Raw genomic sequence first — 72,089 nt, 5'->3', positions numbered from 1 at the left:
ATTTATTTACAAGTCATTTTACTGTATAGTTTTGGAGAAAAGTACAAATTCTCCCCAAAATTCATTCAAACACTTATACTGTCCAATTTTCAAAAAATCATAAAAATATTTCCTTGATAGGATTGCCCATTCTGTCATTTGATATTTCTTCAAAGTGACCCTGACTATTGCTGTATTTATTTACAAGTAATTTTACTGTATAGTTTTGGAGAAGAGTACAGTCAAATTTGCCCCAAAATTAATTAAAGCACTTGCACTCTCTAATTTTCAACAATCCATAAAACTCTTTCCTTTATAGGTTTGCTAATTCTGCCATTTGATATTTGTTCAGAGTGACCCCGACTATTACTGTATTTATTTACAAGTCATTTTACTGTATAGTTTTGGAGAAAAATGCAGTCAAACTCTCTCCAAAATTCATTCAAGCACTTACAGTCCAATTTTCAAAAAATCATAAAAATCTTTCCTTTATAGGTTTGCTCATTCTCTCATTTGCTTTTTGTTTAGAGTGACCCCAACTATTACTGTATTTATGTGCAAGTAATTTTACTGTATTTTTTTGGAGAAAAGTGCAGTCAAACTGCATATAATCTATCTATTCAAACACTTACACTGTCCAATTTACAAAAAATCATAAAAACCTTTCCTTTATAGGTTTGCTCATTCTGTCATTTGATATTTGATTATAGTGACACTGACTATTACTGTATTTATTTACAAGTCATTTTACTGTATAGTTTTGGAGAAAAATGCAGTCAAACTCTCCCCAAAATTCATTCAAGCACTTACAGTCCAATTTTCAAAAAATCATAAAAATCTTTCCTTTATAGGTTTGCTCATTCTCTCATTTGATATTTGTTTAGAGTGACCCCAACTATTACTGTATTTATGTGCAAGTAATTTTACTGTATATTTTTGGAGAAAAGTGCAGTCAAACTGCATATAATCTATTCAAACACTTACACTGTCCAATTTACAAAAAATCATAAAAACCTTTTCTTTATAGGTTTGCTCATTCTGTCATTTGATATTTGTTTAGAGTGACAGTGACTATTACTGTATTTATTTACAAGTCATTTTACTGTATATTTTTGGAGAAAAGTACAGTCCAATTTGCCCCAAAATTCATTCAAGCACTTGCACTGTCCACTTTTCAACATTTCATAAAATTCTTTCCTTTATAGGTTTGCTCATTCTGTCCTTTGATATTTGTTCAGAGTGACCCTGGCTATTACTGTATTTATGTACAATTAATTTTACTGTATAGTTTTAGAGAAAAGTACAGTCAAATTCTCCCCAAAATTCATTCAAGCACTTACACTGTCCAATTTTCAAAAATGCATAAAAATATTTCCTTTATAGGTTTTCTCATTCTGTAATTTGATATTTGTTCAGAGTGACCCTAACTATTACTGGATTTATTTAAAAGTCATTTTACTGTATATTTTTGGAGAAAAGTGCATTCAAACTGTAAATAATCTGTCTATTCAAACACTTACACTGTGTCCAATTTTCAAAAATTCATAAAAATCTTTTTTTAAAGGTTTGCCCATTCTGTCATTTGATTTTTGTTCAGAGTGACCCTAACTATTACTGTATTTATTTACAAGTAATTTTACTGTATAGTTTTGGAGAAAAGTGCAGTCAAATTGCAAATCTGTCTATTCAAACACTTACACTGTGTCCAATTTTCAAAAATTCATAAAAAACTTTCCTTTATAGGTTTGCCCATTCTGTCATTTGATCTGTCTTCAACGTGACCCTGACTATTGCTGTATTTATTTACAAGTAATTTTACTGTATAGGTTTGGAGAAAAGTGCAGTCAAACTCTCCCCAAAATTCATTCAAGCACTTAAAGTCCAATTTACAAAAAATCATAAAAACCTTTCCTTTATAGGTTTGCTCATTCTGTCATTTGATATTTGTTTAGAGTGACCCTGACTATTGCTGTATTTATTTACAAGTCATTTTACTGTATATTTTTAGAGAAAAGTACAGTCCAATTTGCCCCAAAATTCATTCAAGCACTTGCACTGTCCACTTTTCAACAATTCATAAAACTCTTTCCTTTATAGGTTTGCTCATTCTGTCATTTGGTTTTTGTTCAGAGTGACCCTGACTATTACTGTATTTATTTACAAGTCATTTTACTGTATAGTTTCAGAGAAAAGTACAGTCAAACTTGCCCCAAATATCAAAGTGCATTCAAAAACTTACACTGTCCCATTTTTTCAAAAATTCATAAGCAATTTTACTTCATAGGTTTGCTCATTCTGTCATTTGAAATTTGTTCAGAGTGACCCTAACTATTACTGTATTTATTTACAAGTCATTTTACTGTATAGTTTTGGAGAAAAGTACAAATTCTCCCCAAAATTCATTCAAACACTTATACTGTCCAATTTTCAAAAAATCATAAAAATATTTCCTTGATAGGATTGCCCATTCTGTCATTTGATATTTCTTCAAAGTGACCCTGACTATTGCTGTATTTATTTACAAGTAATTTTACTGTATAGTTTTGGAGAAGAGTACAGTCAAATTTGCCCCAAAATTAATTAAAGCACTTGCACTCTCTAATTTTCAACAATCTATAAAACTCTTTCCTTTATAGGTTTGCTAATTCTGCCATTTGATATTTGTTCAGAGTGACCCCGACTATTACTGTATTTATTTACAAGTCATTTTACTGTATAGTTTTGGAGAAAAATGCAGTCAAACTCTCTCCAAAATTCATTCAAGCACTTACAGTCCAATTTTCAAAAAATCATAAAAATCTTTCCTTTATAGGTTTGCTCATTCTCTCATTTGCTTTTTGTTTAGAGTGACCCCAACTATTACTGTATTTATGTGCAAGTAATTTTACTGTATATTTTTGGAGAAAAGTGCAGTCAAACTGCATATAATCTATCTATTCAAACACTTACACTGTCCAATTTACAAAAAATCATAAAAACCTTTCCTTTATAGGTTTGCTCATTCTGTCATTTGATATTTGATTATAGTGACACTGACTATTACTGTATTTATTTACAAGTCATTTTACTGTATAGTTTTGGAGAAAAATGCAGTCAAACTCTCCCCAAAATTCATTCAAGCACTTACAGTCCAATTTTCAAAAAATCATAAAAATCTTTCCTTTATAGGTTTGCTCATTCTCTCATTTGATATTTGTTTAGAGTGACCCCAACTATTACTGTATTTATGTGCAAGTAATTTTACTGTATATTTTTGGAGAAAAGTGCAGTCAAACTGCATATAATCTATTCAAACACTTACAATGTCCAATTTACAAAAAATCATAAAAACCTTTTCTTTATAGGTTTGCTCATTCTGTCATTTGATATTTGTTAAGAGTGACAGTGACTATTACTGTATTTATTTACAAGTAATTTTACTGTATATTTTTGGAGAAAAGTACAGTCCAATTTGCCCCAAAATTCATTCAAGCACTTGCACTGTCCACTTTTCAACATTTCATAAAATTCTTTCCTTTATAGGTTTGCTCATTCTGTCCTTTGATATTTGTTCAGAGTGACCCTGGCTATTACTGTATTTATGTACAATTAATTTTACTGTACAGTTTTAGAGAAAAGTACAGTCAAATTCTCCCCAAAATTCATTCAAGCACTTACACTGTCCAATTTTCAAAAATGCATAAAAATATTTCCTTTATAGGTTTTCTCATTCTGTAATTTGATATTTGTTCAGAGTGACCCTAACTATTACTGGATTTATTTAAAAGTCATTTTACTGTATATTTTTGGAGAAAAGTGCATTCAAACTGTAAATAATCTGTCTATTCAAACACTTACACTGTGTCCAATTTTCAAAAATTCATAAAAATCTTTTTTTAAAGGTTTGCCAATTCTGTCATTTGATTTTTGTTCAGAGTGACCCTAACTATTACTGTATTTATTTACAAGTAATTTTACTGTATAGTTTTGGAGAAAAGTGCAGTCAAATTGCAAATCTGTCTATTCAAACACTTACACTGTGTCCAATTTTCAAAAATTCATAAAAAACTTTCCTTTATAGGTTTGCCCATTCTGTCATTTGATATGTCTTCAACGTGACCCTGACTATTGCTGTATTTATTTACAAGTAATTTTACTGTATAGGTTTGGAGAAAAGTGCAGTCAAACTCTCCCCAAAATTCATTCAAGCATTTAAAGTCCAATTTACAAAAAATCATAAAAACCTTTCCTTTATAGGTTTGCTCATTCTGTCATTTGATATTTGTTTAGAGTGACCCTGACTATTGCTGTATTTATTTACAAGTCATTTTACTGTATATTTTTAGAGAAAAGTACAGTCCAATTTGCCCCAAAATTCATTCAAGCACTTGCACTGTCCACTTTTCAACAATTCATAAAACTCTTTCCTTTATAGGTTTGCTCATTCTGTCATTTGGTTTTTGTTCAGAGTGACCCTGACTATTACTGTATTTATTTACAAGTCATTTTACTGTATAGTTTCAGAGAAAAGTACAGTCAAACTTGCCCCAAATATCAAAGTGCATTCAAAAACTTACACTGTCCCATTTTTTCAAAAATTCATAAGCAATTTTACTTCATAGGTTTGCTCATTCTGTCATTTGAAATTTGTTCAGAGTGACCCTAACTATTACTGTATTTATTTACAAGTCATTTTACTGTATAGTTTTGGAGAAAAGTACAAATTCTCCCCAAAATTCATTCAAACACTTATACTGTCCAATTTTCAAAAAATCATAAAAATATTTCCTTGATAGGATTGCCCATTCTGTCATTTGATATTTCTTCAAAGTGACCCTGACTATTGCTGTATTTATTTACAAGTAATTTTACTGTATAGTTTTGGAGAAGAGTACAGTCAAATTTGCCCCAAAATTAATTAAAGCACTTGCACTCTCTAATTTTCAACAATCCATAAAACTCTTTCCTTTATAGGTTTGCTAATTCTGCCATTTGATATTTGTTCAGAGTGACCCCGACTATTACTGTATTTATTTACAAGTCATTTTACTGTATAGTTTTGGAGAAAAATGCAGTCAAACTCTCTCCAAAATTCATTCAAGCACTTACAGTCCAATTTTCAAAAAATCATAAAAATCTTTCCTTTATAGGTTTGCTCATTCTCTCATTTGCTTTTTGTTTAGAGTGACCCCAACTATTACTGTATTTATGTGCAAGTAATTTTACTGTATATTTTTGGAGAAAAGTGCAGTCAAACTGCATATAATCTATCTATTCAAACACTTACACTGTCCAATTTACAAAAAATCATAAAAACCTTTCCTTTATAGGTTTGCTCATTCTCTCATTTGATATTTGTTTAGAGTGACCCCAACTATTACTGTATTTATGTGCAAGTAATTTTACTGTATATTTTTGGAGAAAAGTGCAGTCAAACTGCATATAATCTATTCAAACACTTACACTGTCCAATTTACAAAAAATCATAAAAACCTTTTCTTTATAGGTTTGCTCATTCTGTCATTTGATATTTGTTTAGAGTGACAGTGACTATTACTGTATTTATTTACAAGTAATTTTACTGTATATTTTTGGAGAAAAGTACAGTCCAATTTGCCCCAAAATTCATTCAAGCACTTGCACTGTCCACTTTTCAACATTTCATAAAATTCTTTCCTTTATAGGTTTGCTCATTCTGTCCTTTGATATTTGTTCAGAGTGACCCTGTCTATTACTGTATTTATGTACAATTAATTTTACTGTATAGTTTTAGAGAAAAGTACAGTCAAATTCTCCCCAAAATTCATTCAAGCACTTACACTGTCCAATTTTCAAAAATGCATAAAAATATTTCCTTTATAGGTTTTCTCATTCTGTAATTTGATATTTGTTCAGAGTGACCCTAACTATTACTGGATTTATTTAAAAGTCATTTTACTGTATATTTTTGGAGAAAAGTGCATTCAAACTGTAAATAATCTGTCTATTCAAACACTTACACTGTGTCCAATTTTCAAAAATTCATAAAAATCTTTTTTTAAAGGTTTGCCCATTCTGTCATTTGATTTTTGTTCAGAGTGACCCTAACTATTACTGTATTTATTTACAAGTAATTTTACTGTATAGTTTTGGAGAAAAGTGCAGTCAAATTGCAAATCTGTCTATTCAAACACTTACACTGTGTCCAATTTTCAAAAATTCATAAAAAACTTTCCTTTATAGGTTTGCCCATTCTGTCATTTGATCTGTCTTCAACGTGACCCTGACTATTGCTGTATTTATTTACAAGTAATTTTACTGTATAGGTTTGGAGAAAAGTGCAGTCAAACTCTCCCCAAAATTCATTCAAGCACTTAAAGTCCAATTTACAAAAAATCATAAAAACCTTTCCTTTATAGGTTTGCTCATTCTGTCATTTGATATTTGTTTAGAGTGACCCTGACTATTGCTGTATTTATTTACAAGTCATTTTACTGTATATTTTTAGAGAAAAGTACAGTCCAATTTGCCCCAAAATTCATTCAAGCACTTGCACTGTCCACTTTTCAACAATTCATAAAACTCTTTCCTTTATAGGTTTGCTCATTCTGTCATTTGGTTTTTGTTCAGAGTGACCCTGACTATTACTGTATTTATTTACAAGTCATTTTACTGTATAGTTTCAGAGAAAAGTACAGTCAAACTTGCCCCAAATATCAAAGTGCATTCAAAAACTTACACTGTCCCATTTTTTCAAAAATTCATAAGCAATTTTACTTCATAGGTTTGCTCATTCTGTCATTTGAAATTTGTTCAGAGTGACCCTAACTATTACTGTATTTATTTACAAGTCATTTTACTGTATAGTTTTGGAGAAATGTACAAATTCTCCCCAAAATTCATTCAAACACTTATACTGTCCAATTTTCAAAAAATCATAAAAATATTTCCTTGATAGGATTGCCCATTCTGTCATTTGATATTTCTTCAAAGTGACCCTGACTATTGCTGTATTTATTTACAAGTAATTTTACTGTATAGTTTTGGAGAAGAGTACAGTCAAATTTGCCCCAAAATTAATTAAAGCACTTGCACTCTCTAATTTTCAACAATCCATAAAACTCTTTCCTTTATAGGTTTGCTAATTCTGCCATTTGATATTTGTTCAGAGTGACCCCGACTATTACTGTATTTATTTACAAGTCATTTTACTGTATAGTTTTGGAGAAAAATGCAGTCAAACTCTCTCCAAAATTCATTCAAGCACTTACAGTCCAATTTTCAAAAAAAAATAAACATCTTTCCTTTATAGGTTTGCTCATTCTCTCATTTGCTTTTTGTTTAGAGTGACCCCAACTATTACTGTATTTATGTGCAAGTAATTTTACTGTATATTTTTGGAGAAAAGTGCAGTCAAACTGCATATAATCTATCTATTCAAACACTTACACTGTCCAATTTACAAAAAATCATAAAAACCTTTCCTTTATAGGTTTGCTCATTCTGTCATTTGATATTTGATTATAGTGACACTGACTATTACTGTATTTATTTACAAGTCATTTTACTGTATAGTTTTGGAGAAAAATGCAGTCAAACTCTCCCCAAAATTCATTCAAGCACTTACAGTCCAATTTTCAAAAAATCATAAAAATCTTTCCTTTATAGGTTTGCTCATTCTCTCATTTGATATTTGTTTAGAGTGACCCCAACTATTACTGTATTTATGTGCAAGTAATTTTACTGTATATTTTTGGAGAAAAGTGCAGTCAAACTGCATATAATCTATCTATTCAAACACTTTCACTGTCCAATTTACAAAAAATCATAAAAACCTTTTCTTTATAGGTTTGCTCATTCTGTCATTTGATATTTGTTTAGAGTGACAGTGACTATTACTGTATTTATTTACAAGTCATTTTACTGTATATTTTTGGAGAAAAGTACAGTCCAATTTGCCCCAAAATTCATTCAAGCACTTGCACTGTCCACTTTTCAACATTTCATAAAATTCTTTCCTTTATAGGTTTGCTCATTCTGTCCTTTGATATTTGTTCAGAGTGACCCTGGCTATTACTGTATTTATGTACAATTAATTTTACTGTATAGTTTTAGAGAAAAGTACAGTCAAATTCTCCCCAAAATTCATTCAAGCACTTACACTGTCCAATTTTCAAAAATGCATAAAAATATTTCCTTTATAGGTTTTCTCATTCTGTAATTTGATATTTGTTCAGAGTGACCCTAACTATTACTGTATTTATTTACAAGTAATTTTACTGTATAGTTTTGGAGAAAAGTGCAGTCAAATTGCAAATCTGTCTATTCAAACACTTACACTGTGTCCAATTTTCAAAAATTCATAAAAAACTTTCCTTTATAGGTTTGCCCATTCTGTCATTTAATATGTCTTCAACGTGACCCTGACTATTGCTGTATTTATTTACAAGTAATTTTACTGTATAGGTTTGGAGAAAAGTGCAGTCAAACTCTCCCCAAAATTCATTCAAGCACTTAAAGTCCAATTTTCAAAAATACATAAAAATCTTTCCTTTTTAGCTTTGCTCATTCTGTCATTTGATATTTGTTCAGAGTGACCCCGACTATTACTGTATTTATATACAAGTAATTTTACTGTATAGTTTTGGAGAAGAGTACAGTCAAATTTGCCCGAAAATTAATTAAAGCACTTGCACTCTCCAATTTTCAACAATCCATAAAACTCTTTCCTTTATAGGTTTGCTCATTCTGTCATTTGATATTTGTTTAGAGTGACCCCAACTATTACTGTATTTATGTGCAAGTAATTTTACTGTATATTTTTGGAGAAAAGTGCAGTCAAACTGCAAATAATCTATCTATTCAAACACTTACACTGTCCAATTTACAAAAAAGCATAAAAACCTTTCCTTTATAGGTTTGCTCATTCTGTCATTTGATATTTGATCATAGTAACACTGACTATTACTGTATTTATTTACAAGTCATTTTACTGTATATTTTTGGAGAAAAGTACAGTCCAATTTGCCCCAAAATTCATTCAAGCACTTGCACTGTCCACTTTTCAACAATTAATAAAAATCTTTCCTTTATAGGTTTGCTCATTCTGTCCTTTGATATTTGTTCAGAGTGACCCTGGTTATTACTGTATTTATGTACAATTAATTTTACTGTATAGTTTTAGAGAAAAGTACAGTCAAATTCGTCCCAAAATTCATTCAAGCACTTACACTGTCCAATTTTCAAAAATTCATAAAAATCTTTCCTTTATAGGTTTTCTCATTCTGTAATTTGATTTTTGTTCAGAGTGACCCTAACTATTACTGTATTTATTTTAAAGTCATTTTACTGTATATTTCTTGAGAAAAGTGCATTCAAACTGCAAATAATCTGTCTATTCAAACACTTACACTGTGTCCAATTTTCAAAAATTCATAAAAAACTTTCCTTTATAGGTTTGCCCATTCTGTCATTTGATATGTCTTCAACGTGACCCTGACTATTGCTGTATTTATTTACAAGTAATTTAACTGTATAGGTTTGGAGAAAAGTGCAGTCAAACTCTCCCCAAAATTCATTCAAGCACTTAAAGTCCAATTTTCAAAAATACATAAAAATCTTTCCTTTTTAGCTTTGCTCATTCTGTCATTTGATATTTGTTCAGAGTGACCCCGACTATTACTGTATTTATATACAAGTAATTTTACTGTATAGTTTTGGAGAAGAGTACAGTCAAATTTGCCCGAAAATTAATTAAAGGGTTACTTCAGCGATTAGTATATGGCTTTGTATCAGTAGAAACCCTGGAGTATATTCAAATGATTGTGCTTTTCCCCCTCATATCCCCCTGAGACAAGAGATTTAAGCATTTTATTTCTGGAAAAATTCCTCCTATGATGCAAATTGACGATTTTTGCATCATAGGAGGAATGTTTGCCCGAAGGCTAAAGACTACAGCCAGCAGAGGGAGCCATTTCCGCATGTTTTGAATCTGCGCATGGGGGATGGAGATCACACAGCTCAGGGAGAGCTCAGCTACAGGCACTCATTTAAACGGACTATGGTGAGCAATGTACGTCTTTTAACTTCTCAAATTAATTTCTATGAAAGTCAAGCTTGCAAAGGCATAAACTGAACCGCGCCAGACTGAACTCGCGTTGTGAATGTATGCCGCGGGTGTAGTCGCGATTACCTCAGCTCTCATCACTCGTGCAGTTAGTGCTCAGTGCTGTGATACTCGCGCGGTGACTCACTCATTATATTGAACAGACACGTTCAGTTTTTAATTGTAGTGTCTTCTCTAACTCAGTCACAGTAATCAAGTTGTCGGCTTTGGGAATGGCCTCACAGGGCAGCGAAGCATTCTGGGAATTGTAGTCTTTCATCCCCATGAGACAAAAATACATTTTCTGTCTTTTCTCAGTCTAGAAGACACTGAATTCAAAAATAATTTCACATTTCTACTGCATTGATGACCCCGTTTAAATACAGATTCATCTTCCCAGCGCTGAAGTACCCCTTTAAAGCACTTGCACTCTCCAATTTTCAACAATCCATAAAACTCTTTCCTTTATAGGTTTGCTCATTCTGTCATTTGATATTTGTTTAGAGTGATCCCAACTATTACTGTATTTATGTGCAAGTAATTTTACTGTATATTTTTGGAGAAAAGTGCAGTCAAACTGCAAATAATCTGTCTATTCAAACACTTACACTGTGTCCAATTTACAAAAAATCATAAAAACCTTTCCTTTAGAGGTTTGCTGATTCTCTCATTTGATATTTGTTTAGAGTGACCCCAACTATTACTGTATTTATGTGTAAGTAATTTTACTGTATATTTTTGGAGAAAAGTGCAGTCAAACTGCAAATAATCTGTCTATTCAAACACTTACACTGTGTCCAATTTACAAAAAATCATAAAAACCTTTCCTTTAGAGGTTTGCTGATTCTCTCATTTGATATTTGTTTAGAGTGACCCCAACTATTACTGTATTTATGTGTAAGTAATTTTATTGTATATTTTTGGAGAAAAGTGCAGTCAAACTGCAAATAATCTATCTATTCAAACACTTACACTGTACAATTTACAAAAAAATCATAAAAACCTTTCCTTTATAGGTTTGCTCATTCTGTCATTTGATATTTGATTATAGTAACACTGACTATTACTGTATTTATTTACAAGTCATTTATTGTATATTTTTGGAGAAAAGTACAGTCCAATTTGCCCCAAAATTCATTCAAGCACTTGCACTGTCCACTTTTCAACAATTCATAAAAATCTTTCCTTTATAGGTTTGCTCATTCTGTCCTTTGATATTTGTTCAGAGTGACCCTGGCTATTACTGTTTTTATGTACAATTAATTTTACTGTATAGTTTTAGAGAAAAGTACAGTCAAATTTGCCCCAAAATTAATTAAAGCACTTGCACTCTCCAATTTTCAACAATCCATAAAACTCTTTCCTTTATAGGTTTGCTCATTCTGTCATTTGATATTTGTTTAGAGTGACCCCAACTATTACTGTATTTATGTGCAAGTAATTTTACTGTATATTTTTGGAGAAAAGTGCAGTCAAACTGCAAATAATCTGTCTATTCAAACACTTACACTGTGTCCAATTTACAAAAAATCATAAAAACCTTTCCTTTATAGGTTTGCTGATTCTCTCATTTGATATTTGTTTAGAGTGACCCCAACTATTACTTTATTTATGTGCAAGTAATTTTACTGTATATTTTTGGAGAAAAGTGCAGTCAAACTGCAAATAATCTATCTATTCAAACACTTACACTGTCCAATTTACAAAAAAGCATAAAAACCTTTCCTTTATAGGTTTGCTCATTCTGTCATTTGATATTTGATCATAGTAACACTGACTATTACTGTATTTATTTACAAGTCATTTTACTGTATATTTTTAGAGAAAAGTACAGTCCAATTTGCCCCAAAATTCATTCAAGCACTTGCACTGTCCACTTTTCAACAATTAATAAAAATCTTTCCTTTATAGGTTTGCTCATTCTGTCCTTTGATATTTGTTCAGAGTGACCCTGGTTATTACTGTATTTATGTACAATTAATTTTACTGTATAGTTTTAGAGAAAAGTACAGTCAAATTCGTCCCAAAATTCATTCAAGCACTTACACTGTCCAATTTTCAAAAATTCATAAAAATCTTTCCTTTATAGGTTTGCCCATTCTGTCATTTGATATGTCTTCAGCGTGACCCTGACTATTGCTGTATTTATTTACAAGTAATTTTACTGTATAGGTTTGGAGAAAAGTGCAGTCAAACTCTCCCCAAAATTCATTCAAGCACTTAAAGTCCAATTTTCAAAAATACATAAAAATCTTTCCTTTTTAGCTTTGCTCATTCTGTCATTTGATATTTGTTCAGAGTGACCCCGACTATTACTGTATTTATATACAAGTAATTTTACTGTATAGTTTTGGAGAAGAGTACAGTCAAATTTGCCCGAAAATTAATTAAAGCACTTGCACTCTCCAATTTTCAACAATCCATAAAACTCTTTCCTTTATAGGTTTGCTCATTCTGTCATTTGATATTTGTTTAGAGTGACCCCAACTATTACTGTATTAATGTGCAAGTAATTTTACTGTATATTTTTGGAGAAAAGTGCAGTCAAACTGCAAATAATCTGTCTATTCAAACACTTACACAGTGTCCAATTTACAAAAAATCATAAAAACCTTTCCTTTATAGGTTTGCTCATTCTGTCATTTGATATTTGTTTAGAGTGACCCTGACTATTACTGTATTTATTTACAAGTCATTTTACTGTATAGTTTCAGAGAAAAGTATAGTCAAACTTGCCCCAAATATCAAAGTGCATTCAAAAACTTACACTGTCCCATTTTTTCAAAAATTCATAAACAATTTTACTTAATAGGTTTGCTCATTCTGTCATTTGAAATTTGTTCAGAGTGACCCTAACTATTACTGTATTTATTTACAAGTCATTTTACTGTATAGTTTTGGAGAAAAGTACAAATTCTCCCCAAAATTCATTCAAACACTTATACTGTCCAATTTTCAAAAAATCATAAAAATATTTCCTTGATAGGATTGCCCATTCTGTCATTTGATATTTCTTCAAAGTGACCCTGACTATTGCTGTATTTATTTACAAGTAATTTTACTGTATAGTTTTGGAGAAGAGTACAGTCAAATTTGCCCCAAAATTAATTAAAGCACTTGCACTCTCTAATTTTCAACAATCCATAAAACTCTTTCCTTTATAGGTTTGCTAATTCTGCCATTTGATATTTGTTCAGAGTGACCCCGACTATTACTGTATTTATTTACAAGTCATTTTACTGTATAGTTTTGGAGAAAAATGCAGTCAAACTCTCTCCAAAATTCATTCAAGCACTTACAGTCCAATTTTCAAAAAATCATAAAAATCTTTCCTTTATAGGTTTGCTCATTCTCTCATTTGCTTTTTGTTTAGAGTGACCCCAACTATTACTGTATTTATGTGCAAGTAATTTTACTGTATATTTTTGGAGAAAAGTGCAGTCAAACTGCATATAATCTATCTATTCAAACACTTACACTGTCCAATTTACAAAAAATCATAAAAACCTTTCCTTTATAGGTTTGCTCATTCTGTCATTTGATATTTGATTATAGTGACACTGACTATTACTGTATTTATTTACAAGTCATTTTACTGTATAGTTTTGGAGAAAAATACAGTCAAACTCTCCCCAAAATTCATTCAAGCACTTACAGTCCAATTTTCAAAAAATCATAAAAATCTTTCCTTTATAGGTTTGCTCATTCTCTCATTTGATATTTGTTTAGAGTGACCCCAACTATTACTGTATTTATGTGCAAGTAATTTTACTGTATATTTTTGGAGAAAAGTGCAGTCAAACTGCATATAATCTATCTATTCAAACACTTACACTGTCCAATTTACAAAAAATCATAAAAACCTTTTCTTTATAGGTTTGCTCATTCTGTCCTTTGATATTTGTTCAGAGTGACCCTGGCTATTACTGTATTTATGTACAATTAATTTTACTGTATAGTTTTAGAGAAAAGTACAGTCAAATTCTCCCCAAAATTCATTCAAGCACTTACACTGTCCAATTTTCAAAAATGCATAAAAACCTTTCCTTTATAGGTTTTCTCATTCTGTAATTTGATATTTGTTCAGAGTGACCCTAACTATTACTGGATTTATTTAAAAGTCATTTTACTGTATATTTTTGGAGAAAAGTGCATTCAAACTGTAAATAATCTGTCTATTCAAACACTTACACTGTGTCCAATTTTCAAAAATTCATAAAAATCTTTTTTTAAAGGTTTGCCCATTCTGTCATTTGATTTTTGTTCAGAGTGACCCTAACTATTACTGTATTTATTTACAAGTAATTTTACTGTATAGTTTTGGAGAAAAGTGCAGTCAAATTGCAAATCTGTCTATTCAAACACTTACACTGTGTCCAATTTTCAAAAATTCATAAAAAACTTTCCTTTATAGGTTTGCCCATTCTGTCATTTGATATGTCTTCAACGTGACCCTGACTATTGCTGTATTTATTTACAAGTAATTTTACTGTATAGGTTTGGAGAAAAGTGCAGTCAAACTCTCCCCAAAATTCATTCAAGCACTTAAAGTCCAATTTTCAAAAATACATAAAAATCTTTCCTTTTTAGCTTTGCTCATTCTGTCATTTGATATTTGTTCAGAGTGACCCCGACTATTACTGTATTTATATACAAGTAATTTTACTGTATAGTTTTGGAGAAGAGTACAGTCAAATTTGCCCGAAAATTAATTAAAGCACTTGCACTCTCCAATTTTCAAAAATCCATAAAACTCTTTCCTTTATAGGTTTGCTAATTCTGTCATTTGATATTTGTTTAGAGTGACCCCAACTATTACTGTATTTATGTGCAAGTAATTTTACTGTATATTTTCTGAGAAAAGTGCAGTCAAACTGCAAATAATTTATCTATTCAAACACTTACACTGTCCAATTTACAAAAAATCATAAAAACCTTTCCTTTATAGGTTTGCTCATTCTGTCATTTGATATTTGTTTAGAGTGACAGTGACTATTACTGTATTTATTTAAAAATCAAAAAAGTACAGTCCAATTTGCCCCAAAATTCATTCAAGCACTTGCACTGTCCACTTTTCAACAATTAATAAAACTCTTTCCTTTATAGGTTTGCTCATTCTGTCATTTGGTTTTTGTTCAGAGTGACCACGACTATTACTGTGTTTATTTACAAGTCATTTTACTGTATATTTTTGGACAAAAGTACAGTCCAATTTGCCCCAAAATTCATTCAAGCACTTGCACTGTCCACTTTTCAACATTTCATAAAAATCTTTCCTTTATAGGTTTGCTCATTCTGTCCTTTGATATTTGTTCAGAGTGACCCTGGCTATTACTGTATTTATGTACAATTAATTTTACTGTATAGTTTTAGAGAAAAGTACAGTCAAATTCTCCCCAAAATTCATTCAAGCACTTACACTGTCCAATTTTCAAAAATGCATAAAAATATTTCCTTTATAGGTTTTCTCATTCTGTAATTTGATAATTGTTCAGAGTGACCCTAACTATTACTGGATTTATTTAAAAGTCATTTTACTGTATATTTTTGGAGAAAAGTGCATTCAAACTGTAAATAATCTGTCTATTCAAACACTTACACTGTGTCCAATTTTCAAAAATTCATAAAAATCTTTTTTTAAAGGTGTGCCCATTCTGTCATTTGATTTTTGTTCAGAGTGACCCTAACTATTACTGTATTTATTTACAAGTAATTTTACTGTATAGTTTTGGAGAAAAGTGCAGTCAAATTGCAAATCTGTCTATTCAAACACTTACACTGTGTCCAATTTTCAAAAATTCATAAAAAACTTTCCTTTATAGGTTTGCCCATTCTGTCATTTGATATGTCTTCAACGTGACCCTGACTATTGCTGTATTTATTTACAAGTAATTTTACTGTATAGGTTTGGAGAAAAGGGCAGTCAAACTCTCCCCAAAATTCATTCAAGCACTTAAAGTCCAATTTTCAAAAATACATAAAAATCTTTCCTTTTTAGCTTTGCTCATTCTGTCATTTGATATTTGTTCAGAGTGACCCCGACTATTACTGTATTTATATACAAGTAATTTTACTGTATAGTTTTGGAGAAGAGTACAGTCAAATTTGCCTGAAAATTAATTAAAGCACTTGCACTCTCCAATTTTCAACAATCCATAAAACTCTTTCCTTTATAGGTTTGCTCATTCTGTCATTTGATATTTGTTTAGAGTGACCCCAACTATTACTGTATTTATGTGCAAGTAATTTTACTGTATATTTTTGGAGAAAAGTGCAGTCAAACTGCAAATAATTTATCTATTCAAACACTTACACTGTCCAATTTACAAAAAATCATAAAAACCTTTCCTTTATAGGTTTGCTCATTCTGTCATTTGATATTTGTTTAGAGTGACAGTGACTATTACTGTATTTATTTAAAAATCAAAAAAGTACAGTCCAATTTGCCCCAAAATTCATTCAAGCACTTGCACTGTCCACTTTTCAACAATTCATAAAACTCTTTCCTTTATAGGTTTGCTCATTCTGTCATTTGGTTTTTGTTCAGAGTGACCACGACTATTACTGTGTTTATTTACAAGTCATTTTACTGTATATTTTTGGAGAAAAGTACAGTCCAATTTGCCCCAAAATTCATTCAAGCACTTGCACTGTCCACTTTTCAACATTTCATAAAAATCTTTCCTTTATAGGTTTGCTCATTCTGTCCTTTGATATTTGTTCAGAGTGACCCTGGCTATTACTGTATTTATGTACAATTAATTTTACTGTATAGTTTTAGAGAAAAGTACAGTCAAATTCTCCCCAAAATTCATTCAAGCACTTAAACTGTCCAATTTTCAAAAATGCATAAAAATATTTCCTTTTTAGCTTTGCTCATTCTGTCATTTGATATTTGTTCAGAGTGACCCCGACTATTACTGTATTTATATACAAGTAATTTTACTGTATAGTTTTGGAGAAGAGTACAGTCAAATTGGCCCGAAAATTAATTAAAGCACTTGCACTCTCCAATTTTCAACAATCCATAAAACTCTTTCCTTTATAGGTTTGCTCATTCTGTCAGTTGATATTTGTTTAGAGTGACCCTGACTATTGCTGTATTTATTTACAAGTCATTTTACTGTATATTTTTAGAGAAAAGTACAGTCCAATTTCCCCGAAAATTCATTCAAGCACTTGCACTGTCCACTTTTCAACAATTCATAAAACTCTTTCCTTTATAGGTTTGCTCATTCCGTCATTTGGTTTTTGTTCAGAGTGACCCTAACTATTACTGTATTTATTTACAAGTCATTTTACTGTATAGTTTTGGAGAAAAGTACAAATTCTCCCCAAAATTCATTCAAACACTTATACTGTCCAATTTTCAAAAAATCATAAAAATATTTCCTTGATAGGATTGCCCATTCTGTCATTTGATATTTCTTCAAAGTGACCCTGACTATTGCTGTATTTATTTACAAGTAATTTTACTGTATAGTTTTGGAGAAGAGTACAGTCAAATTTGCCCCAAAATTAATTAAAGCACTTGCACTCTCTAATTTTCAACAATCCATAAAACTCTTTCCTTTATAGGTTTGCTAATTCTGCCATTTGATATTTGTTCAGAGTGACCCCGACTATTACTGTATTTATTTACAAGTCATTTTACTGTATAGTTTTGGAGAAAAATGCAGTCAAACTCTCTCCAAAATTCATTCAAGCACTTACAGTCCAATTTTCAAAAAATCATAAAAATCTTTCCTTTATAGGTTTGCTCATTCTCTCATTTGCTTTTTGTTTAGAGTGACCCCAACTATTACTGTATTTATGTGCAAGTAATTTTACTGTATATTTTTGGAGAAAAGTGCAGTCAAACTGCATATAATCTATCTATTCAAACACTTACACTGTCCAATTTACAAAAAATCATAAAAACCTTTCCTTTATAGGTTTGCTCATTCTGTCATTTGATATTTGATTATAGTGACGCTGACTATTACTGTATTTATTTACAAGTCATTTTACTGTATAGTTTTGGAGAAAAATGCAGTCAAACTCTCCCCAAAATTCATTCAAGCACTTACAGTCCAATTTTCAAAAAATCATAAAAATCTTTCCTTTATAGGTTTGCTCATTCTCTCATTTGATATTTGTTTAGAGTGACCCCAACTATTACTGTATTTATGTGCAAGTAATTTTACTGTATATTTTTGGAGAAAAGTGCAGTCAAACTGCATATAATCTATCTATTCAAACACTTACACTGTCCAATTTACAAAAAATCATAAAAACCTTTTCTTTATAGGTTTGCTCATTCTGTCCTTTGATATTTGTTCAGAGTGACCCTGGCTATTACTGTATTTATGTACAATTAATTTTACTGTATAGTTTTAGAGAAAAGTACAGTCAAATTCTCCCCAAAATTCATTCAAGCACTTACACTGTCCAATTTTCAAAAATGCATAAAAATATTTCCTTTATAGGTTTTCTCATTCTGTAATTTGATATTTGTTCAGAGTGACCCTAACTATTACTGGATTTATTTAAAAGTCATTTTACTGTATATTTTTGGAGAAAAGTGCATTCAAACTGTAAATAATCTGTCTATTCAAACACTTACACTGTGTCCAATTTTCAAAAATTCATAAAAATCTTTTTTTAAAGGTTTGCCCATTCTGTCATTTGATTTTTGTTCAGAGTGACCCTAACTATTACTGTATTTATTTACATAAATATTGAATTAATCCAACATGATACAAATGAGCTGTTTTCAATTTAGAAGCATTTCCTGTTAAAACGCATGCTTAATGCAGCTCACAGCACGAGGCACACATGCACTGGAGTTCCTCGATGCAGACTCATTTCTGACAAAGGTAAGGACTATTATGTAATTTATATTTGAAAAAGCTGTTGTAAATTGTACAAGTTGTCTACTTGATGTAATATGAATGTCATTTTTAATATATAGGGCCTATTGGACCTTAAAGGTGCATTGTCGTTGCTGCCTATGTGTGGATCAGATTTAATCAAAAAATGGGTCTGGGATGACGTGGGTGAGTACATGAAATTTTATTTTGTGTGAACTAACCCTTTAATCTGGTTTTCTTCAGTAAATTTTAAAGGAAAAAGCATTATTTTTCACTTATTTAACTTATCTAAAATGTGCTGTTGATTTTGATTGCTTGTCCAGGGTGTTGCTGTTCTATTGGCACTGTTTAGAGCATGTTTGGTAAATGTCACGGCCCTTAGAGGAGATATCATTAATTAATTTCTTTCTTTTAGGATGAACATTGTCCTGTTGATATGACGAGAGGTGGACATCCGCTGCATGACAGAATTCCTTGGGGAACGTACAGGAGATCTCATCAAAGAATTCAACGCATGCAAACTTAATTTCAATATACCAAATGTGTGAATTTAAATAAATTATTGTTGGTTACTTAACCATAATATTGTTGACTGGACTTAACTTGTTTGATCAGTATTGTAAGATACAAACAGAGTTTAGATTTTCTCTTTTAATCAGTATTTCTTAGGTTATGAGTCTCACTGCTGTTTATGATTGAAGGAAAATGAAGAACAGTCAGGAATTGAACAGCTTGTGATGGCAGCAAGTGTGACCAGGACAGGAGCTGAAAGTGACAGTCCAAATGACACTTGGAATTGTTATCGAATGCTTGGAAGTTCTCACAGGCCTTGAAGTTGCAGTTCTGATGGTAAAGAATAGTCAATGTTCACACTGAGAATACAAAATTTGTGACTTGTTGGCAATAAAATGAGTTTGTAATTCATCTTTGATGTCTGTCTGTTATTCATACCTGCAATCAGATTTAATTAAATGATTTTAATTAATCCACTCATTAAAAATAATAATACCAACTTAATTTTGTGTTAAATCAAATCAATTCCATTAAGGAGTATTCATTACCATAGTCAGGTTTTTGTCCAAGGAAACCAATATTTTTGTTTAAATTTTACTTAATTATTTTGTGTGATGTTTGCAGTTACTCATTTTGAATAGTTGATTTTTAATGTGCTCATTTGATTAATTCTAACTCAATTTTTAAGTGTGTTGAATTTAATTAATAACATTGCTTGTAATCTGTTGCCACAATTTTATTGAGTAGATATAGGGTATTATTTTTTACAGTGTATAGTTTTGGAGAAAAGTACAGTCAAATTCGCCCCAAAATTCATTCAAGCATTTACACTGTCGAATTTTCAAAAATTCATAAAAATCTTTCCTTTATAGGTTTGCTCATTCTGTCATTTGATTTTTGTTCAGAGTGACCCTAACTATTACTGTATTTTTTACAAGTCATTTTACTGTATATTTTTGGAGAAAATATCATTCAAATAATCTGTCTATTCAAACACTTACACTGTGTCCAATTTTCAAAACTTCAAAACTTCCATTCTGTCATTTGATATTTGTTCAAAGTGACACTGACTATTACTGTATTTATTTACAAGTCATTTTAATGTATAGTTTTGGAGAAAAGTACAGTCAAAATCGCCCAAAAATTCATTCAAGCATTTACACTGTCCAGTTTTCAAAAAATCATAAAAATCTTTCCTTTATAGGTGTGCTCATTCTGTCATTTGATATTTGTTCAGAGTGACCCTAACTATTACTGTATTTACTTACAAGTCATTTTACTGTATATTTGTGGAGAAAAGTTCATTCAAACTGCAAATAATCTGTCTATTCAAACACTTACACTGTCCAATGTTCAAAAATTCATAAAAATCTTTCCTTTTTAGCTTTGCTCATTCTGTCATTTGATATTTGTTCAGAGTGACCCCGACTATTACTGTATTTATATACAAGTAAGTTTACTGTATAGTTTTGAAGAAGAGTACAGTCAAATTTGCCCCAAAATTAATTAAAGCACTTGCACTCTCCAATTTTCAACAATCCATAAAACTCTTTCCTTTATAGGTTTGCTCATTCTGTCATTTGATATTTGTTTAGAGTGACCCCAAGTATTACTGTATTTATGTGCAAGTAATTTTACTGTATATTTTTGGAGAAAAGTGCAGTCAAACTGCAAATAATCTCTCTATTCAAACACTTACACTGTCCAATTTACAAAAAATCATAAAAACCTTTCCTTTATAGGTTTGCTCATTCTGTCATTTGATATTTGTTTAGAGTGTCAGTGACTATTACTGTATTTATTTACAAGTCATTTTACTGTATAGTTTTAGAGAAAAGTACAGTCCAATTTGCCCCAAAATTCATTCAAGCACTTGCACTGTCCACTTTTCAACAATTCATAAAACTCTTTCCTTTATAAATTTGCTCATTCTGTCATTTGATGTTTGTTTAGAGTGGCCCTGACTATTACTGTATTTATTTACAAGTCATTTTACTGTATAGTTTTGAAGAAAACTACAGTCAAAATCGCCGCATAATTCTTTCAAGCATTTACACTGTCCAGTTTTCAAAAAATCATAAAAATCTTTCCTTTATAGGTGTGCTCATTCTGTTATTTGATATTTGTTGAGTTACACTGACTATTACTGTATTTATTTACAAGCAATTTTACTGTATAGTTTTGGAGAAATGTGCAGTCAAACTCTCCCCAAAATTAAATAAAGCACTTGCACTCTTGAATATTCAACAATCCATAAAACTCTTTCCTTTATAGATTTGCTCATTCTGTCATTTGATATTTGTTCAGAGTGACACTGACTATTACTGTATTTATTTACAAGTCTTTTTACCGTATAATTTTGGAGAAAAGTACAGTCAAACTTGCCCCAAATATCAACGTGCATTCAAAAACTTACACTTGTCCCATTTTTTCAAAAATTCATAAACAATTTTACTTCATAGGTTTGCTCATTCTGTCATTTGATATTTGTTCAGAGTGACCCTGGCTATTACTGTATTTTTGTACAATTAATTTTACTGTATAATTTTAGAGAAAAGTACAGTCAAATTCGCCCCAAAATTCATTCAAGCACTTACACTGTCCAATTTTCAAAAATTCATAAAAATCTTTCCTTTATAGGTTTTCTCATTCTGTAATTTGATTTTTGTTCAGAGTGACCCTAACTATTACTGTATTTATTAACAAGTCATTTTTCTGTATATTTTTGGAGAAAAGTGCATTCAAACTGCAAATAATCTGTCTATTCAAACACTTACACTGTGTCCAATTTTCAAAAATTCATAAAAATATTTTTTTTAAAGGTTTGCCCATTCTGTCATTTGATTTTTGTTCAGAGTGACCCTAACTATTACTGTATTTATTTACAAGTAATTTTACTGTATAGTTTTGGAGAAAAGTGCAGTCAAATTGCAAATCTGTCTATTCAAACACTTACACTGTGTCCAATTTTCAAAAAATCATAAAAAACCTTTCCTTTTTAGGTTTGCCCATTCTGTCATTTGATATTTCTTCAAAGTGACCCTGACTATTGCTGTATTTATTTACAAGTAATTTTAGTGTATAGTTTTGGAGAAAAGTGCAGTCAAACTCATCCCAAAATTCATTCAAGCATTTAAAGTCCAATTTTCAAAAATTACTAAAAACCATTCCTTTATAGGTTTGCCCATTCTGTCAATTGATATTTGTTCAAAGTGACCCTGACTATTACTGTATTTACTTACAAGTCATTTTACTGTATAGTTTTAGAGAAAAGTACAGTCCAATTTGCCCCAAAATTAATTAAAGCACTTGCACTCTCCAATTTTCAACAATCCATAAAACTCTTTCCTTTATAGGTTTGCTCATTCTGTCATTTGATATTTGTTTAGAGTGACCCTAACTATTACTGTATTTATGTACAATTCATTTTACCGTATATTTTTGGAGAAAAATGCAGTCAAACTGCAAATAATCTGTCTATTCAAAAACTTACACTGTGTCCAATTTTCAAAAATTCATAAAAATATTTTTTTTTAAGGTTTGCCCATTCTGTCATTTGATTTTTGTTCAGAGTGACCCTAACTATTACTGTATTTATTTACAAGTAATTTTACTGTATAGTTTTGGAGAAAAGTGCAGTCAAATTGCAAATCTGTCTATTCAAACACTTACACTGTGTCCAATTTTCAAAAAATCATAAAAAACCTTTCCTTTTTAGGTTTGCCCATTCTGTCATTTGATATTTCTTCAAAGTGACCCTGACTATTGCTGTATTTATTTACAAGTAATTTTACTGTATAGTTTTGGAGAAAAGTGCAGTCAAACTCTCCCCAAAATTCATTCACGCATTTAAATTCCAATTTTCAAAAATACATAAAAATCTTTCCTTTTTAGCTTTGCTCATTCTGTCCTTTGATATTTGTTCAGAGTGACCCTGACTATTACTGTATTTATTTACAAGCAAGAAAAGTACAGTCAAATTCGCCCCAAAATTCATTCAAGCATTTACACTGTCCAATTTTCAAAAATTAATAAAAACTTTCCTTTATAGGTTTGCTCATTCTGTCATTTGATATTTGTTCAGAGTGACCACAAATATTACTGTATTTATTTGCAAGTAATTTTACTGTATAGTTTTGGAGAAAAGTACAGTCAAATTCGCCCCAAAATTCATTCAAGCATTTACACTGTCGAATTTTCAAAAATGTATAAAATCTTTCATTTATAGGTTTGCCCATTCTGTCATTTGATATTTGTTCAAAGTGACACTGACTATTACTGTATTTATTTACAAGTCATTTTACTGTATTGTTTTGAAGAAAAGTACAGTAAAAATCGCCCCATAATTCTTTCAAGCATTTACACTGTCCAGTTTTCAAAAAATCATAAAAATCTTTCCTTTATAGGTGTGCTCATTCTGTCATTTGATATTTGTTCAGAGTGACACTGACTATTACTGTATTTATTTACAAGCAATTTTACTGTATAGTTTTGGAGAAAAGTGCAGTCAATCTCTCCCGAAAATTAATTAAAGCACTTGCACTCTCGAATATTCAACAATCCATAAAACTCTTTCCTTTATAGATTTGCTCATTGCAAAAATGCAATCAAACTCTCCCCAAAATTAATTCAAACACTTACACTGTCCAATTTACAAAAATTAATAAAAACCTTTCCTTTTTAGGTTTGCCCATTCTGTCATTTGATATTGGTTCAGAGTGACCACGACTATTACTGTGTTATTTACAAGTAATTTTACTGTATAGTTTTGGAGAAAAGTGCAGTCAAATTCGCCTCAAAATTCCTTCAAGCATTTACACTGTCCAATTTTCAAAAATTCATAATTTTTTTTCCTTTATAGGTTTGCCCATTCTGTCATTTAATATTTGTTCAAAGTGACCCTGACTATTACTGTATTTATTTACAAGTCATTTTACTGTATAGTTTTAGAGAAAAGTACAGTCCAATTTGCCCCAAATTTCATTCAAGCACTTGCACTGTTCAATTTTCAACAATTCATAAAACTCTTTCCTTTATAGATTTGCTTATTCTGTCATTTGATATTTGTTTAGAGTGACCCTAACTATTACTGTATTTATGTTCAATTCATTTTACCGTATATTTTTGGAGAAAAGTGCAGTCAAGCTGCAAATAATCTCTCTATTCAAACACTTACACTGTCCAATTTACAAAAAAATAATAAAAACCTTTCCTTTTATAGGTTTGCTAATTCTGTCCTCTGATATTTGTTTAGAGTCACACTGACTATTACTGTATTTATTTACAAGTCATTTTACTGTATAGTTTTGGAGAAAAGTACAGTCAAATTCACCCCAAAATTCATTCAAGCATTTACACTGTCTAATTTTCAAAAATTCATAAAAATCTTTCATTTATAGGTTTGCCCATTCGGTCATTTGATATTTCTTCAAAGTGACCCTGACTATTACTTTATTTATTTACAAGTAATTTTACTGTATAGTTTTGGAGAAAAATGCAATCAAACTCTCCCCAAAATGCATTCAAGCACTTACACTGTGTCCAATTTACAAAAATTAATAAAAACCTTTCCTTTTATAGGTTTGCTAATTCTGTCTTCTGATATTTGTTTAGAGTCACACTGACTATTACTGTATTTATTTACAAGTCATTTTAATGTATAGTTTTAGAGAAAAGTACAGTCCAATTTGCCCCAAATTTCATTCAAGCACTTGCACTGTCCAATTTTCAACAATTCATGAAACTCTTTCCTTTATAGGTTTTCTCATTCTGTCATTTGATATTTATTTAAAGTGACCACAACTATTAGGGTATTTATGTACAAGTCATTTTACTGTATAGTTTTAGAGAAAAGTACAGTCAAACGTGCCCCAAATATCAACGTGCATTCAAAAACTTACACTGTCCCATTTAAAAAAAAAAAATCATAAACAATTTTACTTCATAGGTTTGCTCATTCTGTCATTTGAAATTTTTCAGAGTGACCCTGACTATTACTGTATTTATTTACAAGTAATTGTACTGTATAGTTTTAGAGAAAAGTACAGTCAAACTTGCCCAAAAATCTAATTGAATTCAAACACTGTCCAATTTTCAAAAAAACATAAAGATATTTCCTTTATAGGTTTGCTCACTCTGTCATTTGAAATTTGTTCATAGTGACCTTGACTATTACTGTATTTATTTACAAGTAATTGTACAGTATAGTTTTGGAGAAAAGTGCAGTCAAACTGCAAATAATCTGTCTATTCAAACACTAACACTGTCCAATTTTCAAAAATTCATAAAAATCTTTCCTTTATAGGTTTGCCCATTCTGTCATTTGATATTTGTTTAGAGTGTCAGTGACTATTACTGTATTTATTTACAAGTCATTTTACTGTATATTTTTAGAGAAAAGTACAGTCCAATTTGCCCCAAAATTCATTCAAGCACTTGCACTGTCCACTTTCCAACAAATTAATAAAACTCTTTCCTTTATAAGTTTGCTCATTCTGTCATTTGATGTTTGTTTAGAGTGGCCCTGACTATTACTGTATTTATTTACAAGTCATTTTACTGTATAGTTTTGAAGAAAAGTACAGTCAAAATCGCCGCATAATTCTTTCAAGCATTTACACTGTCCAGTTTTCAAAAAACCATAAAAATCTTTCCTTTATAGGTTTGCTCATTCTGTCATTTGATATTTGTTCAGAGTGACACTGACTATTAGTGTATTTATTTACAAGCAATTTTACTGTATAGTTTTGGAGAAATGTGCAGTCAAACTCTCCCCAAAATTAATTAAAGCACTTGCACTCTTGAATATTCAACAATCCATAAAACTCTTTCCTTTATAGATTTGCTCATTCTGTCATTTGATATTTATTTAGAGTGACCACAACTATTACTGTATTTATGTACAAGTCATTTTACTGTATAGTTTTGGAGAAAAGTACAGTCAAAATCGCCCCAAAATTTATTCAAGCATTTACACTGTCCAGTTTTCAAAAAATCATAAATATCTTTCCTTTATAGGTGTGCTCATTCTGTCATTTGATATTTGTTCAGAGTGACCCTGACTATTACTGTATTTATTTACAAGTAATTTTACTGTATAATTTTGGAGAAAAATGCAATCAAACTCTCCCCAAATTTCATTCAAACACTTACACTGTCCAAATTACAAAATTGAATAAAAACCTTTCCTTTATAGGTTTGCTCATTCTGTCATTTGATATTTGTTCAGAGTTTCCAAGACTATTACTGTGTTTATTTACAAGTATTTTTACTGTATAGTTTTGGAGAAAAGTGCAGTCAAACTCTCCCCAAAATTAATTCAAACACTTACACTGTCCAATTTACAAAAATTAATAAAAACCTTTCCTTTATAGGTTTGCTCATTCTGTCATTTGAAATTTTTCAGAGTGACCCTGACTATTACTGTATTTATTTACAAGTAATTGTACTGTATAGTTTTAGAGAAAAGTACAGTCAAACTTGCCCAAAAATCTAATTGAATTCAAACACTGTCCAATTTTCAAAAAAACATAAAGATATTTCCTTTATAGGTTTGCTCACTCTGTCATTTGAAATTTGTTCATAGTGACCTTGACTATTACTGTATTTATTTACAAGTAATTGTACAGTATAGTTTTGGAGAAAAGTGCAGTCAAACTGCAAATAATCTGTCTATTCAAACACTAACACTGTCCAATTTTCAAAAATTCATAAAAATCTTTCCCTTATAGGTTTGCCCATTCTGTCATTTGATATTTGTTTAGAGTGACAGTGACTATTACTGTATTTATTTACAAGTCATTTTACTGTATATTTTTAGAGAAAAGTACAGTCCAATTTGCCCCAAAATTCATTCAAGCACTTGCACTGTCCACTTTCCAACAAATTAATAAAACTCTTTCCTTTATAAGTTTGCTCATTCTGTCATTTGATGTTTGTTTAGAGTGGCCCTGACTATTACTGTATTTATTTACAAGTCATTTTACTGTATAGTTTTGAAGAAAAGTACAGTCAAAATCGCCGCATAATTCTTTCAAGCATTTACACTGTCCAGTTTTCAAAAAACCATAAAAATCTTTCCTTTATAGGTTTGCTCATTCTGTCATTTGATATTTGTTCAGAGTGACACTGACTATTAGTGTATTTATTTACAAGCAATTTTACTGTATAGTTTTGGAGAAATGTGCAGTCAAACTCTCCCCAAAATTAATTAAAGCACTTGCACTCTTGAATATTCAACAATCCATAAAACTCTTTCCTTTATAGATTTGCTCATTCTGTCATTTGATATTTATTTAGAGTGACCACAACTATTACTGTATTTATGTACAAGTCATTTTACTGTATAGTTTTGGAGAAAAGTACAGTCAAAATCGCCCCAAAATTTATTCAAGCATTTACACTGTCCAGTTTTCAAAAAATCATAAATATCTTTCCTTTATAGGTGTGCTCATTCTGTCATTTGATATTTGTTCAGAGTGACCCTGACTATTACTGTATTTATTTACAAGTAATTTTACTGTATAATTTTGGAGAAAAATGCAATCAAACTCTCCCCAAATTTCATTCAAACACTTACACTGTCCAAATTACAAAATTTAATAAAAACCTTTCCTTTATAGGTATGCTCATTCTGTCATTTGATATTTGTTCAGAGTGATCAAGACTATTACTGTGTTTATTTACAAGTATTTTTACTGTATAGTTTTGGAGAAAAGTGCAGTCAAATTCGCCCCAAAATTCATTCAAGCACTTATACTGTCCAATTTTCAAAAATTCATAAAATCTTTCCTTTATAAGTTTGCTCATTCTGTCATTTGATTTTTGTTCATAGTGACCCTGACTATTACTGTATTTATGTACAAGTCATTTTAATGTATATTTTTGGAGAAAAGTGCAGTCAAACTGCAAATAATCTGTCTATTCAAACACTTACACTGTCCAATTTTCAAAAATTCATAAAAATCTTTCCTTTATAAATTTGCCCATTCTGTCATTTTATATTTCTTCAAAGTGACCCTGACTATTACAGTATTTATTTACAAGTAATTTTACTGTATAGTGTGGGAGAAAAATGCAATCAAACTCTCCCCAAAATTAATTCAAACACTTACACTGTCCAATTTACAAAAATTAATAAAAACCTTTCCTTTATAGGTTTGCTCATTCTGTCATTTGATAGTGGTTCTGAGTGACCACGACTATTACTGTGTTATTTACAAGTAATTTTACTGTATAGTTTTGGAGAAAAGTGCAGTCAAATTCGCCTCAAAATTCCTTCAAGCATTTACACTGTCCAATTTTCAAAAATTCATAAACAATTTTCCTTTATAGTTTTGCCCATTCTGTCATTTGATATTTGTTCAAAGTGACCCTAACTATTACTGTATTTATTTACAAGTCATTTTACTGTATAGTTTTAGAGAAAAGTAGAGTCCAATTTGCCCCAAATTTCATTCAAGCACTTGCATTGTCCAATTTTCAACAATTCATAAAACTCTTTCCTTTATAGGTTTGCTTATTCTGTCATTTGATATTTGTTTAGAGTCACACTTACTATTACTGTATTTATTTACAATCTGTGGGTTTGTAGATTTCAATGAATTTAATATGTAAACTTTATTTAACAAAATTAATTTCTTGTTTTTTTGACAGTTTTTTGCATTGAAATTATTTAAAACTTACTGGAATAAAATCTACTAAATGTGGTTGTTAAGGATTTAGCTATTATTTTTGAATAATTTCAACTCAAGAGAATATTGAATTAATCCAACATGATACAAATGAGCTGTTTTCAATTTAGAAGCATTTCCTGTTAAAACGCATGCTTAATGCAGCTCACAGCACGAGGCACACATGCACTGGAGTTCCTCGATGCAGACTCATTTCTGACAAAGGTAAGGACTATTATGTAATTTATATTTGAAAAAGCTGTTGTAAATTGTACAAGTTGTCTACTTGATGTAATATGAATGTCATTTTTAATATATAGGGCCTATTGGACCTTAAAGGTGCATTGTCGTTGCTGCCTATGTGTGGATCAGATTTAATCAAAAAATGGGTCTGGGATGACGTGGGTGAGTACATGAAATTTTATTTTGTGTGAACTAACCCTTTAATCTGGTTTTCTTCAGTAAATTTTAAAGGAAAAAGCATTATTTTTCACTTATTTAACTTATCTAAAATGTGCTGTTGATTTTGATTGCTTGTCCAGGGTGTTGCTGTTCTATTGGCACTGTTTAGAGCATGTTTGGTAAATGTCACGGCCCTTAGAGGAGATATCATTAATTAATTTCTTTCTTTTAGGATGAACATTGTCCTGTTGATATGACGAGAGGTGGACATCCGCTGCATGACAGAATTCCTTGGGGAACGTACAGGAGATCTCATCAAAGAATTCAACGTATGCAAACTTAATTTCAATATACCAAATGTGTGAATTTAAATAAATTATTGTTGGTTACTTAACCATAATATTGTTGACTGGACTTAACTTGTTTGATCAGTATTGTAAGATACAAACAGAGTTTAGATTTTCTCTTTTAATCAGTATTTCTTAGGTTATGAGTCTCACTGCTGTTTATGATTGAAGGAAAATGAAGAACAGTCAGGAATTGAACAGCTTGTGATGGCAGCAAGTGTGACCAGGACAGGAGCTGAAAGTGACAGTCCAAATGACACTTGGAATTGTTATCGAATGCTTGGAAGTTCTCACAGGCCTTGAAGTTGCAGTTCTGATGGTAAAGAATAGTCAATGTTCACACTGAGAATACAAAATTTGTGACTTGTTGGCAATAAAATGAGTTTGTAATTCATCTTTGATGTCTGTCTGTTATTCATACCTGCAATCAGATTTAATTAAATGATTTTAATTAATCCACTCATTAAAAATAATAATACCAACTTAATTTTGTGTTAAATCAAATCAATTCCATTAAGGAGTATTCATTACCATAGTCAGGTTTTTGTCCAAGGAAACCAATATTTTTGTTTAAATTTTACTTAATTATTTTGTGTGATGTTTGCAGTTACTCATTTTGAATAGTTGATTTTTAATGTGCTCATTTGATTAATTCTAACTCAATTTTTAAGTGTGTTGAATTTAATTAATAACATTGCTTGTAATCTGTTGCCACAATTTTATTGAGTAGATATAGGGTATTATTTTTTACAGTGTATAGTTTTGGAGAAAAGTACAGTCAAATTCGCCCCAAAATTCATTCAAGCATTTACACTGTCGAATTTTCAAAAATTCATAAAAATCTTTCCTTTATAGGTTTGCTCATTCTGTCATTTGATTTTTGTTCAGAGTGACCCTAACTATTACTGTATTTTTTACAAGTCATTTTACTGTATATTTTTGGAGAAAATATCATTCAAATAATCTGTCTATTCAAACACTTACACTGTGTCCAATTTTCAAAACTTCAAAACTTCCATTCTGTCATTTGATATTTGTTCAAAGTGACACTGACTATTACTGTATTTATTTACAAGTCATTTTAATGTATAGTTTTGGAGAAAAGTACAGTCAAAATCGCCCAAAAATTCATTCAAGCATTTACACTGTCCAGTTTTCAAAAAATCATAAAAATCTTTCCTTTATAGGTGTGCTCATTCTGTCATTTGATATTTGTTCAGAGTGACCCTAACTATTACTGTATTTACTTACAAGTCATTTTACTGTATATTTGTGGAGAAAAGTTCATTCAAACTGCAAATAATCTGTCTATTCAAACACTTACACTGTCCAATGTTCAAAAATTCATAAAAATCTTTCCTTTTTAGCTTTGCTCATTCTGTCATTTGATATTTGTTCAGAGTGACCCCGACTATTACTGTATTTATATACAAGTAAGTTTACTGTATAGTTTTGAAGAAGAGTACAGTCAAATTTGCCCCAAAATTAATTAAAGCACTTGCACTCTCCAATTTTCAACAATCCATAAAACTCTTTCCTTTATAGGTTTGCTCATTCTGTCATTTGATATTTGTTTAGAGTGACCCCAAGTATTACTGTATTTATGTGCAAGTAATTTTACTGTATATTTTTGGAGAAAAGTGCAGTCAAACTGCAAATAATCTCTCTATTCAAACACTTACACTGTCCAATTTACAAAAAATCATAAAAACCTTTCCTTTATAGGTTTGCTCATTCTGTCATTTGATATTTGTTTAGAGTGTCAGTGACTATTACTGTATTTATTTACAAGTCATTTTACTGTATAGTTTTAGAGAAAAGTACAGTCCAATTTGCCCCAAAATTCATTCAAGCACTTGCACTGTCCACTTTTCAACAATTCATAAAACTCTTTCCTTTATAAATTTGCTCATTCTGTCATTTGATGTTTGTTTAGAGTGGCCCTGACTATTACTGTATTTATTTACAAGTCATTTTACTGTATAGTTTTGAAGAAAACTACAGTCAAAATCGCCGCATAATTCTTTCAAGCATTTACACTGTCCAGTTTTCAAAAAATCATAAAAATCTTTCCTTTATAGGTGTGCTCATTCTGTTATTTGATATTTGTTGAGTTACACTGACTATTACTGTATTTATTTACAAGCAATTTTACTGTATAGTTTTGGAGAAATGTGCAGTCAAACTCTCCCCAAAATTAAATAAAGCACTTGCACTCTTGAATATTCAACAATCCATAAAACTCTTTCCTTTATAGATTTGCTCATTCTGTCATTTGATATTTGTTCAGAGTGACACTGACTATTACTGTATTTATTTACAAGTCTTTTTACCGTATAATTTTGGAGAAAAGTACAGTCAAACTTGCCCCAAATATCAACGTGCATTCAAAAACTTACACTTGTCCCATTTTTTCAAAAATTCATAAACAATTTTACTTCATAGGTTTGCTCATTCTGTCATTTGATATTTGTTCAGAGTGACCCTGGCTATTACTGTATTTTTGTACAATTAATTTTACTGTATAATTTTAGAGAAAAGTACAGTCAAATTCGCCCCAAAATTCATTCAAGCACTTACACTGTCCAATTTTCAAAAATTCATAAAAATCTTTCCTTTATAGGTTTTCTCATTCTGTAATTTGATTTTTGTTCAGAGTGACCCTAACTATTACTGTATTTATTAACAAGTCATTTTTCTGTATATTTTTGGAGAAAAGTGCATTCAAACTGCAAATAATCTGTCTATTCAAACACTTACACTGTGTCCAATTTTCAAAAATTCATAAAAATATTTTTTTTAAAGGTTTGCCCATTCTGTCATTTGATTTTTGTTCAGAGTGACCCTAACTATTACTGTATTTATTTACAAGTAATTTTACTGTATAGTTTTGGAGAAAAGTGCAGTCAAATTGCAAATCTGTCTATTCAAACACTTACACTGTGTCCAATTTTCAAAAAATCATAAAAAACCTTTCCTTTTTAGGTTTGCCCATTCTGTCATTTGATATTTCTTCAAAGTGACCCTGACTATTGCTGTATTTATTTACAAGTAATTTTAGTGTATAGTTTTGGAGAAAAGTGCAGTCAAACTCATCCCAAAATTCATTCAAGCATTTAAAGTCCAATTTTCAAAAATTACTAAAAACCATTCCTTTATAGGTTTGCCCATTCTGTCAATTGATATTTGTTCAAAGTGACCCTGACTATTACTGTATTTACTTACAAGTCATTTTACTGTATAGTTTTAGAGAAAAGTACAGTCCAATTTGCCCCAAAATTAATTAAAGCACTTGCACTCTCCAATTTTCAACAATCCATAAAACTCTTTCCTTTATAGGTTTGCTCATTCTGTCATTTGATATTTGTTTAGAGTGACCCTAACTATTACTGTATTTATGTACAATTCATTTTACCGTATATTTTTGGAGAAAAATGCAGTCAAACTGCAAATAATCTGTCTATTCAAACACTTACACTGTGTCCAATTTTCAAAAATTCATAAAAATATTTTTTTTTAAGGTTTGCCCATTCTGTCATTTGATTTTTGTTCAGAGTGACCCTAACTATTACTGTATTTATTTACAAGTAATTTTACTGTATAGTTTTGGAGAAAAGTGCAGTCAAATTGCAAATCTGTCTATTCAAACACTTACACTGTGTCCAATTTTCAAAAAATCATAAAAAACCTTTCCTTTTTAGGTTTGCCCATTCTGTCATTTGATATTTCTTCAAAGTGACCCTGACTATTGCTGTATTTATTTACAAGTAATTTTACTGTATAGTTTTAGAGAAAAGTACAGTCCAATTTGCCCCAAAATTAATTAAAGCACTTGCACTCTCCAATTTTCAACAATCCATAAAACTCTTTCCTTTATAGGTTTGATCATTCTGTCATTTGATATTTGTTTAGAGTGACCCTAACTATTACTGTATTTATGTACAATTCATTTTACCGTATATTTTTGGAGAAAAGTGCAGTCAAACTGCAAATAATCTCTCTATTCAAACACTTACACTGTCCAATTTACAAAAATTAATAAAAACCTTTCCTTTTATAGGTTTGCTAATTCTGTCCTCTGATATTTGTTTAGAGTCACACTGACTATTACTGTATTTATTTACAAGTCATTTTACTGTATAGTTTTGGAGAAAAGTACAGTCAAATTCGCCCCAAAATTAATTCAAGCATTTACACTGTCCAATTTTCAATAATTCATAAAAATCTTTCCTTTATAGGTTTGCTAATTCTGTCATTTGATATTTGTTCAGAGTGACCCCGACTATTACTGTATTTATTTACAAGTAATTTTACTGTATATTTTTGGAGAAAAGTTCATTCAAATAATCTGTCTATTCAAACACTTACACTGTGTCCAATTTTCAAAAATTCATAAAAATCTTTCATTTATAGGTTTGCCCATTCTGTCATTTGATATTTGTTCAAAGTGACACTGACTATTACTGTATTTATTTACAAGTCATTTTAATGTATAGTTTTGGAGAAAAGTACAGTCAAAATCACCCCAAAATTCATTCAAGCATTTACACTGTCCAATTTTAAAAAATTCATAAAAATCTTTCCTTTTTAGCTTTGCTCATTCTGTCATTTGATATTTGTTCAGAGTGACCCCGACTATTACTGTATTTATATACAAGTAAGTTTACTGTATAGTTTTGAAGAAGAGTACAGTCAAATTTGCCCCAAAATTAATTAAAGCACTTGCACTCTCCAATTTTCAACAATCCATAAAACTCTTTCCTTTATAGGTTTGCTCATTCTGTCATTTGATATTTGTTTAGAGTGACCCCAAGTATTACTGTATTTATGTGCAAGTAATTTTACTGTATATTTTTGGAGAAAAGTGCAGTCAAACTGCAAATAATCTGTCTATTCAAACACTTACACTGTCCAATTTACAAAAAATCATAAAAACCTTTCCTTTATAGGTTTGCTAATTCTGTCATTTGATATTTGTTCAGAGTGACCCCGACTATTACTGTATTTATTTACAAGTAATTTTACTGTATAGTTTTGGAGAAAAGTGCAGTCAAATTTGCTCCAAAATTCATTCAAGCACTTATACTGTCCAATTTTCAAAAATTCATAAAAATCTTTCCTTGATAGGTTTGCCCATTCTGTCAGTTGGCATTTCTTCAAAGTGACCCTGACTATTGCTGTATTTATTTACAAGTAATTTTACTGTATAGTTTTGGAGAAAAGTACAAATTCTCCCCAAAATTCATTCAAGCACTTATACTGTCCAATTTTCAAAAATTCATAAAAATCTTTCCTTTTTAGCTTTGCTCATTTTGTCATTTGATATTTGTTCAAAGTGACCCCGACTATTACTGTATTTATATACAAGTAATTTTACTGAATAGTTTTGGAGAAGAGTACAGTCAAACTCTCCCCAAAATTCATTAAAGCACTTGCACTCTTGAATATTCAACAATCCATAAAACTCTTTCCTTTATAGGTTTGCTCATTCTGTCATTTGATATGACAGATATTTGTTCAAAGTGACACTGACTATTACTGTATTTATTTACAAGTCATTTTACTGTATAGTTTTGGAGAAAAATGCAGTCAAACTCTCCCCAAAATTCATTCAAGCACTTAAGTCCAATTTTCAAAAAATCATAAACAATTTTACTTCATAGGTTTGCTCATTCTGTCATTTGAAATTTGTTCAGAGTGACCCTTACTATTACTGTATTTATTTACAAGTCATTTTACTGTATATTTTTGGAGAAAAGTTCATTCAAACTGCAAATAATCTGTCTATTCAAACACTTATACTGTGTCCAATTTTCAAAAAATCATAAAAATCTTTCATTTATAGGTTTTCCCATTCTGTCATTCGATATTTGTTAAGAATGACACTGACTATTACTGTATTTATTTACAAGTAATTTTACTGTATAGTTTTGGAGAAAAGTGCAGTCAAACTCTCCCCAAAATTCATTAAAGCACTTGCACTCTTGAATATTCAACAATCCATAAAACTCTTTCCTTTATAGGTTTGCTCATTCTGTCATTTGATATTTGTTCAGAGTGACCCCGACTATTACTGTATTTATTTACAAGTAATTTTACTGTATAGTTTTGGAGAAAAGTACAAATTCTCCCCAAAATTCATTCAAGCACTTATACTGTCCAATTTTCAAAAATTCATAAAAATATTTCCTTGATAGGTTTGCCCATTCTGTCATTTGACATTTCTTCAAAGTGACCCTGACTATTGCTGTATTTATTTACAAGTAATTTTACTGTATAGTTTTGGAGAAAAGTACAAATTCTCCCCAAAATTCATTCAAGCACTTATACTGTCCAATTTTCAAAAATTCATAAAAATCTTTCCTTTTTAGCTTTGCTCATTTTGTCATGTGATATTTGTTCAGAGTGACCCCGACTATTACTGTATTTATATACAAGTAATTTTACTGTATAGTTTTGGAGAAGAGTACAGTCAACTTTGCACCAAAATTAATTAAAGCACTTGCACTCTCCAATTTTCAACAATCCATTAAACTCCTTCATTTATAGGTTTGCTCATTCTGTCATTTGATATTTGTTCAGAGTTACTCCGACTATTACTGTATTTATTTACAAGTAATTTTACTGGTAAGATTATGGAGAAAAGTACAGTCAAATTGGCCCCAAAATTCATTCAAGCATTCACACTTTCCAATTTTCAAAAATTCATAAAAATCTTTAATATATAGGTTTGCCCATTCTGTCATTTGATATTTGTTTAGAGTGACCCTGACTATTACTGTATTTATTTACAAGTCATTTTACTGTATAGTTTTGGAGAAAAATGCAGTCAAACTCTCCCCAAAATTCATTCAAGCACTTAAGTCCAGTTTTCAAAAAATCATAAAAATCTTTCCTTTAGAGGTTTGCTCATTCTGTCATTTGATATTTGTTTAGAGTGACCCCAACTATTACTGTATTTATGTGCAAGTAATTTTACTGTATATTTTTGGAGAAAAGTGCAGTCAAACTGCAAATAATTTATCTATTCAAACACTTACACTGTCCAATTTACAAAAAATCATAAAAACCTTTCCTTTATAGGTTTGCTCATTCTGTCATTTGATATTTGTTTAGAGTGACAGTGACTATTACTGTATTTATTTACAAGTCAAAAAAGTACAGTCCAATTTGCCCCAAAATTCATTCAAGCACTTGCACTGTCCACTTTTCAACAATTCATAAAACTCTTTCCTTTATAGGTTTGCTCATTCTGTCATTTGGTTTTTGTTCAGAGTGACCACGACTATTACTGTGTTTATTTACAAGTAATTTTACTGTATAGTTTTGGAGAAAAATGCAATCAAACTCTCCAAAATTCATTCAAACACTTACACTGTCCAAATTACAAAATTTAATAAAAACCTTTCCTTTATAGGTTTGCTCATTCTGTCATTTGATATTTGTTCAGAGTGACCAAGACTATTACTGTGTTTATTTAAAAGTATTTTTACTGTATAGTTTTGGAGAAAAGTGCAGTCAAATTTGCCCCAAAATTCATTCAAGCACTTATACTGTCCAATTTTCAAAAATTCATAAAATCTTTCCTTTATAAGTTTGCTCATTCTGTCATTTGATTTTTGTTCATAGTGACCCTGACTATTACTGTATTTATGTACAAGTCATTTTACTGTATATTTTTGGAGAAAAGTGCAGTCAAACTGCAAATAATCTGTCTATTCAAACACTTACACTGTCCAATTTTCAAAAATTCATAAAAATCTTTCCTTTATAGATTTGCCCATTCTGTCATTTTATATTTCTTCAAAGTGACCCTGACTATTACAGTATTTATTTACAAGTAATTTTACTGTATAGTGTGGGAGAAAAATGCAATCAAACTCTCCCCAAAATTAATTCAAACACTTACACTGTCCAATTTACAAAAATTAATAAAAACCTTTCCTTTATAGGTTTGCTCATTCTGTCATTTGATAGTGGTTCTGAGTGACCACAACTATTACTGTGTTATTTACAAGTAATTTTACTGTATAGTTTTGGAGAAAAGTGCAGTCAAATTCGCCTCAAAATTCCTTCAAGCATTTACACTGTCCAATTTTCAAAAATTCATAAAAAATTTTCCTTTATAGTTTTGCCCATTCTGTCATTTGATATTTGTTCAAAGTGACCCTAACTATTACTGTATTTATTTACAAGTCATTTTACTGTATAGTTTTAGAGAAAAGTACAGTCCAATTTGCCCCAAATTTCATTCAAGCATTTGCATTGTCCAATTTTCAACAATTCATAAAACTCTTTCCTTTATAGGTTTGCTTATTCTGTCATTTGATATTTGTTTAGAGTCACACTTACTATTACTGTATTTATTTACAAGTCATTTTACTGTATAGTTTTGGAGAAAAGTACAGTCAAATTCGCCCCAAAATTCATTCAAGCATTTACACTGTCGAATTTTCAAAAATTCATAAAAATCTTTCCTTTATAGGTTTGCTCATTCTGTCATTTGATTTTTGTTCAGAGTGACCCTAACTATTACTGTATTATTTTACAAGTCATTTTACTGTATATTTTTGGAGAAAAGTACAGTCCAATTTGCCCCAAAATTCATTCAAGCACTTGCACTGTCCACTTTTCAACATTTCATAAAATTCTTTCCTTTATAGGTTTGCTCATTCTGTCCTTTGATATTTGTTCAGAGTGACCCTGGCTATTACTGTATTTATGTACAATTAATTTTACTGTATAGTTTTAGAGAAAAGTACAGTCAAATTCTCCCCAAAATTCATTCAAGCACTTACACTGTCCAATTTTCAAAAATGCATAAAAATATTTCCTTTATAGGTTTTCTCATTCTGTAATTTGATATTTGTTCAGAGTGACCCTAACTATTACTGGATTTAATTAAAAGTCATTTTACTGTATATTTTTGGAGAAAAGTGCATTCAAACTGTAAATAAAGTGTCTATTCAAACTCTTACACTGTGTCCAATTTTCAAAAATTCATACAAATCTTTTTTTAAAGGTTTGCCCATTCTGTCATTTGATTTTTTTTCACAGTGACCCTAACTATTACTGTATTTATTTACAAGTAATTTTACTGTATAGTTTTGGAGAAAAGTACAAATTCTCCCCAAAATTAATTCAAACACTTATACTGTCCAATTTTCAAAAAATCTTAAAAATATTTCCTTGATAGGATTGCCCATTCTGTCATTTGATATTTCTTCAAAGTGACCCTGACTATTGCTGTATTTATTTACAAGTAATTTTACTGTATAGTTTTGGAGAAGAGTACAGTCAAATTTGCCCCAAAATTAATTAAAGCACTTGCACTCTCTAATTTTCAACAATCCATAAAACTCTTTCCTTTATAGGTTTGCTAATTCTGCCATTTGATATTTGTTCAGAGTGACCCCGACTATTACTGTATTTATTTACAAGTCATTTTACTGTATAGTTTTGGAGAAAAATGCAGTCAAACTCTCTCCAAAATTCATTCAAGCACTTACAGTCCAATTTTCAAAAAATCATAAAAATCTTTCCTTTATAGGTTTGCTCATTCTCTCATTTGCTTTTTGTTTAGAGTGACCCCAACTATTACTGTATTTATGTGCAAGTAATTTTACTGTATATTTTTGGAGAAAAGTGCAGTCAAACTGCATATAATCTATCTATTCAAACACTTACACTGTCCAATTTACAAAAAATCATAAAAACCTTTCCTTTATAGGTTTGCTCATTCTGTCATTTGATATTTGATTATAGTGACACTGACTATTACTGTATTTATTTACAAGTCATTTTACTGTATAGTTTTGGAGAAAAATGCAGTCAAACTCTCCCCAAAATTCATTCAAGCACTTACACTGTCCAATTTTCAAAAAATCATAAAAATCTTTCCTTTATAGGTTTGCTCATTCTCTCATTTGATATTTGTTTAGAGTGACCCCAACTATTACTGTATTTATGTGCAAGTAATTTTACTGTATATTTTTGGAGAAAAGTGCAGTCAAACTGCATATAATCTATCTATTCAAACACTTACACTGTCCAATTTACAAAAAATCATAAAAACCTTTTCTTTATAGGTTTGCTCATTCTGTCATTTGATATTTGTTTAGAGTGACAGTGACTATTACTGTATTTGTTTACAAGTCATTTTACTGTATATTTTTGGAGAAAAGTACAGTCCAATTTGCCCCAAAATTCATTCAAGCACTTGCACTGTCCACTTTTCAACATTTCATAAAATTCTTTCCTTTATAGGTTTGCTCATTCTGTCCTTTGATATTTGTTCAGAGTGACCCTGGCTATTACTGTATTTATGTACAATTAATTTTACTGTATAGTTTTAGAGAAAAGTACAGTGAAATTCTCCCCAAAATTCATTCAAGCACTTACACTGTCCAATTTTCAAAAAGGCATAAAAATATTTCCTTTATAGGTTTTCTCATTCTGTAATTTGATATTTGTTCAGAGTGACCCTAACTATTACTGGATTTATTTAAAAGTCATTTTACTGTATATTTTTGGAGAAAAGTGCATTCAAACTGTAAATAATCTGTCTATTCAAACACTTACACTGTCCAATTTTCAAAAATTCATAAAAATCTTTTTTTAAAGGTTTGCCCATTCTGTCATTTGATTTTTGTTCAGAGTGACCCTAACTATTACTGTATTTATTTACAAGTAATTTTACTGTATAGTTTTGGAGAAAAGTGCAGTCAAATTGCAAATCTGTCTATTCAAACACTTACACTGTCCACTTTTCAACATTTCATAAAATTCTTTCCTTTATAGGTTTGCTCATTCTGTCCTTTGATATTTGTTCAGAGTGACCCTGGCTATTACTGTATTTATGTACAATTAATTTTACTGTATAGTTTTAGAGAAAAGTACAGTCAAATTCTCCCCAAAATTCATTCAAGCACTTACACTGTCCAATTTTCAAAAATGCATAAAAATATTTCCTTTATAGGTTTTCTCATTCTGTAATTTGATATTTGTTCAGAGTGACCTTAACTATTACTGGATTTATTTAAAAGTCATTTTACTGTATATTTTTGGAGAAAAGTGCATTCAAACTGTAAATAATCTGTCTATTCAAACACTTACACTGTGTCCAATTTTCAAAAATTCATAAAAATCTTTTTTTAAAGGTTTGCCCATTCTGTCATTTGATTTTTGTTCAGAGTGACCCTAACTATTACTGTATTTATTTACAAGTAATTTTACTGTATAGTTTTGGAGAAAAGTGCAGTCAAATTGCAAATCTGTCTATTCAAACACTTACACTGTGTCCAATTTTCAAAAATTCATAAAAAACTTTCCTTTATAGGTTTGCCCATTCTGTCATTTGATATGTCTTCAACGTGACCCTGACTATTGCTGTATTTATTTACAAGTAATTTTACTGTATAGGTTTGGAGAAAAGTGCAGTCAAACTCTCCCCAAAATTCATTCAAGCACTTAAAGTCCAATTTTCAAAAATACATAAAAATCTTTCCTTTTTAGCTTTGCTCATTCTGTCATTTGATATTTGTTCAGAGTGACCCCGACTATTACTGTATTTATATACAAGTAATTTTACTGTATAGTTTTGGAGGAGAGTACAGTCAAATTTGCCCGAAAATTAATTAAAGCACTTGCACTCTCCAATTTTCAACAATCCATAAAACTCTTTCCTTTATAGGTTTGCTCATTCTGTCATTTGATATTTGTTTAGAGTGACCCCAACTATTACTGTATTTATGTGCAAGTAATTTTACTGTATATTTTTGAAGAAAAGTGCAGTCAAACTGCAAATAATCTGTCTATTCAAACACTTACACTGTGTCCAATTTACAAAAAATCATAAAAACCTTTCCTTTAGAGGTTTGCTGATTCTCTCATTTGATATTTGTTTAGAGTGACCCCAACTATTACTTTATTTATGTGCAAGTAATTTTACTGTATATTTTTGGAGAAAAGTGCAGTCAAACTGCAAATAATCTATCTATTCAAACACTTACACTGTCCAATTTACAAAAAAGCATAAAAACCTTTCCTTTATAGTTTTGCTCATTCTGTCATTTGATATTTGATCATAGTAACACTGACTATTACTGTATTTATGTGCAAGTAATTTTACTGTATATTTTTGGAGAAAAGTGCAGTCAAACTGCAAATAATTTATCTATTCAAACACTTACACTGTCCAATTTACAAAAAATAATAAAAACCTTTCCTTTATAGGTTTGCTCATTCTGTCATTTGATATTTGTTTAGAGTGACAGTGACTATTACTGTATTTATTTACAAGTCAAAAAAGTACAGTCCAATTTGCCCCAAAATTCATTCAAGCACTTGCACTGTCCACTTTTCAACAATTCATAAAACTCTTTCCTTTATAGGTTTGCTCATTCTGTCATTTGGTTTTTGTTCAGAGTGACCACGACTATTACTGTGTTTATTTAAAAGTAATTTTACTGTATAGTTTTGGAGAAAAGTACAGTCCAATTTGCCCCAAAATTCATTCAAGCACTTGCACTGTCCACTTTTCAACATTTCATAAAAATCTTTCCTTTATAGGTTTGCTCATTCTGTCCTTTGATATTTGTTCAGAGTGACCCTGGCTATTACTGTATTTATGTACAATTAATTTTACTGTATAGTTTTAGAGAAAAGTACAGTCAAATTCTCCCCAAAATTCATTCAAGCACTTACACTGTCCAATTTTCAAAAATGCATAAAAATATTTCCTTTATAGGTTTTCTCATTCTGTAATTTGATATTTGTTCAGAGTGACCCTAACTATTACTGGATTTAATTAAAAGTCATTTTACTGTATATTTTTGGAGAAAAGTGCATTCAAACTGTAAATAAAGTGTCTATTCAAACTCTTACACTGTGTCCAATTTTCAAAAATTCATACAAATCTTTTTTTAAAGGTTTGCCCATTCTGTCATTTGATTTTTTTTCACAGTGACCCTAACTATTACTGTATTTATTTACAAGTAATTTTACTGTATAGTTTTGGAGAAAAGTACAAATTCTCCCCAAAATTAATTCAAACACTTATACTGTCCAATTTTCAAAAAATCTTAAAAATATTTCCTTGATAGGATTGCCCATTCTGTCATTTGATATTTCTTCAAAGTGACCCTGACTATTGCTGTATTTATTTACAAGTAATTTTACTGTATAGTTTTGGAGAAGAGTACAGTCAAATTTGCCCCAAAATTAATTAAAGCACTTGCACTCTCTAATTTTCAACAATCCATAAAACTCTTTCCTTTATAGGTTTGCTAATTCTGCCATTTGATATTTGTTCAGAGTGACCCCGACTATTACTGTATTTATTTACAAGTCATTTTACTGTATAGTTTTGGAGAAAAATGCAGTCAAACTCTCTCCAAAATTCATTCAAGCACTTACAGTCCAATTTTCAAAAAATCCTAAAAATCTTTCCTTTATAGGTTTGCTCATTCTCTCATTTGCTTTTTGTTTAGAGTGACCCCAACTATTACTGTATTTATGTGCAAGTAATTTTACTGTATATTTTTGGAGAAAAGTGCAGTCAAACTGCATATAATCTATCTATTCAAACACTTACACTGTCCAATTTACAAAAAATCATAAAAACCTTTCCTTTATAGGTTTGCTCATTCTGTCATTTGATATTTGATTATAGTGACACTGACTATTACTGTATTTATTTACAAGTCATTTTACTGTATAGTTTTGGAGAAAAATGCAGTCAAACTCTCCCCAAAATTCATTCAAGCAGTTACACTGTCCAATTTTCAAAAAATCATAAAAATCTTTCCTTTATAGGTTTGCTCATTCTCTCATTTGATATTTGTTTAGAGTGACCCCAACTATTACTGTATTTATGTGCAAGTAATTTTACTGTATATTTTTGGAGAAAAGTGCAGTCAAACTGCATATAATCTATCTATTCAAACACTTACACTGTCCAATTTACAAAAAATCATAAAAACCTTTTCTTTATAGGTTTGCTCATTCTGTCATTTGATATTTGTTTAGAGTGACAGTGACTATTACTGTATTTGTTTACAAGTCATTTTACTGTATATTTTTGGAGAAAAGTACAGTCCAATTTGCCCCAAAATTCATTCAAGCACTTGCACTGTCCACTTTTCAACATTTCATAAAATTCTTTCCTTTATAGGTTTGCTCATTCTGTCCTTTGATATTTGTTCAGAGTGACCCTGGCTATTACTGTATTTATGTACAATTAATTTTACTGTATAGTTTTAGAGAAAAGTACAGTGAAATTCTCCCCAAAATTCATTCAAGCACTTACACTGTCCAATTTTCAAAAAGGCATAAAAATATTTCCTTTATATGTTTTCTCATTCTGTAATTTGATATTTGTTCAGAGTGACCCTAACTATTACTGGATTTATTTAAAAGTCATTTTACTGTATATTTTTGGAGAAAAGTGCATTCAAACTGTAAATAATCTGTCTATTCAAACACTTACACTGTGTCCAATTTTCAAAAATTCATAAAAATCTTTTTTTAAAGGTTTGCCCATTCTGTCATTTGATTTTTGTTCAGAGTGACCCTAACTATTACTGTATTTATTTACAAGTAATTTTACTGTATAGTTTTGGAGAAAAGTGCAGTCAAATTGCAAATCTGTCTATTCAAACACTTACACTGTCCACTTTTCAACATTTCATAAAATTCTTTCCTTTATAGGTTTGCTCATTCTGTCCTTTGATATTTGTTCAGAGTGACCCTGGCTATTACTGTATTTATGTACAATTAATTTTACTGTATAGTTTTAGAGAAAAGTACAGTCAAATTCTCCCCAAAATTCATTCAAGCACTTACACTGTCCAATTTTCAAAAATGCATAAAAATATTTCCTTTATAGGTTTTCTCATTCTGTAATTTGATATTTGTTCAGAGTGACCCTAACTATTACTGGATTTATTTAAAAGTCATTTTACTGTATATTTTTGGAGAAAAGTGCATTCAAACTGTAAATAATCTGTCTATTCAAACACTTACACTGTGTCCAATTTTCAAAAATTCATAAAAATCTTTTTTTAAAGGTTTGCCCATTCTGTCATTTGATTTTTGTTCAGAGTGACCCTAACTATTACTGTATTTATTTACAAGTAATTTTACTGTATAGTTTTGGAGAAAAGTGCAGTCAAATTGCAAATCTGTCTATTCAAACACTTACACTGTGTCCAATTTTCAAAAATTCATAAAAAACTTTCCTTTATAGGTTTGCCCATTCTGTCATTTGATATGTCTTCAACGTGACCCTGACTATTGCTGTATTTATTTACAAGTAATTTTACTGTATAGGTTTGGAGAAAAGTGCAGTCAAACTCTCCCCAAAATTCATTCAAGCACTTAAAGTCCAATTTTCAAAAATACATAAAAATCTTTCCTTTTTAGCTTTGCTCATTCTGTCATTTGATATTTGTTCAGAGTGACCCCGACTATTACTGTATTTATATACAAGTAATTTTACTGTATAGTTTTGGAGGAGAGTACAGTCAAATTTGCCCGAAAATTAATTAAAGCACTTGCACTCTCCAATTTTCAACAATCCATAAAACTCTTTCCTTTATAGGTTTGCTCATTCTGTCATTTGATATTTGTTTAGAGTGACCCCAACTATTACTGTATTTATGTGCAAGTAATTTTACTGTATATTTTTGAAGAAAAGTGCAGTCAAACTGCAAATAATCTGTCTATTCAAACACTTACACTGTGTCCAATTTACAAAAAATCATAAAAACCTTTCCTTTAGAGGTTTGCTGATTCTCTCATTTGATATTTGTTTAGAGTGACCCCAACTATTACTTTATTTATGTGCAAGTAATTTTACTGTATATTTTTGGAGAAAAGTGCAGTCAAACTGCAAATAATCTATCTATTCAAACACTTACACTGTCCAATTTACAAAAAAGCATAAAAACCTTTCCTTTATAGTTTTGCTCATTCTGTCATTTGATATTTGATCATAGTAACACTGACTATTACTGTATTTATGTGCAAGTAATTTTACTGTATATTTTTGGAGAAAAGTGCAGTCAAACTGCAAATAATTTATCTATTCAAACACTTACACTGTCCAATTTACAAAAAATAATAAAAACCTTTCCTTTATAGGTTTGCTCATTCTGTCATTTGATATTTGTTTAGAGTGACAGTGACTATTACTGTATTTATTTACAAGTCAAAAAAGTACAGTCCAATTTGCCCCAAAATTCATTCAAGCACTTGCACTGTCCACTTTTCAACAATTCATAAAACTCTTTCCTTTATAGGTTTGCTCATTCTGTCATTTGGTTTTTGTTCAGAGTGACCACGACTATTACTGTGTTTATTTACAAGTAATTTTACTGTATAGTTTTGGAGAAAAGTACAGTCCAATTTGCCCCAAAATTCATTCAAGCACTTGCACTGTCCACTTTTCAACATTTCATAAAAATCTTTCCTTTATAGGTTTGCTCATTCTGTCCTTTGATATTTGTTCAGAGTGACCCTGGCTATTACTGTATTTAAGTACAATTAATTTTACTGTATAGTTTTAGAGAAAAGTACAGTCAAATTCGCCCCAAAATTCATTCAAGCACTTACACTGTCCAATTTTCAAAAATTCATAAAAATATTTCCTTTATAGGTTTTCTCATTCTGTAATTTGATTTTTGTTCAGAGTGACCCTAACTATTACTGTATTTATTTAAAAGTCATTTTACTGTATATTTTTGGAGAAAAGTGCATTCAAACTGCAAATAATCTGTCTATTCAAACACTTACACTGTGTCCAATTTTCAAAAATTCATAAAAAACTTTCCTTTATAGGTTTGCCCATTCTGTCATTTGATATTTCTTCAAAGTGACCCTGACTATTGCTGTATATATTTACAAGTAATTTTACTGTATAGTTTTGGAGAAAAGTGCAGTCAAACTCTCCCCAAAATTCATTCAAGCACTTAAAGTCCAATTTTCAAAAATACATAAAAATCTTTCCTTTATAGCTTTGCTCATTCTGTCATTTGATATTTGTTCAGAGTGACCCCGACTATTACTGTATTTATATACAAGTAATTTTACTGTATAGTTTTGGAGGAGAGTACAGTCAAATTTGCCCGAAAATTAATTAAAGCACTTGCACTCTCCAATTTTCAACAATCCATAAAACTCTTTCCTTTATAGGTTTGCTCATTCTGTCATTTGATATTTGTTTAGAGTGACCCCAACTATTACTGTATTTATGTGCAAGTAATTTTACTGTATATTTTTGAAGAAAAGTGCAGTCAAACTGCAAATAATCTGTCTATTCAAACACTTACACTGTGTCCAATTTACAAAAAATCATAAAAACCTTTCCTTTAGAGGTTTGCTGATTCTCTCATTTGATATTTGTTTAGAGTGACCCCAACTATTACTGTATTTATGTGTAAGTAATTTTACTGTATATTTTTGGAGAAAAGTGCAGTCAAACTGCAAATAATCTATCTATTCAAACACTTACACTGTCCAATTTACAAAAAAAATCATAAAAACCTTTCCTTTATAGGTTTGCTCATTCTGTCATTTGATATTTGATTATAGTAACACTGACTATTACTGTATTTATTTACAAGTCATTTATTGTATATTTTTGGAGAAAAGTACAGTCCAATTTGCCCCAAAATTCATTCAAGCATTTGCACTGTCCACTTTTCAACAATTCATAAAAATCTTTCCTTTATAGGTTTGCTCATTCTGTCCTTTGATATTTGTTCAGAGTGACCCTGGCTATTACTGTATTTATGTACAATTAATTTTACTGTATAGTTTTAGAGAAAAGTACAGTCAAATTTGCCCCAAAATTAATTAAAGCACTTGCACTCTCCAATTTTCAACAATCCATAAAACTCTTTCCTTTATAGGTTTGCTCATTCTGTCATTTGATATTTGTTTAGAGTGACCCCAACTATTACTGTATTTATGTGCAAGTAATTTTACTGTATATTTTTGGAGAAAAGTGCAGTCAAACTGCAAATAATCTGTCTATTCAAACACTTACACTGTGTCCAATTTACAAAAAATCATAAAAAGCTTTCCTTTATAGGTTTGCTGATTCTCTCATTTGATATTTGTTTAGAGTGACCCCAACTATTACTTTATTTATGTGCAAGTAATTTTACTGTATATTTTTGGAGAAAAGTGCAGTCAAACTGCAAATAATCTATCTATTCAAACACTTACACTGTCCAATTTACAAAAAAGCATAAAAACCTTTCCTTTATAGTTTTGCTCATTCTGTCATTTGATATTTGATCATAGTAACACTGACTATTACTGTATTTATGTGCAAGTAATTTAACTGTATATTTTTGGAGAAAATTGCAGTCAAACTGCAAATAATTTATCTATTCAAACACTTACACTGTCCAATTTACAAAAAATAATAAAAACCTTTCCTTTATAGGTTTGCTCATTCTGTCATTTGATATTTGTTTAGAGTGACAGTGACTATTACTGTATTTATTTACAAGTCAAAAAAGTACAGTCCAATTTGCCCCAAAATTCATTCAAGCACTTGCACTGTCCACTTTTCAACAATTCATAAAACTCTTTCCTTTATAGGTTTGCTCATTCTGTCATTTGGTTTTTGTTCAGAGTGACCACGACTATTACTGTGTTTATTTACAAGTAATTTTACTGTATAGTTTTGGAGAAAAGTACAGTCCAATTTGCCCCAAAATTCATTCAAGCACTTGCACTGTCCACTTTTCAACATTTCATAAAAATCTTTCCTTTATAGGTTTGCTCATTCTGTCCTTTGATATTTGTTCAGAGTGACCCTGGCTATTACTGTATTTATGTACAATTAATTTTACTGTATAGTTTTAGAGAAAAGTACAGTCAAATTCGCCCCAAAATTCATTCAAGCACTTACACTGTCCAATTTTCAAAAATTCATAAAAATATTTCCTTTATAGGTTTTCTCATTCTGTAATTTGATTTTTGTTCAGAGTGACCCTATCTATTACTGTATTTATTTAAAAGTCATTTTACTGTATATTTTTGGAGAAAAGTGCATTCAAACTGCAAATAATCTGTCTATTCAAACACTTACACTGTGTCCAATTTTCAAAAATTCATAAAAAACTTTCCTTTATAGGTTTGCCCATTCTGTCATTTGATATTTCTTCAAAGTGACCCTGACTATTGCTGTATATATTTACAAGTAATTTTACTGTATAGTTTTGGAGAAAAGTGCAGTCAAACTCTCCCCAAAATTCATTCAAGCACTTAAAGTCCAATTTTCAAAAATACATAAAAATCTTTCCTTTTTAGCTTTGCTCATTCTGTCATTTGATATTTGTTTAGAGTGACCCCAACTATTACTGTATTAATGTGCAAGTAATTTTACTGTATATTTTTGGAGAAAAGTGCAGTCAAACTGCAAATAATCTGTCTATTCAAACACTTACACAGTGTCCAATTTACAAAAAATCATAAAAACCTTTCCTTTATAGGTTTGCTCATTCTGTCATTTGATATTTGTTTAGAGTGACCCTGACTATTGCTGTATTTATTTACAAGTCATTTTACTGTATATTTTTAGAGAAAAGTACAGTCCAATTTGCCCCAAAATTCATTCAAGCACTTGCACTGTCCACTTTTCAACAATTCATAAAACTCTTTCCTTTATAGGTTTGCTCATTCTGTCATTTGGTTTTTGTTCAGAGTGACCCTGACTATTACTGTATTTATTTACAAGTCATTTTACTGTATAGTTTCAGAGAAAAGTACAGTCAAACTTGCCCCAAATATCAAAGTGCATTCAAAAACTTACACTGTCCCATTTTTTCAAAAATTCATAAACAATTTTACTTCATAGGTTTGCTCATTCTGTCATTTGAAATTTGTTCAGAGTGACCCTAACTATTACTGTATTTATTTACAAGTCATTTTACTGTATAGTTTTGGAGAAAAGTACAAATTCTCCCCAAAATTCATTCAAACACTTATACTGTCCAATTTTCAAAAAATCATAAAAATATTTCCTTGATAGGATTGCCCATTCTGTCATTTGATATTTCTTCAAAGTGACCCTGACTATTGCTGTATTTATTTACAAGTAATTTTACTGTATAGTTTTGGAGAAGAGTACAGTCAAATTTGCCCCAAAATTAATTAAAGCACTTGCACTCTCTAATTTTCAACAATCCATAAAACTCTTTCCTTTATAGGTTTGCTAATTCTGCCATTTGATATTTGTTCAGAGTGACCCGACTATTACTGTATTTATTTACAAGTCATTTTACTGTATAGTTTTGGAGAAAAATGCAGTCAAACTCTCTCCAAAATTCATTCAAGCACTTACAGTCCAATTTACAAAAAATCATAAAAAGCTTTCCTTTATAGCTTTGCTGATTCTCTCATTTGATATTTGTTTAGAGTGACCCCAACTATTACTGTATTTATGTGCAAGTAATTTTACTGTATATTTTTGGAGAAAAGTGCAGTCAAACTGCATATAATCTATCTATTCAAACACTTACACTGTCCAATTTACAAAAAATCATAAAAACCTTTCCTTTATAGGTTTGCTCATTCTGTCATTTGATATTTGATTATAGTGACACTGACTATTACTGTATTTATTTACAAGTCATTTTACTGTATAGTTTTGGAGAAAAATGCAGTCAAACTCTCCCCAAAATTCATTCAAGCACTTACAGTCCAATTTTCAAAAAATCATAAAAATCTTTCCTTTATAGGTTTGCTCATTCTCTCATTTGATATTTGTTTAGAGTGAACCCAACTATTACTGTATTTATGTGCAAGTAATTTTACTGTATATTTTTGGAGAAAAGTGCAGTCAAACTGCATATAATCTATCTATTCAAACACTTACACTGTCCAATTTACAAAAAATCATAAAAACCTTTTCTTTATAGGTTTGCTCATTCTGTCATTTGATATTTGTTTAGAGTGACAGTGACTATTACTGTATTTATTTACAAGTCATTTTACTGTATATTTTTGGAGAAAAGTACAGTCCAATTTGCCCCAAAATTCATTCAAGCACTTGCACTGTCCACTTTTCAACATTTCATAAAATTCTTTCCTTTATAGGTTTGCTCATTATGTCCTTTGATATTTGTTCAGAGTGACCCTGGCTATTACTGTATTTATGTACAATTAATTTTACTGTATAGTTTTAGAGAAAAGTACAGTCAAATTCTCCCCAAAATTCATTCAAGCACTTACACTGTCCAATTTTCAAAAATGCATAAAAATATTTCCTTTATAGGTTTTCTCATTCTGTAATTTGATATTTGTTCAGAGTGACCCTAACTATTACTGGATTTATTTAAAAGTCATTTTACTATATATTTTTGGAGAAAAGTGCATTCAAACTGTAAATAATCTGTCTATTCAAACACTTACACTGTGTCCAATTTTCAAAAATTCATAAAAATCTTTTTTTAAAGGTTTGCCCATTCTGTCATTTGATTTTTGTTCAGAGTGACCCTAACTATTACTGTATTTATTTACAAGTAATTTTACTGTATAGTTTTGGAGAAAAGTGCATTCAAATTGCAAATCTGTCTATTCAAACACTTACACTGTGTCCAATTTTCAAAAATTCATAAAAAACTTTCCTTTATAGGTTTGCCCATTCTGTCATTTGATATGTCTTCAACGTGACCCTGACTATTGCTGTATTTATTTACAAGTAATTTTACTGTATAGGTTTGGAGAAAAGTGCAGTCAAACTCTCCCCAAAATTCATTCAAGCACTTAAAGTCCAATTTTCAAAAATACATAAAAATCTTTCCTTTTTAGCTTTGCTCATTCTGTCATTTGATATTTGTTCAGAGTGACCCCGACTATTACTGTATTTATGTGTAAGTAATTTTACTGTATATTTTTGGAGAAAAGTGCAGTCAAACTGCAAATAATCTATCTATTCAAACACTTACACTGTCCAATTTACAAAAAAATCATAAAAACCTTTCCTTTATAGGTTTGCTCATTCTGTCATTTGATATTTGATTATAGTAACACTGACTATTACTGTATTTATTTACAAGTCATTTATTGTATATTTTTGGAGAAAAGTACAGTCCAATTTGCCCCAAAATTCATTCAAGCACTTGCACTGTCCACTTTTCAACAATTCATAAAAATCTTTCCTTTATAGGTTTGCTCATTCTGTCCTTTGATATTTGTTCAGAGTGACCCTGGCTATTACTGTATTTATGTACAATTAATTTTACTGTATAGTTTTAGAGAAAAGTACAGTCAAATTTGCCCCAAAATTAATTAAAGCACTTGCACTCTCCAATTTTCAACAATCCATAAAACTCTTTCCTTTATAGGTTTGCTCATTCTGTCATTTGATATTTGTTTAGAGTGACCCCAACTATTACTGTATTTATGTGCAAGTAATTTTACTGTATATTTTTGGAGAAAAGTGCAGTCAAACTGCAAATAATCTGTCTATTCAAACACTTACACTGTGTCCAATTTACAAAAAATCATAAAAAGCTTTCCTTTATAGGTTTGCTGATTCTCTCATTTGATATTTGTTTAGAGTGACCCCAACTATTACTTTATTTATGTGCAAGTAATTTTACTGTATATTTTTGGAGAAAAGTGCAGTCAAACTGCAAATAATCTATCTATTCAAACACTTACACTGTCCAATTTACAAAAAAGCATAAAAACCTTTCCTTTATAGTTTTGCTCATTCTGTCATTTGATATTTGATCATAGTAACACTGACTATTACTGTATTTATGTGCAAGTAATTTTACTGTATATTTTTGGAGAAAAGTGCAGTCAAACTGCAAATAATTTATCTATTCAAACACTTACACTGTCCAATTTACAAAAAATAATAAAAACCTTTCCTTTATAGGTTTGCTCATTCTGTCATTTGATATTTGTTTAGAGTGACAGTGACTATTACTGTACTGTACAAGTCAAAAAAGTACAGTCCAATTTGCCCCAAAATTCATTCAAGCACTTGCACTGTCCACTTTTCAACAATTCATAAAACTCTTTCCTTTATAGGTTTGCTCATTCTGTCATTTGGTTTTTGTTCAGAGTGACCACGACTATTACTGTGTTTATTTACAAGTAATTTTACTGTATAGTTTTGGAGAAAAGTACAGTCCAATTTGCCCCAAAATTCATTCAAGCACTTGCACTGTCCACTTTTCAACATTTCATAAAAATCTTTCCTTTATAGGTTTGCTCATTCTGTCCTTTGATATTTGTTCAGAGTGACCCTGGCTATTACTGTATTTATGTACAATTAATTTTACTGTATAGTTTTAGAGAAAAGTACAGTCAAATTCGCCCCAAAATTCATTCAAGCACTTACACTGTCCAATTTTCAAAAATTCATAAAAATATTTACTTTATAGGTTTTCTCATTCTGTAATTTGATTTTTGTTCAGAGTGACCCTAACTATTACTGTATTTATTTAAAAGTCATTTTACTGTATATTTTTGGAGAAAAGTGCATTCAAACTGCAAATAATCTGTCTATTCAAACACTTACACTGTGTCCAATTTTCAAAAATTCATAAAAAACTTTCCTTTATAGGTTTGCCCATTCTGTCATTTGATATTTGTTCAGAGTGACCCCGACTATTACTGTATTTATATACAAGTAATTTTACTGTATAGTTTTGGAGGAGAGTACAGTCAAATTTGCCCGAAAATTAATTAAAGCACTTGCACTCTCCAATTTTCAACAATCCATAAAACTCTTTCCTTTATAGGTTTGCTCATTCTGTCATTTGATATTTGTTTAGAGTGACCCCAACTATTACTGTATTTATGTGCAAGTAATTTTACTGTATATTTTTGAAGAAAAGTGCAGTCAAACTGCAAATAATCTGTCTATTCAAACACTTACACTGTGTCCAATTTACAAAAAATCATAAAAACCTTTCCTTTAGAGGTTTGCTGATTCTCTCATTTGATATTTGTTTAGAGTGACCCCAACTATTACTGTATTTATGTGTAAGTAATTTTACTGTATATTTTTGGAGAAAAGTGCAGTCAAACTGCAAATAATCTATCTATTCAAACACTTACACTGTCCAATTTACAAAAAAATCATAAAAACCTTTCCTTTATAGGTTTGCTCATTCTGTCATTTGATATTTGATTATAGTAACACTGACTATTACTGTATTTATTTACAAGTCATTTATTGTATATTTTTGGAGAAAAGTACAGTCCAATTTGCCCCAAAATTCATTCAAGCATTTGCACTGTCCACTTTTCAACAATTCATAAAAATCTTTCCTTTATAGGTTTGCTCATTCTGTCCTTTGATATTTGTTCAGAGTGACCCTGGCTATTACTGTATTTATGTACAATTAATTTTACTGTATAGTTTTAGAGAAAAGTACAGTCAAATTTGCCCCAAAATTAATTAAAGCACTTGCACTCTCCAATTTTCAACAATCCATAAAACTCTTTCCTTTATAGGTTTGCTCATTCTGTCATTTGATATTTGTTTAGAGTGACCCCAACTATTACTGTATTTATGTGCAAGTAATTTTACTGTATATTTTTGGAGAAAAGTGCAGTCAAACTGCAAATAATCTGTCTATTCAAACACTTACACTGTGTCCAATTTACAAAAAATCATAAAAAGCTTTCCTTTATAGGTTTGCTGATTCTCTCATTTGATATTTGTTTAGAGTGACCCCAACTATTACTTTATTTATGTGCAAGTAATTTTACTGTATATTTTTGGAGAAAAGTGCAGTCAAACTGCAAATAATCTATCTATTCAAACACTTACACTGTCCAATTTACAAAAAAGCATAAAAACCTTTCCTTTATAGTTTTGCTCATTCTGTCATTTGATATTTGATCATAGTAACACTGACTATTACTGTATTTATGTGCAAGTAATTTTACTGTATATTTTTGGAGAAAAGTGCAGTCAAACTGCAAATAATTTATCTATTCAAACACTTACACTGTCCAATTTACAAAAAATAATAAAAACCTTTCCTTTATAGGTTTGCTCATTCTGTCATTTGATATTTGTTTTAGAGTGACAGTGACTATTACTGTATTTATTTACAAGTGAAAAAAGTACAGTCCAATTTGCCCCAAAATTCATTCAAGCACTTGCACTGTCCACTTTTCAACAATTCATAAAACTCTTTCCTTTATAGGTTTGCTCATTCTGTCATTTGTTTTTTGTTCAGAGTGACCACGACTATTACTGTGTTTATTTACAAGTAATTTTACTGTATAGTTTTGGAGAAAAATGCAATCAAACTCTCCAAAATTCATTCAAACACTTACACTGTCCAAATTACAAAATTTAATAAAAACCTTTCCTTTATAGGTTTGCTCATTCTGTCATTTGATATTTGTTCAGAGTGACCAAGACTATTACTGTGTTTATTTAAAAGTATTTTTACTGTATAGTTTTGGAGAAAAGTGCAGTCAAATTTGCCCCAAAATTCATTCAAGCACTTATACTGTCCAATTTTCAAAAATTCATAAAATCTTTCCTTTATAAGTTTGCTCATTCTGTCATTTGATTTTTGTTCATAGTGACCCTGACTATTACTGTATTTATGTACAAGTCATTTTACTGTATATTTTTGGAGAAAAGTGCAGTCAAACTGCAAATAATCTGTCTATTCAAACACTTACACTGTCCAATTTTCAAAAATTCATAAAAATCTTTCCTTTATAGATTTGCCCATTCTGTCATTTTATATTTCTTCAAAGTGACCCTGACTATTACAGTATTTATTTACAAGTAATTTTACTGTATAGTGTGGGAGAAAAATGCAATCAAACTCTCCCCAAAATTAATTCAAACACTTACACTGTCCAATTTACAAAAATTAATAAAAACCTTTCCTTTATAGGTTTGCTCATTCTGTCATTTGATAGTGGTTCTGAGTGACCACAACTATTACTGTGTTATTTACAAGTAATTTTACTGTATAGTTTTGGAGAAAAGTGCAGTCAAATTCGCCTCAAAATTCCTTCAAGCATTTACACTGTCCAATTTTCAAAAATTCATAAAAAAAATTTCCTTTATAGTTTTGCCCATTCTGTCATTTGATATTTGTTCAAAGTGACCCTAACTATTACTGTATTTATTTACAAGTCATTTTACTGTATAGTTTTAGAGAAAAGTACAGTCCAATTTGCCCCAAATTTCATTCAAGCATTTGCATTGTCCAATTTTCAACAATTCATAAAACTCTTTCCTTTATAGGTTTGCTTATTCTGTCATTTGATATTTGTTTAGAGTCACACTTACTATTACTGTATTTATTTACAAGTCATTTTACTGTATAGTTTTGGAGAAAAGTACAGTCAAATTCGCCCCAAAATTCATTCAAGCATTTACACTGTCGAATTTTCAAAAATTCATAAAAATCTTTCCTTTATAGGTTTGCTCATTCTGTCATTTGATTTTTGTTCAGAGTGACCCTAACTATTACTGTATTATTTTACAAGTCATTTTACTGTATATTTTTGGAGAAAAGTACAGTCCAATTTGCCCCAAAATTCATTCAAGCACTTGCACTGTCCACTTTTCAACATTTCATAAAATTCTTTCCTTTATAGGTTTGCTCATTCTGTCCTTTGATATTTGTTCAGAGTGACCCTGGCTATTACTGTATTTATGTACAATTAATTTTACTGTATAGTTTTAGAGAAAAGTACAGTCAAATTCTCCCCAAAATTCATTCAAGCACTTACACTGTCCAATTTTCAAAAATGCATAAAAATATTTCCTTTATAGGTTTTCTCATTCTGTAATTTGATATTTGTTCAGAGTGACCCTAACTATTACTGGATTTATTTAAAAGTCATTTTACTGTATATTTATGGAGAAAAGTGCATTCAAACTGTAAATAAAGTGTCTATTCAAACTCTTACACTGTGTCCAATTTTCAAAAATTCATACAAATCTTTTTTTAAAGGTTTGCCCATTCTGTCATTTGATTTTTTTTCACAGTGACCCTAACTATTACTGTATTTATTTACAAGTAATTTTACTGTATAGTTTTGGAGAAAAGTACAAATTCTCCCCAAAATTAATTCAAACACTTATACTGTCCAATTTTCAAAAAATCTTAAAAATATTTCCTTGATAGGATTGCCCATTCTGTCATTTGATATTTCTTCAAAGTGACCCTGACTATTGCTGTATTTATTTACAAGTAATTTTACTGTATAGTTTTGGAGAAGAGTACAGTCAAATTTGCCCCAAAATTAATTAAAGCACTTGCACTCTCTAATTTTCAACAATCCATAAAACTCTTTCCTTTATAGGTTTGCTAATTCTGCCATTTGATATTTGTTCAGAGTGACCCCGACTATTACTGTATTTATTTACAAGTCATTTTACTGTATAGTTTTGGAGAAAAATGCAGTCAAACTCTCTCCAAAATTCATTCAAGCACTTACAGTCCAATTTTCAAAAAATCATAAAAATCTTTCCTTTATAGGTTTGCTCATTCTCTCATTTGCTTTTTGTTTAGAGTGACCCCAACTATTACTGTATTTATGTGCAAGTAATTTTACTGTATATTTTTGGAGAAAAGTGCAGTCAAACTGCATATAATCTATCTATTCAAACACTTACACTGTCCAATTTACAAAAAATCATAAAAACCTTTCCTTTATAGGTTTGCTCATTCTGTCATTTGATATTTGATTATAGTGACACTGACTATTACTGTATTTATTTACAAGTCATTTTACTGTATAGTTTTGGAGAAAAATGCAGTCAAACTCTCCCCAAAATTCATTCAAGCACTTACACTGTCCAATTTTCAAAAAATCATAAAAATCTTTCCTTTATAGGTTTGCTCATTCTCTCATTTGATATTTGTTTAGAGTGACCCCAACTATTACTGTATTTATGTGCAAGTAATTTTACTGTATATTTTTGGAGAAAAGTGCAGTCAAACTGCATATAATCTATCTATTCAAACACTTACACTGTCCAATTTACAAAAAATCATAAAAACCTTTTCTTTATAGGTTTGCTCATTCTGTCATTTGATATTTGTTTAGAGTGACAGTGACTATTACTGTATTTGTTTACAAGTCATTTTACTGTATATTTTTGGAGAAAAGTACAGTCCAATTTGCCCCAAAATTCATTCAAGCACTTGCACTGTCCACTTTTCAACATTTCATAAAATTCTTTCCTTTATAGGTTTGCTCATTCTGTCCTTTGATATTTGTTCAGAGTGACCCTGGCTATTACTGTATTTATGTACAATTAATTTTACTGTATAGTTTTAGAGAAAAGTACAGTGAAATTCTCCCCAAAATTCATTCAAGCACTTACACTGTCCAATTTTCAAAAAGGCATAAAAATATTTCCTTTATAGGTTTTCTCATTCTGTAATTTGATATTTGTTCAGAGTGACCCTAACTATTACTGGATTTATTTAAAAGTCATTTTACTGTATATTTTTGGAGAAAAGTGCATTCAAACTGTAAATAATCTGTCTATTCAAACACTTACACTGTGTCCAATTTTCAAAAATTCATAAAAATCTTTTTTTAAAGGTTTGCCCATTCTGTCATTTGATTTTTGTTCAGAGTGACCCTAGCTATTACTGTATTTATTTACAAGTAATTTTACTGCATAGTTTTGGAGAAAAGTGCAGTCAAATTGCAAATCTGTCTATTCAAACACTTACACTGTCCACTTTTCAACATTTCATAAAATTCTTTCCTTTATAGGTTTGCTCATTCTGTCCTTTGATATTTGTTCAGAGTGACCCTGGCTATTACTGTATTTATGTACAATTAATTTTACTGTATAGTTTTAGAGAAAAGTACAGTCAAATTCTCCCCAAAATTCATTCAAGCACTTACACTGTCCAATTTTCAAAAATGCATAAAAATATTTCCTTTATAGGTTTTCTCATTCTGTAATTTGATATTTGTTCAGAGTGACCCTAACTATTACTGGATTTATTTAAAAGTCATTTTACTGTATATTTTTGGAGAAAAGTGCATTCAAACTGTAAATAATCTGTCTATTCAAACACTTACACTGTGTCCAATTTTCAAAAATTCATAAAAATCTTTTTTTAAAGGTTTGCCCATTCTGTCATTTGATTTTTGTTCAGAGTGACCCTAACTATTACTGTATTTATTTACAAGTAATTTTACTGTATAGTTTTGGAGAAAAGTGCAGTCAAATTGCAAATCTGTCTATTCAAACACTTACACTGTGTCCAATTTTCAAAAATTCATAAAAAACTTTCCTTTATAGGTTTGCCCATTCTGTCATTTGATATGTCTTCAACGTGACCCTGACTATTGCTGTATTTATTTACAAGTAATTTTACTGTATAGGTTTGGAGAAAAGTGCAGTCAAACTCTCCCCAAAATTCATTCAAGCACTTAAAGTCCAATTTTCAAAAATACATAAAAATCTTTCCTTTTTAGCTTTGCTCATTCTGTCATTTGATATTTGTTCAGAGTGACCCCGACTATTACTGTATTTATATACAAGTAATTTTACTGTATAGTTTTGGAGGAGAGTACAGTCAAATTTGCCCGAAAATTAATTAAAGCACTTGCACTCTCCAATTTTCAACAATCCATAAAACTCTTTCCTTTATAGGTTTGCTCATTCTGTCATTTGATATTTGTTTAGAGTGACCCCAACTATTACTGTATTTATGTGCAAGTAATTTTACTGTATATTTTTGAAGAAAAGTGCAGTCAAACTGCAAATAATCTGTCTATTCAAACACTTACACTGTGTCCAATTTACAAAAAATCATAAAAACCTTTCCTTTAGAGGTTTGCTGATTCTCTCATTTGATATTTGTTTAGAGTGACCCCAACTATTACTTTATTTATGTGCAAGTAATTTTACTTTATATTTTTGGAGAAAAGTGCAGTCAAACTGCAAATAATCTATCTATTCAAACACTTACACTGTCCAATTTACAAAAAAGCATAAAAACCTTTCCTTTATAGTTTTGCTCATTCTGTCATTTGATATTTGATCATAGTAACACTGACTATTACTGTATTTATGTGCAAGTAATTTTACTGTATATTTTTGGAGAAAAGTGCAGTCAAACTGCAAATAATTTATCTATTCAAACACTTACACTGTCCAATTTACAAAAAATAATAAAAACCTTTCCTTTATAGGTTTGCTCATTCTGTCATTTGATATTTGTTTAGAGTGACAGTGACTATTACTGTATTTATTTACAAGTCAAAAAAGTACAGTCCAATTTGCCCCAAAATTCATTCAAGCACTTGCACTGTCCACTTTTCAACAATTCATAAAACTCTTTCCTTTATAGGTTTGCTCATTCTGTCATTTGGTTTTTGTTCAGAGTGACCACGACTATTACTGTGTTTATTTACAAGTAATTTTACTGTATAGTTTTGGAGAAAAGTACAGTCCAATTTGCCCCAAAATTCATTCAAGCACTTGCACTGTCCACTTTTCAACATTTCATAAAAATCTTTCCTTTATAGGTTTGCTCATTCTGTCCTTTGATATTTGTTCAGAGTGACCCTGGCTATTACTGTATTTATGTACAATTAATTTTACTGTATAGTTTTAGAGAAAAGTACAGTCAAATTTGCCCCAAAATTCATTCAAGCACTTACACTGTCCAATTTTCAAAAATTCATAAAAATATTTCCTTTATAGATTTTCTCATTCTGTAATTTGATTTTTGTTCAGAGTGACCCTAACTATTACTGTATTTATTTAAAAGTCATTTTACTGTATATTTTTGGAGAAAAGTGCATTCAAACTGCAAATAATCTGTCTATTCAAACACTTACACTGTGTCCAATTTTCAAAAATTCATAAAAAACTTTCCTTTATAGGTTTGCCCATTCTGTCATTTGATATTTCTTCAAAGTGACCCTGACTATTGCTGTATATATTTACAAGTAATTTTACTGTATAGTTTTGGAGAAAAGTGCAGTCAAACTCTCCCCAAAATTCATTCAAGCACTTAAAGTCCAATTTTCAAAAATACATAAAAATCTTTCCTTTTTAGCTTTGCTCATTCTGTCATTTGATATTTTTTCAGAGTGACCCCGACTATTACTGTATTTATATACAAGTAATTTTACTGTATAGTTTTGGAGGAGAGTACAGTCAAATTTGCCCCAAAATTAATTAAAGCACTTGCACTCTCCAATTTTCAACAATCCATAAAACTCTTTCCTTTATAGGTTTGCTCATTCTGTCATTTGATATTTGTTTAGAGTGACCCCAACTATTGCTGTATTTATGTGCAAGTAATTTTACTGTATATTTTTGAAGAAAAGTGCAGTCAAACTGCAAATAATCTGTCTATTCAAACACTTACACTGTGTCCAATTTACAAAAAATCATAAAAACCTTTCCTTTAGAGGTTTGCTGATTCTCTCATTTGATATTTGTTTAGAGTGACCCCAACTATTACTGTATTTATGTGTAAGTAATTTTACTGTATATTTTTGGAGAAAAGTGCAGTCAAACTGCAAATAATCTATCTATTCAAACACTTACACTGTCCAATTTACAAAAAAATCATAAAAACCTTTCCTTTATAGGTTTGCTCATTCTGTCATTTGATATTTGATTATAGTAACACTGACTATTACTGTATTTATTTACAAGTCATTTATTGTATATTTTTGGAGAAAAGTACAGTCCAATTTGCCCCAAAATTCATTCAAGCATTTGCACTGTCCACTTTTCAACAATTCATAAAAATCTTTCCTTTATAGGTTTGCTCATTCTGTCCTTTGATATTTGTTCAGAGTGACCTTGGCTATTACTGTATTTATGTACAATTAATTTTACTGTATAGTTTTAGAGAAAAGTACAGTCAAATTTGCCCCAAAATTAATTAAAGCACTTGCACTCTCCAATTTTCAACAATCCATAAAACTCTTTCCTTTATAGGTTTGCTCATTCTGTCATTTGATATTTGTTTAGAGTGACCCCAACTATTACTGTATTTATGTGCAAGTAATTTTACTGTATATTTTTGGAGAAAAGTGCAGTCAAACTGCAAATAATCTGTCTATTCAAACACTTACACTGTGTCCAATTTACAAAAAATCATAAAAAGCTTTCCTTTATAGGTTTGCTGATTCTCTCATTTGATATTTGTTTAGAGTGACCCCAACTATTACTTTATTTATGTGCAAGTAATTTTACTGTATATTTTTGGAGAAAAGTGCAGTCAAACTGAAAATAATCTATCTATTCAAACACTTACACTGTCCAATTTACAAAAAAGCATAAAAACCTTTCCTTTATAGTTTTGCTCATTCTGTCATTTGATATTTGATCATAGTAACACTGACTATTACTGTATTTATGTGCAAGTAATTTTACTGTATATTTTTGGAGAAAAGTGCAGTCAAACTGCAAATAATTTATCTATTCAAACACTTACACTGTCCAATTTACAAAAAATAATAAAAACCTTTCCTTTATAGGTTTGCTCATTCTGTCATTTGATATTTGTTTAGAGTGACAGTGACTATTACTGTATTTATTTACAAGTCAAAAAAGTACAGTCCAATTTGCCCCAAAATTCATTCAAGCACTTGCACTGTCCACTTTTCAACAATTCATAAAACTCTTTCCTTTATAGGTTTGCTCATTCTGTCATTTGGTTTTTGTTCAGAGTGACCACGACTATTACTGTGTTTATTTACAAGTAATTTTACTGTATAGTTTTGGAGAAAAGTACAGTCCAATTTGCCCCAAAATTCATTCAAGCACTTGCACTGTCCACTTTTCAACATTTCATAAAAATCTTTCCTTTATAGGTTTGCTCATTCTGTCCTTTGATATTTGTTCAGAGTGACCCTGGCTATTACTGTATTTATGTACAATTAATTTTACTGTATAGTTTTAGAGAAAAGTACAGTCAAATTCGCCCCAAAATTCATTCAAGCACTTACACTGTCCAATTTTCAAAAATTCATAAAAATATTTCCTTTATAGGTTTTCTCATTCTGTAATTTGATTTTTGTTCAGAGTGACCCTAACTATTACTGTATTTATTTAAAAGTCATTTTACTGTATATTTTTGGAGAAAAGTGCATTCAAACTGCAAATAATCTGTCTATTCAAACACTTACACTGTGTCCAATTTTCAAAAATTCATAAAAAACTTTCCTTTATAGGTTTGCCCATTCTGTCATTTGATATTTCTTCAAAGTGACCCTGACTATTGCTGTATATATTTACAAGTAATTTTACTGTATAGTTTTGGAGAAAAGTGCAGTCAAACTCTCCCCAAAATTCATTCAAGCACTTAAAGTCCAATTTTCAAAAATACATAAAAATCTTTCCTTTTTAGCTTTGCTCATTCTGTCATTTGATATTTGTTCAGAGTGACCCCGACTATTACTGTATTTATATACAAGTAATTTTACTGTATAGTTTTGGAGGAGAGTACAGTCAAATTTGCCCGAAAATTAATTAAAGCACTTGCACTCTCCAATTTTCAACAATCCATAAAACTCTTTCCTTTATAGGTTTGCTCATTCTGTCATTTGATATTTGTTTAGAGTGAACCCAACTATTACTGTATTTATGTGCAAGTAATTTTACTGTATATTTTTGAAGAAAAGTGCAGTCAAACTGCAAATAATCTGTCTATTCAAACACTTACACTGTGTCCAATTTACAAAAAATCATAAAAACCTTTCCTTTAGAGGTTTGCTGATTCTCTCATTTGATATTTGTTTAGAGTGACCCCAACTATTACTGTATTTATGTGTAAGTAATTTTACTGTATATTTTTGGAGAAAAGTGCAGTCAAACTGCAAATAATCTATCTATTCAAACACTTACACTGTCCAATTTACAAAAAAATCATAAAAACCTTTCCTTTATAGGTTTGCTCATTCTGTCATTTGATATTTGATTATAGTAACACTGACTATTACTGTATTTATTTACAAGTCATTTATTGTATATTTTTGGAGAAAAGTACAGTCCAATTTGCCCCAAAATTCATTCAAGCATTTGCACTGTCCACTTTTCAACAATTCATAAAAATCTTTCCTTTATAGGTTTGCTCATTCTGTCCTTTGATATTTGTTCAGAGTGACCCTGGCTATTACTATATTTATGTACAATTAATTTTACTGTATAGTTTTAGAGAAAAGTACAGTCAAATTTGCCCCAAAATTAATTAAAGCACTTGCACTCTCCAATTTTCAACAATCCATAAAACTCTTTCCTTTATAGGTTTGCTCATTCTGTCATTTGATATTTGTTTAGAGTGACCCCAACTATTACTGTATTTATGTGCAAGTAATTTTACTGTATATTTTTGGAGAAAAGTGCAGTCAAACTGCAAATAATCTTTCTATTCAAACACTTACACTGTGTCCAATTTACAAAAAATCATAAAAAGCTTTCCTTTATAGGTTTGCTGATTCTCTCATTTGATATTTGTTTAGAGTGACCCCAACTATTACTTTATTTATGTGCAAGTAATTTTACTGTATATTTTTGGAGAAAAGTGCAGTCAAACTGCAAATAATCTATCTATTCAAACACTTACACTGTCCAATTTACAAAAAAGCATAAAAACCTTTCCTTTATAGTTTTGCTCATTCTGTCATTTGATATTTGATCATAGTAACACTGACTATTACTGTATTTATGTGCAAGTAATTTTACTGTATATTTTTGGAGAAAAGTGCAGTCAAACTGCAAATAATTTATCTATTCAAACACTTACACTGTCCAATTTACAAAAAATAATAAAAACCTTTCCTTTATAGGTTTGCTCATTCTGTCATTTGATATTTGTTTAGAGTGACAGTGACTATTACTGTATTTATTTACAAGTCAAAAAAGTACAGTCCAATTTGCCCCAAAATTCATTCAAGCACTTGCACTGTCCACTTTTCAACAATTCATAAAACTCTTTCCTTTATAGGTTTGCTCATTCTGTCATTTGGTTTTTGTTCAGAGTGACCACGACTATTACTGTGTTTATTTACAAGTAATTTTACTGTATAGTTTTGGAGAAAAGTACAGTCCAATTTGCCCCAAAATTCATTCAAGCACTTGCACTGTCCACTTTTCAACATTTCATAAAAATCTTTCCTTTATAGGTTTGCTCATTCTGTCCTTTGATATTTGTTCAGAGTGACCCTGGCTATTACTGTATTTATGTACAATTAATTTTACTGTATAGTTTTAGAGAAAAGTACAGTCAAATTCGCCCCAAAATTCATTCAAGCACTTACACTGTCCAATTTTCAAAAATTCATAAAAATATTTCCTTTATAGGTTTTCTCATTCTGTAATTTGATTTTTGTTCAGAGTGACCCTAACTATTACTGTATTTATTTAAAAGTCATTTTACTGTATATTTTTGGAGAAAAGTGCATTCAAACTGCAAATAATCTGTCTATTCAAACACTTACACTGTGTCCAATTTTCAAAAATTCATAAAAAACTTTCCTTTATAGGTTTGCCCATTCTGTCATTTGATATTTCTTCAAAGTGACCCTGACTATTGCTGTATATATTTACAAGTAATTTTACTGTATAGTTTTGGAGAAAAGTGCAGTCAAACTCTCCCCAAAATTCATTCAAGCACTTAAAGTCCAATTTTCAAAAATACATAAAAATCTTTCCTTTTTAGCTTTGCTCATTCTGTCATTTGATATTTGTTTAGAGTGACCCCAACTATTACTGTATTAATGTGCAAGTAATTTTACTGTATATTTTTGGAGAAAAGTGCAGTCAAACTGCAAATAATCTGTCTATTCAAACACTTACACAGTGTCCAATTTACAAAAAATCATAAAAACCTTTCCTTTATAGGTTTGCTCATTCTGTCATTTGATATTTGTTTAGAGTGACCCTGACTATTGCTGTATTTATTTACAAGTCATTTTACTGTATATTTTTAGAGAAAAGTACAGTCCAATTTGCCCCAAAATTCATTCAAGCACTTGCACTGTCCACTTTTCAACAATTCATAAAACTCTTTCCTTTATAGGTTTGCTCATTCTGTCATTTGGTTTTTGTTCAGAGTGACCCTGACTATTACTGTATTTATTTACAAGTCATTTTACTGTATAGTTTCAGAGAAAAGTACAGTCAAACTTGCCCCAAATATCAAAGTGCATTCAAAAACTTACACTGTCCCATTTTTTCAAAAATTCATAAACAATTTTACTTCATAGGTTTGCTCATTCTGTCATTTGAAATTTGTTCAGAGTGACCCTAACTATTACTGTATTTATTTACAAGTCATTTTACTGTATAGTTTTGGAGAAAAGTACAAATTCTCCCCAAAATTCATTCAAACACTTATACTGTCCAATTTTCAAAAAATCATAAAAATATTTCCTTGATAGGATTGCCCATTCTGTCATTTGATATTTCTTCAAAGTGACCCTGACTATTGCTGTATTTATTTACAAGTAATTTTACTGTATAGTTTTGGAGAAGAGTACAGTCAAATTTGCCCCAAAATTAATTAAAGCACTTGCACTCTCTAATTTTCAACAATCCATAAAACTCTTTCCTTTATAGGTTTGCTAATTCTGCCATTTGATATTTGTTCAGAGTGACCCGACTATTACTGTATTTATTTACAAGTCATTTTACTGTATAGTTTTGGAGAAAAATGCAGTCAAACTCTCTCCAAAATTCATTCAAGCACTTACAGTCCAATTTTCAAAAAATCATAAAAATCTTTCCTTTATAGGTTTGCTCATTCTCTCATTTGCTTTTTGTTTAGAGTGACCCCAACTATTACTGTATTTATGTGCAAGTAATTTTACTGTATATTTTTGGAGAAAAGTGCAGTCAAACTGCATATAATCTATCTATTCAAACACTTACACTGTCCAATTTACAAAAAATCATAAAAACCTTTCCTTTATAGGTTTGCTCATTCTGTCATTTGATATTTGATTATAGTGACACTGACTATTACTGTATTTATTTACAAGTCATTTTACTGTATAGTTTTGGAGAAAAATGCAGTCAAACTCTCCCCAAAATTCATTCAAGCACTTACAGTCCAATTTTCAAAAAATCATAAAAATCTTTCCTTTATAGGTTTGCTCATTCTCTCATTTGATATTTGTTTAGAGTGAACCCAACTATTACTGTATTTATGTGCAAGTAATTTTACTGTATATTTTTGGAGAAAAGTGCAGTCAAACTGCATATAATCTATCTATTCAAACACTTACACTGTCCAATTTACAAAAAATCATAAAAACCTTTTCTTTATAGGTTTGCTCATTCTGTCATTTGATATTTGTTTAGAGTGACAGTGACTATTACTGTATTTATTTACAAGTCATTTTACTGTATATTTTTGGAGAAAAGTACAGTCCAATTTGCCCCAAAATTCATTCAAGCACTTGCACTGTCCACTTTTCAACATTTCATAAAATTCTTTCCTTTATAGGTTTGCTCATTCTGTCCTTTGATATTTGTTCAGAGTGACCCTGGCTATTACTGTATTTATGTACAATTAATTTTACTGTATAGTTTTAGAGAAAAGTACAGTCAAATTCTCCCCAAAATTCATTCAAGCACTTACACTGTCCAATTTTCAAAAATGCATAAAAATATTTCCTTTATAGGTTTTCTCATTCTGTAATTTGATATTTGTTCAGAGTGACCCTAACTATTACTGGATTTATTTAAAAGTCATTTTACTATATATTTTTGGAGAAAAGTGCATTCAAACTGTAAATAATCTGTCTATTCAAACACTTACACTGTGTCCAATTTTCAAAAATTCATAAAAATCTTTTTTTAAAGGTTTGCCCATTCTGTCATTTGATTTTTGTTCAGAGTGACCCTAACTATTACTGTATTTATTTACAAGTAATTTTACTGTATAGTTTTGGAGAAAAGTGCAGTCAAATTGCAAATCTGTCTATTCAAACACTTACACTGTGTCCAATTTTCAAAAATTCATAAAAAACTTTCCTTTATAGGTTTGCCCATTCTGTCATTTGATATGTCTTCAACGTGACCCTGACTATTGCTGTATTTATTTACAAGTAATTTTACTGTATAGGCTTGGAGAAAAGTGCAGTCAAACTCTCCCCAAAATTCATTCAAGCACTTAAAGTCCAATTTTCAAAAATACATAAAAATCTTTCCTTTTTAGCTTTGCTCATTCTGTCATTTGATATTTGTTCAGAGTGACCCCGACTATTACTGTATTTATGTGTAAGTAATTTTACTGTATATTTTTGGAGAAAAGTGCAGTCAAACTGCAAATAATCTATCTATTCAAACACTTACACTGTCCAATTTACAAAAAAATCATAAAAACCTTTCCTTTATAGGTTTGCTCATTCTGTCATTTGATATTTGATTATAGTAACACTGACTATTACTGTATTTATTTACAAGTCATTTATTGTATATTTTTGGAGAAAAGTACAGTCCAATTTGCCCCAAAATTCATTCAAGCACTTGCACTGTCCACTTTTCAACAATTCATAAAAATCTTTCCTTTATAGGTTTGCTCATTCTGTCCTTTGATATTTGTTCAGAGTGACCCTGGCTATTACTGTATTTATGTACAATTAATTTTACTGTATAGTTTTAGAGAAAAGTACAGTCAAATTTGCCCCAAAATTAATTAAAGCACTTGCACTCTCCAATTTTCAACAATCCATAAAACTCTTTCCTTTATAGGTTTGCTCATTCTGTCATTTGATATTTGTTTAGAGTGACCCCAACTATTACTGTATTTATGTGCAAGTAATTTTACTGTATATTTTTGGAGAAAAGTGCAGTCAAACTGCAAATAATCTGTCTATTCAAACACTTACACTGTGTCCAATTTACAAAAAATCATAAAAAGCTTTCCTTTATAGGTTTGCTGATTCTCTCATTTGATATTTGTTTAGAGTGACCCCAACTATTACTTTATTTATGTGCAAGTAATTTTACTGTATATTTTTGGAGAAAAGTGCAGTCAAACTGCAAATAATCTATCTATTCAAACACTTACACTGTCCAATTTACAAAAAAGCATAAAAACCTTTCCTTTATAGTTTTGCTCATTCTGTCATTTGATATTTGATCATAGTAACACTGACTATTACTGTATTTATGTGCAAGTAATTTTACTGTATATTTTTGGAGAAAAGTGCAGTCAAACTGCAAATAATTTATCTATTCAAACACTTACACTGTCCAATTTACAAAAAATAATAAAAACCTTTCCTTTATAGGTTTGCTCATTCTGTCATTTGATATTTGTTTAGAGTGACAGTGACTATTACTGTATTTATTTACAAGTCAAAAAAGTACAGTCCAATTTGCCCCAAAATTCATTCAAGCACTTGCACTGTCCACTTTTCAACAATTCATAAAACTCTTTCCTTTATAGGTTTGCTCATTCTGTCATTTGGTTTTTGTTCAGAGTGACCACGACTATTACTGTGTTTATTTACAAGTAATTTTACTGTATAGTTTTGGAGAAAAGTACAGTCCAATTTGCCCCAAAATTCATTCAAGCACTTGCACTGTCCACTTTTTAACATCTCATAAAAATGTTTCCTTTATAGGTTTGCTCATTCTGTCCTTTGATATTTGTTCAGAGTGACCCTGGCTATTACTGTATTTATGTACAATTAATTTTACTGTATAGTTTTAGAGAAAAGTACAGTCAAATTCGCCCCAAAATTCATTCAAGCACTTACACTGTCCAATTTTCAAAAATTCATAAAAATATTTCCTTTATAGGTTTTCTCATTCTGTAATTTGATTTTTGTTCAGAGTGACCCTAACTATTACTGTATTTATTTAAAAGTCATTTTACTGTATATTTTTGGAGAAAAGTGCATTCAAACTGCAAATAATCTGTCTATTGAAACACTTACACTGTGTCCAATTTTCAAAAATTCATAAAAAACTTTCCTTTATAGGTTTGCCCATTCTGTCATTTGATATTTCTTCAAAGTGACCCTGACTATTGCTGTATATATTTACAAGTAATTTTACTGTATAGTTTTGGAGAAAAGTGCAGTCAAACTCTCCCCAAAATTCATTCAAGCACTTAAAGTCCAATTTTCAAAAATACATAAAAATCTTTCCTTTATAGCTTTGCTCATTCTGTCATTTGATATTTGTTCAGAGTGACCCCGACTATTACTGTATTTATATACAAGTAATTTTACTGTATAGTTTTGGAGGAGAGTACAGTCAAATTTGCCCGAAAATTAATTAAAGCACTTGCACTCTCCAATTTTCAACAATCCATAAAACTCTTTCCTTTATAGGTTTGCTCATTCTGTCATTTGATATTTGTTTAGAGTGACCCCAACTATTACTGTATTTATGTGCAAGTAATTTTACTGTATATTTTTGAAGAAAAGTGCAGTCAAACTGCAAATAATCTGTCTATTCAAACACTTACACTGTGTCCAATTTACAAAAAATCATAAAAACCTTTCCTTTAGAGGTTTGCTGATTCTCTCATTTGATATTTGTTTAGAGTGACCCCAACTATTACTGTATTTATGTGTAAGTAATTTTACTGTATATTTTTGGAGAAAAGTGCAGTCAAACTGCAAATAATCTATCTATTCAAACACTTACACTGTCCAATTTACAAAAAAATCATAAAAACCTTTCCTTTATAGGTTTGCTCATTCTGTCATTTGATATTTGATTATAGTAACACTGACTATTACTGTATTTATTTACAAGTCATTTATTGTATATTTTTGGAGAAAAGTACAGTCCAATTTGCCCCAAAATTCATTCAAGCATTTGCACTGTCCACTTTTCAACAATTCATAAAAATCTTTCCTTTATAGGTTTGCTCATTCTGTCCTTTGATATTTGTTCAGAGTGACCCTGGCTATTACTGTATTTATGTACAATTAATTTTACTGTATAGTTTTAGAGAAAAGTACAGTCAAATTTGCCCCAAAATTAATTAAAGCACTTGCACTCTCCAATTTTCAACAATCCATAAAACTCTTTCCTTTATAGGTTTGCTCATTCTGTCATTTGATATTTGTTTAGAGTGACCCCAACTATTACTGTATTTATGTGCAAGTAATTTTACTGTATATTTTTGGAGAAAAGTGCAGTCAAACTGCAAATAATCTGTCTATTCAAACACTTACACTGTGTCCAATTTACAAAAAATCATAAAAAGCTTTCCTTTATAGGTTTGCTGATTCTCTCATTTGATATTTGTTTAGAGTGACCCCAACTATTACTTTATTTATGTGCAAGTAATTTTACTGTATATTTTTGGAGAAAAGTGCAGTCAAACTGCAAATAATCTATCTATTCAAACACTTACACTGTCCAATTTACAAAAAAGCATAAAAACCTTTCCTTTATAGTTTTGCTCATTCTGTCATTTGATATTTGATCATAGTAACACTGACTATTACTGTATTTATGTGCAAGTAATTTTACTGTATATTTTTGGAGAAAAGTGCAGTCAAACTGCAAATAATTTATCTATTCAAACACTTACACTGTCCAATTTACAAAAAATAATAAAAACCTTTCCTTTATAGGTTTGCTCATTCTGTCATTTGATATTTGTTTAGAGTGACAGTGACTATTACTGTATTTATTTACAAGTGAAAAAAGTACAGTCCAATTTGCCCCAAAATTCATTCAAGCACTTGCACTGTCCACTTTTCAACAATTCATAAAACTCTTTCCTTTATAGGTTTGCTCATTCTGTCATTTGTTTTTTGTTCAGAGTGACCACGACTATTAATGTGTTTATTTACAAGTAATTTTACTGTATAGTTTTGGAGAAAAATGCAATCAAACTCTCCAAAATTCATTCAAACACTTACACTGTCCAAATTACAAAATTTAATAAAAACCTTTCCTTTATAGGTTTGCTCATTCTGTCATTTGATATTTGTTCAGAGTGACCAAGACTATTACTGTGTTTATTTAAAAGTATTTTTACTGTATAGTTTTGGAGAAAAGTGCAGTCAAATTTGCCCCAAAATTCATTCAAGCACTTATACTGTCCAATTTTCAAAAATTCATAAAATCTTTCCTTTATAAGTTTGCTCATTCTGTCATTTGATTTTTGTTCATAGTGACCCTGACTATTACTGTATTTATGTACAAGTCATTTTACTGTATATTTTTGGAGAAAAGTGCAGTCAAACTGCAAATAATCTGTCTATTCAAACACTTACACTGTCCAATTTTCAAAAATTCATAAAAATCTTTCCTTTA

The sequence above is a fragment of the Pseudorasbora parva genome, chromosome 22 (genome assembly GCF_024679245.1).
Source record: "Pseudorasbora parva isolate DD20220531a chromosome 22, ASM2467924v1, whole genome shotgun sequence".
Classification (NCBI taxonomy): Eukaryota; Metazoa; Chordata; class Actinopteri; order Cypriniformes; family Gobionidae; genus Pseudorasbora; species Pseudorasbora parva.
This window is presented reverse-complemented; position numbering follows the sequence as displayed.